This window comes from Pomacea canaliculata, linkage group LG13 (genome assembly GCF_003073045.1).
Source record: "Pomacea canaliculata isolate SZHN2017 linkage group LG13, ASM307304v1, whole genome shotgun sequence".
In the NCBI taxonomy this organism is placed as follows: domain Eukaryota; kingdom Metazoa; phylum Mollusca; class Gastropoda; order Architaenioglossa; family Ampullariidae; genus Pomacea; species Pomacea canaliculata.
The window spans coordinates 5,058,455-5,130,543 of record NC_037602.1 but is presented as its reverse complement, the minus strand read 5'-3'; the positions used below and the strand labels follow the sequence as shown (position 1 = coordinate 5,130,543).

Genomic DNA, 72,089 nt, shown 5'->3' with positions numbered 1-72,089 from the left:
CGACAGTATATATATATATGCACGTGACTTTATCTCCGGAGTGGGTATCCTAAACCTCAAAACTCTGTGTGACCCAAAAGGAGTCCTTTCCTCTCCATACACACACACGAACGCACGTAACATAACAAAGAATGCCATATGAGGTGAAAGATAGCGAGAAGTCGCTCCCACGTGCACAATTCATTAGAAAAACTGTTATTTACTTACGCTGCAAATGCTCCTTTCCCTTTATTAGTACCCTCGATTGATCAACTCTCGTCATGAAATGTTGACTTCAGACTAGAGGATTTCTTTCTATGCTCATTCAGGCTGGATCGTTCTGTAAACTTGTCTTTGAATGGAAACAATCGCTAATAAATTAGCATTTTCATGATTTCTATCAGCTTCATCGCCTCTCCGAGGGACATCAAAACACAACTCCCATAAAATCTGTAACTTGCTACAGTTACAGAAATATGTGTTTGTACAGTAGGCGTTGGGTTTCTTTCTGATTACTCTCATCATGAAAGCAAACAATATTTTCATATGCAGCGCGCCCTCCCACGAAGCTCCGTTACTTCAGACATGAAAGCAATATTTTGATTTTCATTTGCAGATTAAACCCAGGGAACAAACAAGAGCCTCAATTGCCTTTTCCGTCGAGATTATGCCGCGAGTGTGGACGATACGCAACCGATGACAATCGATTATTCATTATCTGGGTTCCGTCCCCTGCCGCGCGCGACATAAGCCTGGAAGATAAATATCGAAACGCCTTTCCCCTAGAGCCAGCGCGGACGCAGGTATCACCTCGCCCGTTCGCCTGACCTTAGTTCATCTGGAGCCTGAAGCCTTCCTCAGGTTGCTTCCCCTTTGATCCTCCGTCGCGACTCTCCAATCTGCACGTGGCCTGGCGCTCGTTCATAATTCACAAGTCCCAAAATCAAAAGGCGCCATGATGAATGCGCGGGCCCCCGCCTCGGCCCCTGGGTTCCTTGCAGTGAAGCGGCGTGAAAGAGGTCGGGTTCCTGCCGGCGGGTAATGACGCCCGACATAAATAAATACTCAGCGAGTTTTGTCCGCGTTTAATTACGACATTCCTGCCACCGGATCGCGAGGGGCTGTCGCCGGCTAATCTTAACGAATCGATGCTGTTGCTGTCGTTGTTGCTGCTGTCGTTGTCGTGTGACCGCCGCTGACGCCGAGAGGCCGAGGACGTCTTCGAGAACGAGAGCAGCGGCGAGGGCTGCTACACTGTCCCAGCCCATGCATAAGTGATGCTGGTCGTGGTAAGATCACGTTCAAAGCTTGCTCCCCTTGCCTGGGTTGTACGATTCAGAGGTAGCGGGCGTAGTTTTTTCAAGTAGTGCGGTGATTTCTGGAGGATAAAGAGGATGGATACAAGGAACGAGCGAGCGAAGAAACGGACCAACCAACCAATATTACGTTCAAGATAATGGTATGGCTACCACGTGTACTAAAGAAAGGAGTATGCAAAATGATTTGCTGATTTCTTTTTTCTGAAATGTTTTTCTAACAATACGTTGGGCTTGAGTGAAGCACTGTCGCAACACTGCGGTATCTTTGTAACACTGCTTTGTCACGAGGAACATAAGAAACATAAGATTAATGCTTTTTTTAAAATTTTGGATTGTTTCGAAACAGACAGGGTCGTCAGATTAGGAGAGGAATCTCAAAACTGCGAACAGAAGAAAGAAAAAGTAAACGATATTGGATATCCAGATATCCTCAATTTCTTAAGTTTCTCACATTATTAATAATTTTATGTGCTAAAATTCTTAACTTCAGAGGATTACATAGTCGTTTCCTAGTAAATCAACCATGCGCGGTCCAATTTCACAGACATCCATAAAGAAAGGAAAGAACAAAGATGCCAGCTGCATATTCCTGACTCTGTCATCGGATCTGCCATCAAGCACTACTCTTACATCTTCTACATTCGAAAGGGTCGCAAGAGCGCTGGAACTTTGCAAAAAAAAAGATGTCAGCACAAGCACACACACACTTCTTTCATTGCCACAATAATTCCATATCCGTAACTTTGACTAGGTTTTGCACTTAAGTGTGTTTTATGTGTGGGACACTTCAAAGAGAGGATCTGTTTTCATGGACTCGCAAGTCGAAAATTTATATTTGTGTTAGAGCAGCTAACTGCACACCTGCGAGGTATAGATATATATTTTTAGGTGGTGGAAAAGATTTTGAGAAAGCCACACCCTCTCTCCATAAAAAAAGATTTACTTTATTGGAAACGAAAGCTATCGAAGTCCTCGCACACGTCCAGACAGAGGCCTGCAAGGTCCACAACTCTGGACGCTCTGCCCAGGAGCACGAACACGAAAACATTATCGTAAATTAACGACAAGGGCGCGGTCTCGAGAGGACAGCAGTTTCTCGAGTTGCGCTTGATTCTCTCCCTGCACCAACAGTCTCGCATAAATCTCCATTCCGCGAGACCTCCCGAGAGTCGCGCCATCTTCTGGAAGGAGGGACCCTCCGCCGCTAAGCGGTGCTCACGATATATTTCATATCTAGGCCTGGCGTCGACTGGAGGCTTTCTCAGCGACCGCTCTTCGATTCGGTAATTCGATTTACGAGGCGAGGTTCGTGTGTCGGGGTGGGGATGCCGGGGCAGCCTTCTCGCTGCCTGCCGCTGCTGTCTGCCTCCCACAAGGCCTTTTGCATGTAAAGACCTTTTGTTTAGGCGTCATGACTCAGGCAGCGAAGGTGCGACCCCTATCGTCTAGAGACCAGGTTCACTTCCTGTGCCTTCAAGATTTATGTCTCTCTCTCTCTGTTTCTCTCTGGTTATGTGAGTGCGCGTGGTGTGTGTGTGAGGGATCGAGAGAGAGAGAGCACATGCGATTTCAAAGAGCACTTTCATGTACACCAGCATGTGCAATGAGTAAGGCGGTTAGCAGGTTTGTAAAGGTAAACGGAAACTTCCAGTGCTCGGAGACGACTACAAAGAACAGCTCTGTTGCCCACACCATAGGTGGCGTCACAGGCAACCGTCTGTGCTTTTATAACCTATACCATCCGTCCCTCTCTCCATCTCTCACACACACAAATATTATATACACATATTCATATAGTCTGCGCCATTGTCTTCTGTAGTTTTGCAAGGAAAGGTAGCTTCCAGTCTTCGAATATCACTTGATGCTGTTATCGGGGCGATTGTTTCGAGAAACACTAATCCAAAATGTCTCAGTCTGATTTGAAACATGTAGTACACGTCCTAATTTCTGAAGACCAAGACACATAGTGACAATAAATATTATTGTATCTACTCGGGACGAACTATGAAGCATCGTTGTTCTTTTCATCTCAACCAATCAACGGTTAGTTTTTCAACCCGCCTACGCTTTCGCCACCTAGGTCGTTCGTTATCTGACCTTGTCTTCACCGGAAGAGCATGTTTCCGTCTGTGGAATAATGTTCTTTTTGTTGCACTCACATACAAAAATTATATCAAAGTATTTGTCTTGAATGATGTCAATCAGAGTAATATCTATCTACCGACCTGCATGCTAAATGCTAGGTGACATTATTTATCGGTCTGAGTTCAACATGGACACACAATAGAATTAGTGTACGTGTGTGACCCTGTGACTTCCCATAATATAACGATTCAGACCCTGACACGACCTTTTAATGCGTGTCAGCGTCCTAGTTTAATATCACTTATACCTGTACAACTCTCGCCAAAGTGCTTTCAGACTATAGTTTCATCTGTCCCATGAAAAACAAATCGCTCCTTCTGTCTGCAGCAATAAGAAAGTCTGTGTATCGGGAGGATGTAGAGCTGTTGGGAAAGTTTTTCTCTTTCTCTCTCTCCTTCTGAGTGTCCTATGTTTCTTTATGCTTTTCTGTATTTCCGCTCACTCTATCGCTTCTCTCTCTCTCCCCACAACCCATCTCTGTTCTCTTTTGTACAGATCATTAAGGTAGCTTGAAATAATGCGCTCACAAAAACAAAACACAGAAAACGCTAAACAAAAATGTCTTTGAAAGTTTGCCTTCGACACCAGTGAAGGATTTACGGCCTCGACAAGGCATCAGCTCAAGGATTCTTCGTGGGGCGCTTGAAACCGGAGAATCCTTTAAATGCAAAGACAGGTAATAACTGACAGCGCAGGTGTGAACGTGGCACCGGTCTCGTCACAGGTGTTCCTGGGAGCGGAGGTCATCACCAGGGATTGCGAACCTCAAGGCGCAGTTAACGGTGCGCAGTCGAGACGGTGACCCGAACCCGATAGGCTTGGCTAGAGTGTCGAGGTGTCGAGAACCACACAACCTTGTCAAAGAGCAGAAAGAGGAAACGGACTTTTTTTTTTTAATGTGGTGCATAATAAATTTACAAAAATTATGTTCACAATCTGTCATGCTGTAACCAAGGGAGTGGAGTTCTTCCGTACAACAATTCTTAAAATGGAAGATCAACAACTCTTCGTTCTTTTTATTTTTATATTTGACATCTTAGAACCTCGATTTAAATTTCAATTTATCCTGCTTTGTTTGAACATTTATCTTCTCTCTCTCTCTCTTTTTTTTTTATCGTTGATGAATGCAAACCTGCGTCGATGAAATCTTTGTGTGCACTTACGCGCATGCGCGTACACAAATGACTGGCATGACGTCATCATTCACATGCAATGGATCGTGAAACATAAAAATGCAGAGAGAAAGGTAACCAAAGAAAAGATAAAAGAAAGGAATCGAACAAACTCTCTCCCTCATTTTACAGCTGCAAACTATGGCGATTCAGACCTGACATGACTTTTTAATGCGTGTTACTTGACTAGCTGATAAAGGACTACTTGTCTCTCTCGCTTTTGTTTCCATTTATTTCTCTTTTATCAAGAGGAAAGAATTAAAAGCTTACAGTTTATGCACTTCGTCGTTAGCAAGGTGCAAAGGCTATAAAAAATTAAATGTGAGGGAGGAGGGGGACGGCAATGTCATAGCAATGACGAGACAAGGAAACGCAATTTCAGGAGGATCAATAGCAGACGGCAGTAGAAAGAGATTTGGGACACATACGATGAGAATTCAATAGAAAATATCTAAAGTCTTATTAACATTCATTTTAAAGATTGAAAAATTTTATTAGACTTCGCAATTGTTGAAATCTCGCTTAAAGGGTAGGCATGTGTGTGTGGGAAACAAGAAAACGCTAACACCCACACTGTAGAGTCTCATATCCAATGCCAAAGCAGTTTCGAGAATAAAATAAAATCTCTCGCCGACACCTTCGTGTCACGACCGAATTAAGATTATCTTAGACGAAGAGGTTGCCGAGGTTGCTAGGTATTTACCCTAGCGCAATTTCAGTCGTGCTATTCACGCGAGTCACACTACAGTGGATCTCAAAAAGGCTTTTGTTGCCGGTATGGATAGGGTACGCCCTGCTAGCTTGACTTGTCATGCAACTTTGCAGCAGGGTCGCTTTCAGTGCCCTCCTCGAGTTTCAGAATCCAGGGTGGCTGTGCACCGCGACGGAAAATGGGGTGGAGGAACATTATAGGAACCAGCCACCCGAAACGACGACCTCACAAAGCCACCCGCATCGGCTTGTCTGGCCCGGCGGTGCCCGGTAGCACCGGTCAGATAGCTGCTGTCCTTCGAAGTTGCTCAATGCCTTGCCTGTTGATCAGCGAGCTAGTCACCGTGGATGATCAAATTTTGACATCATTTCCTGCGACTTAACCCCTCCGAACCAAGTCCCTCCTCCTCGAAGTTCTATAACACGTACCTTTAGTCGAGGTTCGTTTTGTCTGAAATATCACACCATAGCAAAAATCGTAAAATCACACGATCCGCTGCCTGCGACGAGAGTTAACTCTTTCGGCCCCTGCTTACTGTTCCGGTCACGGTATTGTGGCCACACCAGGGTGAGATGAAAAAACTCACCATAATATTTTTCGCTTTTCTACTTCCTTTGTGCAAAAATCCGCCGCTTGTCCCCATGTAGAATCACAGCGGGGAGTAAATGACTCACCTGAATTTTTTATGTTTGAATCTAACACCACCTTCGACAATAATTATGCAATATTAAGATTGGGTGTAATGACAACGACACATGAAGGAATAGCAGGTCAGATCGGACTCAATATGAAATGGATTTCGGCACTTCATCGAAAGCGGATGTTTTATAATTTCACAGCTTGAATTGGGAAAGAGAGTTCCGTGAAAATGACAAGAAAAATAATGCGAACCTCAAAACATACTTTTTAAAGAAAGGAGGGATAAATAAACAGAAAGATTTATTTTTGAATGAACAAGATTCTGATAAAAAAATAAACGTTTAAATTTTTCGCACTGTTTACGGTTGGCGTAAAGCAAGACAAAGATCAAGCCACAGCTCTGTAAATATAAACAAATATGATATATTGTTATTTGTACGGAAATTAAAGACAAAAGCTAAAGCAGGTGCTTGCGGTGTACCGATAAAGCAAAATCCTTTCCAACGATACATTAATACACTTCAATATGAAGAGCAGAATGATATGTGGTTCGCCATGAGAGTGAATTACAAGCAAGTATAAACTCGCACGCAATGAATTTGATATACGGTAGCTGCAGATGGGTTATAAGGGAAATGGTACTAACTATCTGGTCGTCGTGGGCAATATAAGGCTGCGCGATTCTCTTGTCTTTTTTTTTTTTTGCTTGTTTGCTTGTTTTTTTATATTTATTTTTGTTGTTGTTGTTATTTTGTTTTCTTTTAGGAGATCTTGAAATACTCGGCGTTACTTGGCAACACGCGATAAGACTCGACAAGACTCGGTAAATCTTGTCAAGACTCCGAAAGGCTCGGCAAGTCCCGTCAACCATCAACTAAGCTGCACAGCACTGGCTGTTTCCCAGAGTGGGGTAGAGAGCAGAAGAGGATTAAATGGTTCTGGACTTGGCGCCTCGGAAACCGCAAAAGACAGCATAAATGAGAGCAGACGACTTCTGCTGAGTGGGGAGGCACAATTTGTGGCTTGTTCGTGACAGGGACTACAGCCGTAAAACGCAGAGCAACCGCAAGAAAGACCACTCTATTGTCAAAGAGAGAGAAAGGATAAAAGCTGCGGCTGCTCTGCCATCAGATTTCCTGGAACCATCGTCGTAAATGTCAAGAGTCGTGTACTGCTTTATGCTAAGCCCCAGTATGAGCTGCTGGATTACCAAAGGGTTTTGCTATGGACTGAGAATGAATAGAAAGATCGGCATTAAAGACTGAGAAGAGAAAGACAGGGAGTGTGTGTGTGAGAGAGAGAACACAAAGACGAGAGAAGTACAAGTAGGAGGAAAACAGGGGTGTCTTAAAGTGTCAGTTCTTGAGATGACAGAAGTAAGGACAAAATGGAAGATTTTGAGAAACAATGAGAAACAAAAATAATGGAAGATAGAAAGAAAGACCGAATGAGAAAACGTGAATGCACAGTGATAATAGTATATAACGAACAATGAATTACTAAAAATAAAATTTGATAGGGTTAAAGATTCACAGTTAAACAGGGAAGTGCATAGTCACCTCCGCTACCTGCTGAAAGTAGATGCGCGAAAACTATGCGCAGAAAACTATAGTTTGGTACTTCCGGTTAAGACATTGATAGCATGGCTGAGACCCACACGTCCTTCACTTCCTCTGCGTCCAATCGAACTATGCAGCTTTTTCCGAATATTTCTTCGAGAGCCATTAAAGTGTTTAGTTCCAGGATGTTCAGAGTGGATATAGTTATTTCGCAGAGAAATACAGATTCAACGTGCGTTTTAATAAACAAACCGTGTATTTACGGTTAATGTGTAAATATAATCACAGCTTTGTCTTAATGTGCTCTTGACAGTATCTCATAAATATAATTTAAAAATAAATACATTATTCGTATATTAAAAATACACTGAGGTTATATTTGAGTGAGAAATAGCGGAAGTGAAATTTTAGCATTGTTTACATTTTGCTGTAAACTGGCAAGTATCAATGTTGTTTCAAATGCTTGAGGGGACTGACTAGTTCTTCGGATTTCTTTGGACTTTGTTATTTTTCTAATTTTCATAGGGGAAATCGTATCTAACGTGGAACTTGCACTTTGACCCCGTGTTTTCATCTGTGATGGATTCGTTCATAATGCAAGAAAAACATTTTATGGTGAACTTTTAGGAGACACCTCAAATATTAGCAGGAAGATGCTTTGCAAGAACTTAAAATTCACTTTAAACACAAGCATGTCAGACTAAAAATAAAAGGGTTTATAAAATATATGTGTAAGCAAACAGAAGTAGTGTCAAATAGTACAAAAGATTAAATTGTCCTTATTAGTAGATATTGATCAAGTCGTAAAGATATCATAGATTATTAATTTACATTTAGGGGTTGTCGAGGTCAAATTTGGTTTTGGTTTTGTTTATTAAGCTTTTGTCCGCGGTGTTTCTTGGTCCTTGCAGTTTTACGTACAGGTTCTTATGATGTAATTATGTCAGCTTAAATGTTTGGGATTTTTTTTCAAACTTCTCAGGCTTTGCAAATGTTAAACCTCGGCACTAATGAAGTGGAGCAATATGATTCAGAAAATTCCCTAGCTTTAACCTTACATTCTGAACACCCCCTTCCCAATATAGCAACTTCCATGGACAAGTTTTGATTGACTTTTACTCATCCCGTTAGGGTGCATATGTTCACAATGCCAACTGCCACCATATTAATTTTCATCAAGCATCTTCATAACAGTTCATGGTAACTGCCAAGCATCCTTACTGTGATGCAGAGACTGCGGTTCCGCTCCCCATTCGTCGTGTATAACTTTCTTTGACAGTACAGGGACCAGAGCTCGTGATTAGCACCTTCACAGGCACCGCGCCATTGTTGTGCAATTTGCATTCCCCTTCATTACAGTTATTTTGTTACAACCTTTGCATGTGCTTAGCTGCAGACGACAGCGGGCGGCCGGAAGTATCGCTTACACCGTTGACCGGGTCACATGCGCGTGCAACTGCTTGTCGCGGGTAGGCGCTGTGAGCAGTCCTCTTGATATGTATTGCCTCGCGATAAAGGCAAGAGCGATAACTCTACGTTTGCACAGTCAGTCGTCCCCCAATTATTACCCCACGGGTATTCCTACCTCCCTCGCCCGGGAAAAACTCATTTTAAAAACCACCACAAGAAGTTCCTCTATGTACTAAGGTGGGTGTGGATGATATTGTCATCTTCGATTCTGTACGTTATCTGCTCGTCATCTATCAACGACTGTCTCTGTCTAACCCCTCTACACACATTCACAGAGACAGACACACTAACACACACACATATAACACACTAGGATTCCAGGATGAACAGTTCGAGCAGGTGGCACTGTATACCAGTATTTACCCGCCATGTCCGTGGGTGACAGGGGACCTATTATGTCATTTAGAGTGCATCACTTCCTCCCCTCGGTCCATGCAACGCCCAGCAGGTGGCGCTCGGAACGAGAGGGCGTAGCCACGACAGCGCACGGCCGCGACCTTGCTGCCCATAATTTCCTCCTCTTTGACCCTTTCAGGCAGCTCATCCGGGACATTTTTTTTTTTCGAGGAGGAGGAGGATGGGGTAGAGATCCCCGGACGAGCCGTGGCTTCCGTAGGACACAGCACTTTTCTCCCCCTCCGATCACCCAGTGCAGCGCCAGCCAAAGGGGAGGCCGCCCACATGAAAGGTCAGTGGTTTTTATTTTTAGATTATCGGCCCTGGCGTGGCAGCTGCACGTGGCCCGAAAGGTCAAAGGGACAGCTGCATATTTCTGCATGCTTGTCGCGCCAGCGCAACGAAAACAAGAGAGCCTGCGCGTCCTGTGATTGATACGAGCCCGCGATGACATGATGACAGCTGACAGGAAATGTGTCTTTTGATGTGTCTTGCCGTCGCCCGCAGCTGACATCCCTGGTCCTGCTGACACCTGTTGCCGCAGCGCGCGGAACCTTGCTCATAGCTTATGACCTCGTGGATGCCGAGCATCCTTATTTATGACCTCATGACGTCATAGGGTCAGCGAGTGCAAAAGGGTTAAAAATGTATTGTTGCAATATTTCTGTACAATATCATAGCAATTGTTTTCTGAATTTCTTTTCCAGCATCAAATACAATTGTATAACCAAACTAATTTTTGTCTCTGAATTATTTCCTGATTTAATTGGGCAGAGAGCACACGTGGAGATAAGCTAGTAGAAGTATCGTCTGATCGGCTGAAAGAAGAGAAGTAGATGAAATATTTATTTACACACACACAGGAGGAGAGAATTAGAAACCAAACCACTCTTACACGAGCCATTTCATTCATCAGATGTGGTCTCCTCAATGATGAGAGCCAGGTATTTGCATAAAAGTCTTTGATCTCGCTGAATACGATCCCTCACCTCCCCTCCCCCACCTCTCATGGGCAACCTGCTCGGTAAGCTCCTCTCTTTCCATCTCTTTCACTTCCAGACATTTTAATCAAATCCTCTGCAAGGGGAGACGGAATTTCGCTCAGCTTGTGGACACAAGAGAAATATCTGCACGAGGGAAGCACGAGATGCCATGCAGCAGATTTGTCAAAACACCCTTATCTTACATACATGTATAAGACTAATTGAGTGACTGAGCGACTGTCCTGGTTAGATGTCACAATTACCGACATTTTCCAGCCATGGACTGCACTATAGTCTTTAATTAAACAAACGCACCCACACATACACAAACACGCACGCGGACGCAGTTACATTCACGCGCATGCGCAGGAACTTACATAAAAAAGGTGTGAACCGGGTGTTGCTGGAGACCATCCTTTTGTTATTGTTATAATTGTTGTATGAATAGAGGTCTCACACCCTTAGAGTATTACATTTTTAACAGAAATCTTAGAGACGCAGTTGAGCTTGAACACTCGATCGTATCCAGTCCATCCTCTAGCAACAGCACTTTTGCTTTCTTCTTCAACCAGGCAAAAGATAACTTTGCTGCTCACACCATCATTATCAATATTATTGTAGGCGCTGCTCCTCAAGATGATACGTCAGCTGTCTTTTAAAAAAATTCGTGTAATAAATATAAAACAGGCAAACAGGTCGGCCTTTGTGTGTCTTTAAATTGCAACGATGACAAGAAGGGTTTATTTTGCATCCAGGCACTTGTTGCGCCCCGCGCATTTCTCCCCCAGAAAAAAAATGACAACCAGTGATAACATTCAACAATAACTCTATTTGTTCACGACATCATAATTAATATTGAAATCTGATGATTAAGCTTCAACATCGGGCTTGATAATACTATACTATGTTCCCACATTCCCCAGTTTGCTCTCCCTAAGAGACTGACTAGTAGAACTAACCCAGATAAAGGACGTCCTAACCCGGGGTTAGCACCTTTCGAATGGTTGTTGCAGATGGCGAATGAAGATGAATTCATTTGACAACTTTAATGAAAACAAAGAAAAAATCGAAATAAAAAATAAAAGTATTAAAGAGAGAAAAGAAAGATAAAGTTACCGAGATTGTTGTGTAAACAATGAACACGTGGAAACAACAAGGATGTCCAAGACAAAACTGTACTTGATGTCAGCCTGACTAAAGTTGTTTGCTTGACATGTCTTTCTCGTCAGAGTCCGGAAAGTCTGACATTTATGTTGGGCGACTTGTAGCTCGCCTAATAACGCAAGTAGTTGGCCTTTCACGCTCCAGATGGCGCCACTCACGTCACGTGGCCGCGTCAAGCTGTCAGTGTCGTCTGCTCGCCATCACTCAAGTGTTGTGGAGCCAGGACAGATGCCCTTACCCCCCTGTTGTTGTTCGCGGGGAGGTGTGCACCAAACGCACACACAATCGCATGCACATTCTGACATTCTGAATATTTGTGTTTGTAATAGTCCCTAGCTTGTTGCAAGAAGCAACTTCACGCAAGTCCTCGTGTCACGTACTCTGACCCTCTTGGCAAGTCAGGTCAAGGTTGTTTTGTTGTTGCTGACAGTATTCCATTGCATATGATTAAAAAAAGAATGAATTATAACAGGGTTTACAAAAATAAAGTTCTTGTTTTACAAGTCAGCGTGCCGATGACAAATTAAAGAACAGATTGCGAACAATTGTTTCCCAGTCTGGTTGTCTGGAAGCGTCAACATGGCCACCGTGTCACCTGCATAAGTGGCCAGCCACATGTATTTACACGACATTCCCTGCGTGATATTCGGCCATCAGCTGTGCAAGTAGGTCAGGGTGGTTGCCAAAACGAATTTGAGCTTCTCTATGTGTCCAGCTGTCCGACGTTTGTGAAACGAGGGTTTCTGATTACAATGAGTACAAGGAGAGAGGGGGGAAGAATTACACCTGACAATCAACTACGTTTATGTCTCGAAAAAACAAGTGCTGTATGACAATAAAGAACAGCGTGCCATCAAGAGAAAGGACATCCAGTCCTCACTAAAGTACGAGGAAAAGGAGAAGAGGATGGAGAGTTAGGCTGCAATAGCGATGAGAGTTAAAAATGTTCATCTGGATGAGAAGACAAAAGCAGTTCAGCTTGAAGTGTTATTCCAAGAAAAAAAGACAATAAGGAAAAGAAACATTTGATTTCTGATTTTTTTTAAAGATACGCCTCTTCTTGTCGAATATCAAGAGATAAGCAGTCTTCGATGTTTCCGATGGTGTCGATGCACTTAAAACACAACGACATATGATCAAACAGAAGGACAATGTCGTGCCAAAGTAACCACATGAATAAACAATGCAGCACAACAATGTAGGCAGGGGAGGAACGCCCCAAGGAGAAACACGACAAATGTGAAATAAAAAGAGAAAGAAAAATTCAGGGAGCGTACATAATTCAAGAGTGAAAGGTACACCGTTATGGGATTACGCAAATCAATGTGTTGTGTGGCATGCTGCATCGATCATGCACATAGATAGCGAGAAAGAGCTCGCACACGCACGCGCGCACACATTCACTCCCTCACTCACTCATTCACTCACTCCCACCCTTACGTTGTACACTTCAAAGTCCATCTGACTTTTCATTTTCGTTTGCTTCGCTGGACAAAAAAGCGGACAACGACTGGTACGACAGTCACTCCGGTAGCCTCCCTTGTTACGGTTTAATTCCCCTGTCCTCGTGACGTCACAAAGCCACTAAATAGGCAGCATATTCGTCACGTGATTGTTCCTTTCTTTGAGAAATACAACTCAGCATCCCTTTTAACGGATTAAGGGAGGAACGTTAAATCTACTTTTTTTTCTTCCCGTTCTCCGAATAGAAGCTAGGCTAAGGCGATGAGAGTGATGCTGTTGTCGACCGAAAAAAGAGAAATCCTATATTTATGGTTATTACCACTTGGGATGTGGTGAGAAATCCCTACTCTCTCTTCTCTCACTCTCTGTGGTCTTTCTTTGCCGTAAACTGCGGTTTGGATGGGGAGGAGGAATAGAAACGGGGCGAGTCTCTATGAAGTGTGAGCCTGCTGACTGAATGATGGTGACGAGAGAAGACAGAGATCTGTGAATGTTGCTGGAGCTCTTTGTAAGAGGGAGGCGAGATTTAACACTTTGTGTCGAAGTCTTCCGTGTTCGAGAAGGAACAAAAAGTGTTGGTGTGGAAGAGGTGGGAATAAAAGAATAAGAAAAAGAAGAAGAGATGGTAAGTCTTGTGTCCGAGGAAAAACAGAAATTGTAGCGGTAGATGATGATGATGATGACGACGACGACGACGACGATGATGATGATTCCTTAACCCTCATTAAATTCAACCCTACTTTTTATACAAACTAAAACTGTAAAAGATTCATTGTACTCAATAAAATATACTTTTTTCTCTTTTGTGCTTTAATTTTTTCTTTACCTCTCTCTCTCTCACACACACACACATACACTCTCGCTTTCTCTGTTCCTCTATTCCGTCCGTGAATTTCTCTACAACGACAGAGACCAGACCATAGCTACTCCACACGCTTCATCATTAATCAATCAACAATTTCCGCGCGGAGAAAAAGCTGAAAAATATGAACAAATTTCATTGAGAACACGTGGAGAATTCAGTCCCTTCTCCTCCGCAGTGATGAGCAATTTCTGTGATTGGCATGCTGAAATTGCGTCTAATTCAATTAGTAATATTTTACCCTGTCAAGCCAGGCATGCCCCCAATGTGGGGAGGCGGAGGATGTGCAGTGTGGTCTATCCTTTGTGAAAACTGATACATCCAGAGAGTCGAGGGGTTATTCCCCTTGACATTACAGCCGGTCATTAGCTGTGACGTGTAAAAAAAAAGCTAGGGAAGAGAAATAAAATATAGAGAGAAAGAAAGAAAATGAAGGGAAGGGAGAATGTAAGCAAGCAAAGAAGAAAGAAAAAAAAATGAAGAAAAAAATTCTTTTCATAATTTAATAAATATCTCACGGACATTTTTGTTAGCTATGACATTCTAATAGAAACGTACATTTTTTAATGTGATTTTTTTTTACCTTTGTTTTCACTGTTTTGAAATTGTCTTTAGTTGTTCGACATGTCCGATATTTTTTTAATTTTAATTATTTCATAGTGTGTTTTGTTTTTTCTTCTTCTTTCAAAACCTGAGGTGTCATGTTATAGCATGTTTGTGTAAAGGAAGCAACTTCAAAGCACGAAAAAAGATGTTTGGATGACTACTCCTAAGAGATGCCACAACGATCAATGTTGCAAGCGATGCATTCCATTGGTCGGAAGCTACATCGAAAAGACTGTTGACCCACACTGGATATTAAGTCTATATTTCAAAACAAACCTTCTCAATTTGGCAATAGTCCTTAGTCTAGCAACACAAAGCAACTGTCTTCTAGGCGAGTTCTGCAAAAAGTAATATTACCATAAAAAAATTCACAAAACTGCGACACAAAGTTACCCCTAATTCAGATTCTACCCCTTTGCCCATCAAAAGTCCTACCCTATGACGTGCCCATCAGCGCCATCTTGGAGGCCTTCTGAGCGGATGTTGGAAGATAATGGAACCAGACTGACGAGGGGTGGGGGGCATTTCGCAGCTATGATGAGTAAGGGCAATAGATTTCATCACCCAGCAAACTTTGGGGTTAATTGTTCTGACCCCGAAGTTTCAAATGCAATCTCGCTGATTGTCATGTCGGTGGCAATTCAACATTTCTTCCAGCGGTTATGCAAAACAGGACAGCGTCAGACATAATTTTTATGGCCTGGAAGGGACAGTGGTAGCAAGATGGGATGTCTTTAAGTTTGATGTTTCCTTTTCTTTTTTCAACCCCAAAGAAAAAATTTAGATATTGAATCGACTTTGTAGTATTCTTTCGTGTGTATGTGTGTGAAAGATGACTATGAGCTACTGTTTTAGGAGGATGCTGAGTGGGCAATGAAAGCACAAGGATTTAACTTCTTGTCCTGTCGCACTTTCTCCAAAGTATGAAAAAGACGGAAATTTGACATCCGACTTTTTCGGAAGGAAAAAAGGTTTTGGACTTGGCAAAATGAAAGACGAAAATTTCTGAATTCCTGTTACAAAGAGGACAAAACACGACCCTCAAAAAGCTCGGAAGAAAAATACATGTTCTGAAATTAAAACAGCAGAATTTCAGATTACCGTGCTTTGCGGATAGGCAAAGACCAAAAGAGGAATCTTTCTTAGGCTGAAATTGTGCAGGTCTCATCCATCAAATCCTGCAAGGGTAAACTGTGTTTAGGGTACGGGAGGGGCGTTAACGAAGCGGAAGAGGAGGCTTGCCCGTGCTTGTGCACCCACTTCACCCCTTGATGTTGTCTATAAAACTCCACACGGCTCGTTACGTTCTATAGTCGTGTTAGCAGGCGACGTGTAGCGGGGAGGCAAGGATTGTAGAGACAGAAACCCCAACTAAAGGGCCAGTGGGTGGGATGAGGATGGGACCAAAAAAAGGGGTGGGGCTGGAAAAGGAGGCACAAAATGAGCTGTGGAAGGAGGATGTGGTAGGGTGGGGTGGGTTGTAATGTTGAGGTGACCGCTGGTGTCCGTCTCTAGTGACTCACACGCGACGACCGACCACAGCCGGCGTCACGCCCTCGCGTCGTGGGAAGCGAAGCCGAAAAGTTGATGTCATTTTTCTGATTCAGCCGAATTACCTCCCCCTTTCCCTTTTCCTAACTGCATCATTTGTCAGCAGTTGGCGACCGTTTGTCCTAAGTAACGGCACCCGTCAAAGTTCAGTGGCAGAAGGACAGAAATCCTTTTCGGTGCATCAGGATTTTTTTTAACCGCAGGTCTCGGTTAAATGGTGTAGGATGCTTGTAAAATTTAGTGGGAGAGACGGTCGGGTAGGGAAGAGAATGTGTGAAAATCGAACATCTGGTGATGGAGGCAACGTTCGACAGCTGTAGTGTGTGTGTAGGTCAACTGGTGCAACCTGTAATCAGCTGTTACGATCGCTCATTACCTGCTGGCGCCTGTCTTCTGCATCCTCTCCGAGGTTCACGGATGCCGTAAGACAGTGTTAGCTTTCTGCATTTTGAGCAAGTGTATCCAACTACTCTTTAGGTTGGAGTACTGTCTAGTCACTGAGAAAAGTAAGAATTTTAATGCAAGTTTTAAAATACACTTTCTTTGATATCAAAACAATAAAACTTTAACGTATGTCACAAAAATACTTTTAATGTCTTGTATAAGTAGATGGCGAGGTTACCGAACGATTAGGACAAACGAATATCCATTACATATTATATTCAAAGCCTTTGATCTTTGCAAAGAAAAGAACAGTAAGTATACAATAATGCACAATGGGACAAAGCACAAACGCTTTTACAAACAAATTATTTTAAAGGCAACGAGGTCGAGGACAGATAAGCGAAAGTTCAAGAATACAACGACGTCTTTGATTGGCCAGATTTTTCAGGCAGGAATAAAACTCTACGAATGATTAATTGCTCTTGCAAATCTTGCATTTTGCGTTCTCCTTTCCACCAAGTTACCTTCAGTTCGCGCAAGTTCACGCGAGAGACGGAGATTTAAAGCCCAGTTGTGCGCGATTTTACTTTCCTTGATAATTTCATTGCACACAACATCTAAGAATAATTTTGTATAGTAAAAGAGAGCTGGGTTTGCTCTGCTCCTCGCCTGGTAAACTGCAAAAACAGAGGGCGTTACACTGCAAACGAGGGTCTAAATTACACTTAAAAGGGAAAAATACTGACAGGCGGCATAAAAAGAGATTAAAAACAACTCTTATATGACTGCGTTCGAGGTTCGTCAAGAGTTTAATGTGTGTACAACAGGGTGTTAGAAGGTGGGGTGGTGGAGATGGATTAGGGTGAGTGTGTCGGTGGCGGGTGGGGGAGTGGGAAAATAACCGTTGGCAAGACGACAGGAAGAAGGGAGAATGAGGCTACGGAAGACGTACGGGCGACGCTGAACGTTGTGAGTGTTACGTGTTCACGTCGTGGCGAACTCACTGGGGGTTAGGGCAAGGATGGCGGTGGGAGTGCTGGCCTCTGTTTATAAATAATGAATGAGGAATCCTAGCTGCCGTGACGAGAGATGCGTGCTAGAAGCTCCAGACAGGGACGGCTCGCACGACGAGACTTTGGTTGTGGACCTGCAAGTCTTGATTATGGAAACAAAATAAGACAAGTATCACATTAGATGTTAAATGTGGTGACCAGGCATCGAAGCGTCCTCGCCACTAAAGCCTTCGAATTCCTCGAGCCACTGCATCACCATCTGCTGCTCAAGTGCCCGGCATACGTTCACGAGAAAGAACTTGTCAAGTCCAAAAGAATTACTGCAAACGATTTTCTTTTGTTTAAAGTGGACTTTTTAAAAATAATTAAGAAAATGATAGGTCATCTAAGTCCTGGAATTTTTTTTCCTCTCGTTAAACACTTAGTTGATAATGGACGTCAGACAAGGAAATGGAAAATGTAAAAGAAAATGTAAGATTATTCCACATTTACTTTTAATATTTTCTTAATCCCGTTTTGATGATTAATCGGCGCCTTGAACTGCTTCATGGGATCCACATGCTATACAAATCTTCTAGTATTAGTATTAACCAAATAGTTAGATACAGTTCGAATATTATATAATTTTATTTTCTTCCTTTTTTTATTTTTATTTCATCCCCATCCTCTCTCTCTCTCTGAGACACACACACTCCTCTTTTGTTTTCATAGTCATCAATCCAATTAAAAGCAATTTCTTTTTATAGCATCATTAATAAATATTATGTTCAAATTAATCGACAATATTCAAATGCTTCTAATATTTTCACTATCATGAATCGTCTGCCATGTTTGCTACTTTAAGTATTTTGCATTATGTCGAGTGCCAAACATTATTTTTGATAGCGCCCCCCTCCCCAAAGAAAAGGAAGTAAAAAATGTTCATTGAATAAGATTGTAATAGATAATCGTTCACTATGATTTACTCCAAGAGATCATCAATATGAATATTTTAAATTTGTTTGTTTAGATGTTTGTATTTTTTTCTTTTTGTAGTATTGTTTTATTCTTTGCTTATTTGTTTGCGGTTTTTTTAATTGCTTGATGTCTGCAGCCAATAAGCAGCTGAATGCTGAGAAAATTGTTGGTGTGAGTTGTTGACATACCAGTTTTTTTCATTTAAAAAATGTTCTCTTTTTTCATGTCTGGTTGTTTATTTATTTCATAAAAATATCTGTAGGAAATGTAAATTGAGGGCAAAATATATTAATTGTTGAAGGTTTTCGAATAAACAGATAAATCAAAAATACTGTGAACACATGTCACTTAAGTACTCATTGTAATAAATTTTAATTTGCACTAACCTTTCCGAATACATTCTTTTTACCAGTGTATTCCGTATCTCCTCCGCTCCTCCCATCCCCTCCCAAAAGACAAGTCTTTGCACACCCGAGCTTGTCGCAAGCATGCAGCTATTAATAAGACTCGTCACAAAGGTCAGCAGCGTACACACGTGTCAGTAGCTGGGAGGAGTTCATGTAAGGTCAGCGCGTAATGCGCTTGACTTGTCGTCTCGGGAATTGAACCCCGGCGCTGGGCCAATGACCACATGCACTTTGACTGCCGTCTTGGGTTCGGGGTCTAGGGTCGTGTTCATGGGACCAAAGATGAACAGGTTCACCAGTCCCCGAGGAATAAAAAAATTAATAATTACTTTCAGGGAGGCCTGTAAAGTGGTTGGGACTTGTGTAGGAAGGAGGGTGTGATTATATTTATTCTGCGTGTGTCGTTCTCGGCCAATAAACGTTGTGCACTAGGAATGCTGGGAAAATTGTCGGCACTCGGGATCGCACGCTGCTGCAGTGGTCAATGGTGATGTCATTTGGGTGACATTCGCTCACCCCGTGACAACAATTCCTCCCTACAACTCACCCCTTTTCGTTCCCGTGGAATTTGCTAGCTTTGTGGTTTGCCCACTAATACTCTGACCCAGTTCCAAAAAGCTGACATCCCCATCTTTGGACTGAGTGCGCCTGATGGCAAAGTGGGCAAGTCCGAGTTGCTATCTACTGCTAACTCTTCTGGCTATGGTGTTGTTACCAACTTTTTGATCCGTCGCTTTATTTCTGACCCACTAGGGGTGGAGATGTCCGTGGCTGTATTCTCGACAGAGTCGTTACGACTCAGTTACGACCGAGAGTACCGTTGGTAACCACCCTCGGCTTCGGCAGCCTGGAACCAGAAGCAAACTACATCGCTAAGTAGATGGATGGCTATCGCGTAAACGTGAAATAAAATGTTCTCATAAAGTGTGCAATATAGTTGACTACTAGCTATTAACCATGTACCTAACGGATAGGATCGCACTGAACATCTGACCTCCAAAAGAAGGTCAGTCCTGGATTTCTCCGGAGTAAACTTCCAGAAGTCTTCGCAACCGTTTGCGAGGCAAATGCACCGTCCTCGTCCGGGTTGACGATGGCAAGGGAGGCATCGTCGGTATTCCTGACTAACGTCTTGTCGTTGGCATGACGAGAGAATATCTACACTCGTAAGGTCAACCGCAGGGCTCTGGAACCACAAAGTGCACGAGCATGAACCTTCAGCTGACGTCACAGGATGCGTTGCGCGCGCTGCAAGGGTTGGAGCTGAGGCACTGTGCCGGTTACAATGGACAGGTTGCACTGTCAACGTTCCATTGTCACTGTCACTATTCCTTGACTATTACAGAAGATGACATGCACTGGCAGAGGACGAGATGGACAAAGTCCTGATCATGATGAAGCAAAGTATGTCATTGTTAGTTTGGGTCGAGTCCACCAATGGCGCCAGGATCTGCAAGTCGTTTCTTGTATTCCCTATTTGAAAATTTTACAATTATGCAAAAAGAATAAAAAGTTACAAAATTATTGCATGTTCGTGTGCATAATTATATACTCATGGCATGCATGTATGCGCAGGCATCCGCCAACAGACATGTTATACTATGACACAATAATATGATCAATAATAAAGTTATTGTTACGTGCACGCATTTGCACGAACATGTGCGTAACACCAGCAAGAAGCGTGACGTCAGCCCTAACTGCCATGTGCCTGTCACTCTCTCCTCCTTGTCCTGAACTCCTGTAATGGCAGCCAAACATTTTCGCTCACAGCTAAGGGGCCACGCAAGCAATCTACGAAGTGTCAATCAGAGACAGCAGATAAGAATAAGACAAATGGAAGAAAGGCAACGGGTCGGAAGGAAAGAGACGAAGATTGAGGGCGAGTAAGGTTTAGACCAAGAGGTGTCTGAGAGAGCTGGCGGGGAGGTGATGATGGTGGACGAGGGGCGTCGGTGGTGTGATGCTGGTGTGGGGAAGTGATGCGGTTGATGCGTGTGTGTGCGTGCGCGTGTATCTAAGGGTGGGCAGCAGAGAAAGAGAATCAGAAAAATGAAGGAGGATGGGTGATGGTGGTGGTGGTGGAGGTGGACTGGGACTAGAAGGTGCCCCCTGGGTGCTAAGCGGGAACCCGAAATGTTGTAGGGCCACGAAAAGGGGGCGTGGAGTCAGAGGCAGAGGAGCAGAGCTCGTGGCACGCATGCGCCAGGAGGCCAAAGGTCAGGGGAGGGGCTAAAGATGCATGGCACTTGGGCCGAAGGCGGTCCGGGGGTGTTCCTCCTCCGAGAGAAAATATAGTCCCTGGCTGCTGTGCCGACGGCCAATGCGTGTCTCAGTCCGCGCCTCGCTTGCGATGCTGTCGTCTGCGATGGTGAGATGCGGCTGCTGCCTGCCTCGCCAGCCCTCGGTCGCTATTCCACGTTCTTCATCATTCGCACGCGCACGAACGCACGCAAACACACCCACATAACGCGGGTAGGTTTTTCGAACGTTTGTTTTACTGAAACATTTATTATTTACAAGAAAGAAAATAAAGATATTTCTATAAAAAAAATCACACACGAATATTTCTACTGTGTATGATGACATGCATACCTAATTATTTATACAATAAGAATAAAGTGTACATAAATGCTCTGCAGTAGAGAGAAGTTTATTATGGTAATACTGACCATAACTATAAAGATATTTTTAAATATAGCTTCCCTTCTCTTTTTCTCCCTCTTTTTTTTTTTTTTTCAGAATCAACATCTCGTTCTTGTTGTTGATTTCCAATGTGTAATCGTCTTTTTTTCTAAAAAAATGAAAGCTTTTTAACAAATCAGTTTACCGTACCAGGGAGTAGCAGCAAATAAAGTTACAATTTCCATCCCCAACTAGTGAATGCTGCAGTAATGCAGTAATTCCAAAATCACTCAGGAATCTCTAGCAACGGAAACTCCTGCAAAGGTCGAGCACATTCTACAGCCATGATCACACAAGTCGGCCAGTCTTCAAATAATTATTCCATTATTTGTGATAATTATTGGCAATTACTCGGTACAGCTGGAATGATTAGCCAAGACATTATCATCATTATTTTCCCCTGAAATATATGCTTGGAAAAATGTTGGGTTGTGTTTAAGTCGGTCACTTCAATGCGTGTCAGCCTGACACCACAGCATCTACATCCTTACCCACGGTTGAAGTTTATTTGAGAGACCAAGCATACATTTACTATTTTATGGTACAATAATGTTCATGAGTAACCTTTTATGTCTGTAACTGTCATCGTTTACTTTATAGTCAAGTGTTTCATGGGATAGTCCTTTATTATTCGATGAAGAAATCTTCTTTAACAAGTTTGTCTATAAAGTGACTCTGACTAAACTGTTTTAAGTTTGCACACGGGTAGAGTGGAAGTGTGATAACTCTGCCTATTTTGGTGACAAAAGGCTAAAATTTTTAGAGACTGACAAGTAATGTCAAAACTTGTCAAACAGTAAATATTTAAAACCAAACAGCTGTAAAATTCTTATCAATATCAATTGAATTAATCTCAAACAACCATCAGTCTGACATTCCCACAACTGTAATGAAAAAAAAAAATGAACATAAGAAAAAACCAGAACATGGTTAGCCCTTGTTATACACAAATCAGCTGGTGTCACATTATAAACTGAACATGTGGCAAACTACCATCAATATAAACTAAAGAACTTTCAAGTCCTCTTTCTAATAACCTCAACAGTTTAGAGTTCATTGTTTGTAACATTATCATCGGCGCAAATCGAAGAGCTGTTAATATAAAAATAATAATACTATGAGACTTAAATAGCCTATAAAACAGTTTGAGTTTCTGTTAAGGGGAGCAGCTAACAAATAGCAAGACTTTCAAAGAGATAACTTTTGAACTGCTTCTTGAAATTATCGAATATGTTAAGGACAAGGGGAGACAATCCCAAGCACATGAACCAGCTAGAGTTCTGCGCGGGGGAAATGGAACCAAAATGCTGAATGAAGTCTAGATGATGAGGCAGAAAAAAATCAGGAGCGAAGTGTTTGAGACATTTGAAGCAAAGGCTTACATTTTGTAAGTAATACATGACAGTAAGTGATTGGGAGCAATGAAATGAAGAATCATGGCTGTTGTGTGATCTGACATTTTTTTCCCGGAGCACCAGGCTAGAGGCGGCATTCTGGACTTGTGGGAAAGTGGGGAAAACCGTTTTGACAAAAGATTCCATGTTGGGCTACAGAGTGGAGTCCAGTATGCACCCAGACTCTTGACTCTGGATGAGAGGTGAACCGTGGCATCTGACAGTTGGAGACTGATAGAGAAGACGGCAAAAAGTCGCAATATAATGCCGATGAGTAGGCCATCTGTCTGGTCAAGGTTTAACTTTGTTTTCTGTCATCCAGCTCTGAATGCCGGACTAACAGGTGTTGATAAAGGACAGAAGGTCGACAGTTTCAGTCAGTAGATAACAATTGTATAACTGCGTGTCGTCTGCGATGGGGAGATAATTGAGGTCATGGGGCTCGATAACTAGTGACAGGGGCTACGTGTTGAGGGCGTAGAGGATGGACATCAGAGAACTCCATAGAGGACTAGAAAAGGCTGGGAGGATTGGAAAGCGATGACGATGATCTCAAACTGTTCAGGGAGATAACTATGGACGATAAAAGGTCTGTGTTTTAGATGCGAAGGTGTGGCGGAGTTGGCTAACAATATGTCATGGTCGACCCTATCAAACGCGAGGGACAGATCAAGAATAACAGGCGCCAACGCATGACCGTTGTCAGTGGCGTTGAGGTCAGAGGTCAGATGAAGGAGCGCTGTCTCTTTACCGTGATAGAGACGGTAGGTAAGTTGACATACAGACAGAACACAGTGGCGTGTAAGGTGGTCACTGAGCTGGTCAAGACTTACTGTCTTTGTCAGCTTAGACAAGAAGAAACGTTCGAGAACGGGACAGTTGAATCGTTGAAATCAAGGTTAGAATTCATCAGTGGCGGTAGTTATGAAGCGAGAACAAGTCTTTGGCCCTCGGCAACATAGAGAACTCACTAACAAGCGTCTTGTTTCCAAAATTTTAAAGTGGTGGATGTTGTTTTGGAACTATAGTTATCAAGGTGTAACAAAGGTGTCCTGGGGTAAAGTAACACGAAGTGGTGCCCTCAGGGTCTGGACATTGCTTTATATCTTTGGAAACAAGACGCTTTTCCTTGCGTTCCCCATTTTGCCATTCTTACTCTCGCTTCGTAGCTACGATCCCGGGAAGAGGGTGAGGGTAGGGCCCACAATGTCGATCTTGAAGACCAATAGATGTTAATGATGTCAGTGATGAAACAGTATATACAACTTATAGCGATAACATACATTTTATGTCTTAATTTTGACAGATGTTTTTATATGCATAAATACACCATCAAATATATATATATAAACTATATCTAATCTACTTATGGGCACCTCAAACTTCTCCCTAAAGGAGGTATTTTGAAATCTCCTACAAATCTTGGTGAAGAAATGTTCAACGGCGAACCATGTGAAGTGAAGTCTGTGTGTCTCAGAAGTTGTTTCATCGGCAATGATCTCCTTCTTGTCGTCTTTGCCTTTAATACTGGTAGGATGCACTTTTCCAAATTTGCTTCATCTGGGTAAATAGGGAATGTAGTCTTCGAAAAGCAGTCATAGAGCTTTCTGCTGAACATGTCTTGTTCAATGCGTAGCAGGCATATTTAACTATACAAACACGAAAAAAAACCAACCCATGAAACACTCAAAGACAATGTGCACCTACTCGCCCTCCTTTTGTTTTGTTTCAGGCGTTTTTGATGTCTTCATTTCTTCTCTCTGGTGGTCGAAGCGGTAGCATACCCACCATCGAAGGGGAGGCCATCATTCTTTCTATTGCACCCGTTTGTTTGCCCTCTGACACATCACTCCTGATGACGATGCCGATCAACCTCATTAAAAAAGAGGTTAACGCGTTTAGGTCTCTTGCGGAGGGTTCCGGTTCTTCATCTTTGAGGCTTACTCTTGAGGCTCTGAAAAGACAGCAAGAAAGATACACAATTTGAGAATACCTTGCTTTGCCACATACAGTTAATAACATAATATTCCCGTATACTTCTCCAGGTCGCCCTATATTACTTAAATCGTTATCTTTCTTAAGCGAAATTTTATATTGTCTTTGCTGCTGGAATTAATACAAACATTTGTTGTATTTGTTATTGTTAGCGCTAAGATGAATTTCAGTTTCCTGGCTTTGTTTATAACGAGACAAATATCTAGAATATATTTAATTTTGCTGTTTTTGTATTTTGCTGCTTCTGCTCACTGTCCTTGTGTAAAACTGTCATGACTAGCTCACCTGATGCTCTTGATCATTGTTGCAACTTCGTTTCTGTTGAGGTCCGACACTTGTCGCTCTCCTGTCAGCTTGCCGACCTCTTCGCGTTCGGATCTCGCCAGAACTTTCTCGGCATCTTTAAAAAGCTGTGGATTATATAAAATTCTGTTCTTTATAATAATGCACGGTAATATGACCACTCAAAGACATATAAATGTCAAGAAAAAATGAAGGTCTGTGTGTGCAACAATAGTATAAGAAGTCTCAATAACAAGAAAAAGGTTAATTATGAGAAGGTTTATATTGTTAGGGGATTTGCGATAAACTTTAACTGACAACCCTCTGTAATAAACAAGACCTTTATGTCAGAGTGAATTTGTTAGCAACTTCCCTATTTGGTGCAGAATCTGGACTTTTGATTACATTCTAAAAGACTATCATAAAAGTATCATATGGGCTGTGGTATGCTAGAAGCTAAACAGTTTTCACTTCACTGTCTTATGCTGTTCTTTTTTGATTTTTAATTTTCTAGTTGATTCTTGTGTTCCTTTCGACATAGAGTCAAGAAAACTGAAAAGGTACCCTTTCCCGACAAACCTATAAAGCCCACATAATAACATGTACATATGATTTCAGTAATGTCTTTATACTGTAAGCGTGGTTTCAGAAAAATATGCTGGCAATGAATTTGTTTGCTTTGAGTAATGTTTATTAAATTGTGACATTTTAAAATTAAAGTTAACAATAGGTTTTCGTTATTTGTATACATACAGCGGAACTATAGAATCGAGAAGCACCGTGTCTGGCCATCTTGTCCACCAGATCCAAAAGACCTTTAGCACAGCCTCCCTTGTCGATGTTGTCGAACACCACATAGCGCTGACAAGCATCCTGAAGCAGTGTCTTGAGGTCAGCTGGGGCCTTCTCTATGTAAGCGTCTGATACAATAAGTAAAATATTTACTACTTTGTTCCTGTGTTTACTTATCTCAGTTAATGAGTAAGACATTTGCACTACAGTGTCATGATGTAAAGAAGACCAGGTTATCGTTAGTTTATTGGCCTGGATTTTAAAATGCGATGACTACTGTGAACAGCGCTTAATGGTATTGTCTGTGTCCAGAAACAAACCGACTCAGTCATTCAGAGAAGAAGGGAGAGAAGAAGACCAACCTATCGTCACTTTCTTGGCCTTAAGCTCGTCGCCTCGAGTGAAGACGATGATGGTGTGCTTGAGGTAAAGATCACCGAAGACGTCCTTTAGATGCTTGAGGACGGCCTTCTCCTCGTCGGTCATCCGGTGGCCGATCTGCAAAGTCAGCAGGAAGGCGTGAGGCCCGGGGGACAGTACCAGGGCCACTTTGGCTAGCCTTTCCATCACCTCTTTATTTGTCATTGTGGGCCGGGAGTCGAAGGGGCCTGGGGTGTCCACCACCTGCTCATAGAAACAATGTTTTTGTTTTTCACACATAACCTGCAACCACGACCAATGACTGAAAGGAGATGTCCTCATAAACTGAATACTTTCTTGGATTTATGTGCTCATGAAGGAATGAACGGGTGCATGGTTGAATGTGTTCACTGTTCTGTGATTGTGTGTGTGTGATAGACAGGTATGCATAGAAAAGATAAAGTAAACCTCGAGGGGAAAAAATCTTAATCTTTTCTTACTCGCAAAAATTTTCCATAGCGTTGTATTGGGTATAGTGTGACTTCACTCGTTGTTGACTCTGCAAACATGCTTACTTCACACTTGTCAACACCTAGCAAAGTGTTCACTACCGAGCTTTTACCACTTCCGGTACGTCCAACGACAACCAGACGGCATTCTGCGTCTTGAAAGTTTTCGAATTTTCCTGCAAAACGATATGTCATATAAAGTAAGAGGGTAAACAATTCTGAAACGTTTTTATCCACTGTGGGAGTGTCTGAAGTGTCTGAAAAAATGTGCTACGAAAGTGGGGTTATCTAATCTTAGTGTGTGCACTCTTTTGAGGACATGCTGTAGAAGTGATTGGGACCGGGAAGAAAATCCTCACCTGTCTGTGCTTATGCCTGAGTTATTTTTCTCATCTTAGTGAAAAGTTCTACGTTTACTTTTAAACCTTTTATCTTACCTCTTAGCGATAATAAATTAAGACTACTCTGTTTGACCAGGATGGGATTTTGGTTTTGTTCCTGAAATTTTGTTTTGTTTTGCTTTGCTCTGATCTGGTCTATTTTCTTTTGCTTTGCTTTGTTTTTTTCTTTGAAGCTACGAAAGATTTTTTAACAAAAAGAGACGTGAAGCTTTCACTGAAATACAAACAAAAAATGCTTGCTTTTACTCAAGTCTACAGGAAATAGCGCGTTTTTACTGAAAGGCAATAAAAATGTTTGCATTTAACGAAAGTATACATGATAACAGAGAAAAAATATAATTACCTGCCATGGAAACAGTCTGATGAAGGGAGTATGACACTACTCGATGTCCCCTGTCCTGACAACTCTTTGTATCTGATCTCTGATGCCACCCGCCCTGGGATATGAAAGCTTATGCCGGATCCAGAATTGCTCAAATACAACATGAGAAGCGTTTACTTTTAGATAACAAAGCCAGGTACCTGGGTGCTTACATCAAGTCTGTACTTGTTCCTTCACATCGACTTCCTGGATTCGCAAAAAAACCAGTGCCGAGCAATGACATCATTGAAAACAGACTAGACAGGTGCTTTGTGTAAACAGTCTGCTGAACCATAAACTTGCTTTCCGTGTCCAGTTTCTAGATACAAACAATGAGACGAAGTTGGGATAAGTTTTTTTATGAGGAGCTCAAGTGAAACGACCGTAAAGGTCCATTAAGTGTGAGTAGATCAAAGCCCGATAGGTTCAGACCTGCTCAACCGTTGATTGCATTTTACTTCTGTCTCTCTCTCTCTGTGTGAGAAGTTTGTCTCTGCAGGAGACACTGTCAACTATACTGTTATCTGCCAAGGAATTTTAAGGAGCCTTGGGATTTATAAGCTTTATGTTTTTAGGTCAGGCATTCTCTGTTGATCGACGTTTTCATGTGTATTTTGATATCTCTCTAGGTGTGTATAAATGTAGATGTGTGGTTCTTTGTGTATTCATGTACAGGGTTAGGGTTAGGGTCAGGGTTATATGTATACATTTACATGAACCTGTGTGTGCACGTGTTTAAGTGGTAGTTTGACAGTTGTTCAGTATGCAAGTGAAAACATTCTCAGACTATGCTGGCAGTTTGCCAGTTAAACTAAAATAACTTAAAAATATTTATTGGTTTCCTTTCGCATCATAGACTTGAGAAAGGCAGGTCTCCGCATTTTATGGATTTCTGTTTGATTTGTTTGTTATTTTGGTGACCGTTACACGGGTAAGTGCTTTTTATTTCCGTTGTCATTTTGCGGAACTGAGACTTTTTATTTTCATCCCCCTCTTTTTATCGTCTTCCGGTCTCTTCTGTCTGTCGCCATGATGGTTTACAGTCGTCACTACTATTGACCTTCCATCGGTGTCTAACGATCTTGTTTTAATGCAGTTCTTTGTCTTGTGACTACACAGCTGTCTCTTGATTATTTTATCTACACCTGAAATATTGAATTTTCAACCTTTAGCTCTGAACTGTAACGGATCACAGCCTCTACAGATGTTCTCCACCAGAGTAACGATGACCTCCAACCTACGACTTTTCAACTTTCTCGTCGTCATTTTTACCTGACATCGCAACGACTTCTCTAGTCATCACTACTGTGGAATACTGATTGATACTACCTGCATTCGCCATGGAAGGAACAACACCTTCACGACATGTAAGTTTTAGGTCTAGTAGGTCAACATCTTGGTCTATAAAGAAGATTTCATCCAGCGGACCAAAGATAAAATCTTCTGTTAATTGTAATCAGAAAACCGCAGGATTTTCTTTTTTGTTTCTCAGTCTCTCTCACTCATTCAGCCACCGAAAAAAGAACAGCAAGCTTATTATTACAAAGAAACATTTTTATTTTTCAGTTTCCAAGTTGCAAGCCGGCTTGTCCAAATAATTCTCTCACTGTGGACCACTGCTCCAAAGAAAAGCATTTATGCACCGGAAAAAATACTGAAGGTACAACAAGCCAGCGAAACACTGACATACATCGTCATACACAGAAAAGTTCAGACCCTGGAAAAGTTCAAATGTTGTTCAGAGGTTGTTCAATAATTGCCTTGCGAATAAAAACCTTAGTCACTCTCTCAACCTTTCCTGCTGGAACTAAAATTGTTCGTAAAATGGCTCGGACTCTCGTTAGTATGAGTAAATCGACACTGCTGATATTAAAAAAAGCTAATGTTTGTAAAACTTCATAGCCTTTCATCATATCACTCAGCTTTTTTGATAAACCATTTGCTGTGGTCTTCAGTACTTGCTAGCAATAGATGTTTTTGGCCGCTATCACAGTGTTTGCACAAAACAAAAAGAAGAAAATCCAGTGCAGTACAATAGAATGAATCATACAAATATATTAAACACAACATATAAAAGAAAACGTTGTGCATGAATTATTAATCGTTGAAAGGAAAGTTTCCACAACACATCTCACATTAATGGTCATATTGAAAAACAAAGATGAATGATACATTTCGTTTCGATTAACTAAATAATTAGTTTCGCGTTAATTAATAAATTTTGTGTTTTCAAGTACATCCCTGTGATGTACGTTAATGCCCTATTGCAAACTACAATTACAATTGAGAACAAGAACGAGACATGGGCAACGTTTGAGGGACAAAAGAACAAACAAACAACACATTCACTACGGAAGGATAAACAACAATACCGATGATGAATAAAGACAAATACAGTAAACACAAAGAGAAACCAAGTAACAAGGACTGAGAGTATCGCGGTTATTCAAAAGGAAGTAGGGAAGTAGCAATAAACGGAAGAGTGGGGAAGGATGTGACAAAGGACTAACTGGTGTTAAGAGAACTGTTTAAAGAAAAGGTGGGTTTTCAGTAGAGAATTCAATAGTGGGTAGGTGGCGGATATGGAAAGAGAGAGAGTTTCATTGTTTCCCTGCACAGTAACTATAAATCCTGTGACCATATGTTGTTGTTTTAGTGAAAGGAATAGTTAGGAGACGATCATCAGACGAAGAGTGTAGTTGTCTGGCTGGGATGTAAGGCAAGAGAAGTTCAAAGAAATAGAGCACAACAAAGAAATTAAAAACATGAAATGGACGATTCATTTTAAGAGAGAAATACACACAAAGTAATGTATGAAGAACCCATTAAACAAAAATATAAAATTCATGTTTTGCCGAAAATAATACGAGATAAATAAAGTGGTAATTGGCCAATTAGCTTTTTACAGTGGTGTTGTGATTTGTCCGAATCGTCCACAAAAATAAGCCATAGGTGAAGAATCGGTATTCATTCTAGAAGAGGCAATAGGGTCACCATAGAGGACGAGACCATCATGCTTTGAATTGCTGACTGCCTTTTACCCTCGTTAACCTCTCGTCTGGACAAAGTGCGGATCATTCGAACCAATACGCTGACCAGTTCTCTGTCGTCCTTCTTCTTTCCTGCCTCCTTCACTTCGTGGTCTATCTCTTTTGATAAGCTTGCAGCTGATGCTGATCTAGAGAGACAACAGACAGGGAGTTCACACAAATATTACAAATACATATTGCAAATTTTCATGTGCATTTTCAGAAACATACCTCAGAATGATGTTATCCCTTTTAAGAATTAAAAAATTAAACTCAGATCCGCAGTGCGTTTGCTAACATCCAATAACGCAAATTATAAATATAAAAACATTAATTCATAGACCCTTAACAAATACTTGTAAAGGTAGCCAGAGTTGTGACTTGGTAGCCAGGTGTAGTTATAAAAGTTTTCATCGCTGTCTATTCAAAGCAAGAATACCTTTTAATGTTGTTGATGACCTGTACGAGCTCACTTCCGGTCATTGCTTCACGGGCTTTTTCTCTGAGTGTTTCAGGACGGTAGTTATGTTCTACTTCTTCGTCTACTTGTGAGATCACAGTCTCCGCATCAGAGAAGAACTGAAACATGAAAGGAATGAAATTGCATGTTACATTTGTTTTCTTGACCCTGCATATGCCAAGCACACGAGGAAACAAAACCATTAGTCTCCCAAGACCTAGGGGAACAATCTTAAACCTGAAGAACGATTTACAAAATAGTTTTGTTAACAAAATTTCAAACAGCATAATTTTTTATTGCATGTGGACACGCAATAATTTTTTTGTTAGATGAACGTTCATTATTAATGTATGTGTGTTTTTATTTATTTATTTATTATTATTTTAAAAGTACTTGGAGCCTGCCTTTGATGTTGGTGTAAAGTGCTACGTAAATGTAATTAATTAATAATAATAATTCATGGACAGCAGCTAATATAATTGCCAATAAGAATAAAATGCTTTTATTTACTTGATTTATATAATACATGGCCTGGTCTCTTCGAACCATACCCTCGACCATGTCGAAGAGAGTTTTCGCACTGTTTCCTTTTTTGGTGTTGTCAAAGACCACATATCGATGAAAGACCTGACTGAGCAGATTCGCGAGCTCAGTTGGTGCATGCTTCACAAAATCTTCTGTAAGCCAGGAATCAAAGATATTTATAAACTAACAAATTTTAATTAACCTTAACCAGAACGAGTGTTTGTTAAATTTTGATAGGTCTGTAGTGTTTTAAAAACTGGACGTCCTCTCTAATCGACACAAATACTTATCACATGAAATCAGGTCTGACTTTTTCGCAAGAAAATAGCTTTCCGTACTAAGTGCGGAAGGAAAGCAGTCTCTCTAATTAACTGACCATCTGAAAAGTGAAAATACCAACAACAACAACAACAACAACAACAACAACAGCAACAGCAACAACAACAACAAAACCAAACACAAAGAGAAACGATATACAAAACAGGCATTAAAATGATGTGTAGACAAACCTATATTAGTTTTAGTTTTTCTCAGCTCGTCGCCGTGGGTGAAGACGACGATGGTGTAGTTGAGGAAATCGTTGCCGAAGATGTCAACCAAATGACTGAAGACAGCTTTCTCCTCCTCGGTCAGTCGCTGGCCGAGCTGAATGGTCAACAGGAAGGCGTGAGGTCCAGGGGCCAGCAGCAGGCCGGTAGTCGCCAGCATCATCTTCACTTTTTCGTTGGTCATGTTGGGGCGTGAATCAAACAGTCCTGGTGTGTCCACCACCTTGTAGTAAAAAATTAGTATACTAAAAATTAACTTTAATTGATGTCCATAAACTACAATAACCTTTTCTTTACTAGGTTATACAATCTTTAATATCTTTATTTCCATAAAGTGTTTTTGTGTACCATTTTTATATGGCTTCTGCTTTAGTTCTTTGCAATCATCAAACAATATTTTTGGAGAAGTGAAATTATTAACAAACAGAATATTTATAAACAGTCCAGCTGCAGAAATCATCAAGGAAGTTTTTAATTCAAGGCCACTAGTTTTTTTTTCTTCCTTGAGAAGGTCGACAAAAGCATCAGATAAAGGTGTACATGGAGATGGAAGATGCAAACAATGTTCAGAGCAGAAAACAAGGCAGAGGCAGCTATAAAGAGAAATTCTTACTCGGATTTCCTTTTGAAAGCGTCTGCGACTGTAAAGCTTTACATCAGTGGTCACGGATTCAAAAGACATTTCAGTTCGTGACAAATTTTCGTCTAACAGGATGTTGACGACAGAGCTTTTGCCACTTCCGGTTCGTCCAACTACAACCAGGCGACATTCAGGCTCTTGAAAATTTTCGAATCTCCCTTTTGGACATAGATGATCAGATTCAATAATTTAAAAAGTAAGTAAGTATATCATCAGCATACCAACTTCCCGGGGATTTTTTGAAAGAGTATAACAATGGCTTCGTATAGGTTGGTGGAAAGAGATAAGATATTATCGGTATAAAATGGGAGCTCATGAAACCTAGACACATACAGTTTGGGTCGAAGGTACCTTCCAGAAGGCAAAGCCTTTGAGTCTGTCTGAGCTATGAAGGCTTATGAGATATGTTTGCTAACTAGGAGGTTCTGACAAGACGTTTAGCAGCCGTGGAACGGAAATCAAAGTGTACTGAACTGCCTCTAATTTTTTTTTCTTGCTCTATCTAGAGGGGGAGAGAGATGAGATATAAAAAAAACAAAGAAAGAGACCAATAATTTATTGATTTCATTTTCTTATGCCAATCTCTAGATAATGAATGTGTTTGATCACAGCGTTCAACAACTATCAAAGAGGTGGAAAGAGAAAAGAGTAAGGACAAAAACTGGAGGTGAGTAGTAAGGAAGAGAGACGGTAGAAGTAGATAAGAACCCACAAACATTTTAGGAGTGAGACTGACAATATGAAGATCATAGTCCATTGCCCATTAATTTCTTTCCGAATAACAATGAATAATATCCAAATATCGATATCAATCACCATTTAGGACTACCTTCAAATGTAAATTTTCTTGCTTCAATCTTACCTCGTGTAGGCGACGCCATCATGGAGTGTTAGATATTCTCGTGGGAGTGAAACACAAACAACTGTATAGTTGAGAGGCAATGATAACTCAAAAGCTAGAGAAAGACTTGACCTGCTGGGTAAACAAAGTGTGACAACGAGTATCAGATAATTCCCAGGCGAGGTTGGAGGTGCGTCTTGTAAAGAGCTTCCTGCTTGAAGCAAGCCTTGTTTTTCAAAACGAAAACAGTGTGCGAGTACCTCAGACTGTCAGCGAACCTGTTTGGGTTTTTATCTTTTTTTTTTTTTTTTGTAACATAACCCGGAAGTGATACGAACGTTCAGTACAATCACTCGGAGCAGGTCAAAGGAAGGAGGGAGACGAGAGACGCCGTTGGCCGTTAGTCGTGAAGCCACCACAACCTAACCCGAATTTCTCGACAAATCTTTGTCATTTTATTTAAAGCTTTTACCCTTGCAGTTTCTTCTTCCACCTCAGGATTTAAACTTGCAGCCAAGGATGAACGATGAACGAAGAGGCAGTTCACTAAAATATCTCAAACACACGGATTTTGTGCAATAATTTTTTAATTACTAGGTAACAAAGAGGATAAACGTGTGACGTCAGTTTAGTCCACATAATCCCCTAATTAACATAAAGTACCAGCTCTCCTCCTAGCTATTGCCTTGACAATATTATTGAATCCACGTACAACCCTGACCTCTGTGCTGTTAACTTCTTCGCATGAAGGAGCTTTACCCTGTCATCAGAAAGAATGTTCCTCACTAGACCTTTAAAAACTGCCTCACATTTAAAAATCAAAAAAGGTTCAGTACATGTTAAAACTCTGTAATTAATATTTGTGCTAAATTTTTGAAGCTAAAAACAAAGAAGAATAAAACTAACATTTTTAAAGTAAAGGAATAAAACCTTCTGGCAGAGTTGATTTTCTTGCAGATTAAGTTGATACAAGTTGTGGCTCACCAGGCTGATGGATTCATTGTTATAAGATACCATCTGTTTAAGCTGATGACATTTTGAGGTCTGAGCTGACATTTTAGTTAAGCTGTCAATATGCTAATGTTTGGGTTCAAGCTTTTTTAACATTTAAATGGGAAGGGAACAACAAACAGGAAAAGATGAGCAGGTAGTAAGTGTTTTGCGTGGGAGTATGTGAGTGAGAGAGAGGGAGAGACTGTGGGAGTGGTTATGATAAGAATGATGATGAATAAAGAATTTGTAAGACACATTTGACACCTACTGATCAGTGTGTGATCGCCATGACCGTGCCTTTATAAGTACGAGGTGCTCTATAAATAATGATTAGTAATAGTAGTATGTCTCGATGAGGGAAAGGGGATCAACTTTCTGATATTGTATATTATTATAAGTTGTATCACATTGTTCAAAGTTAATGCATCTGGCTAGGCCTTTAAGAGAATTGTCTGAAGTATAAGAAATTTATAAAAAAAAAATGTAATTATTCTTTGCGGCACATCATGAGCTATATACATGATAATGTATACTGCATTGGAAATGTATTTTTGTGAATTAATCTTGAGCGATAAGACAAGAATGGCATGTCGGTCCTGGCACAATGTCAAGTATAGACATTAATAGACATACCAGGGGTCCACACAAACTTTCTGCCAAAATCTGCGGGAGTTCCCCTCGTCTTCATATCCAATTACGGGCTCATTAGCATTTAAAATAGGAAAATTATAATTGTGTGTGTGTGTGTATTTCGTTTGTTCCGTTTTTACTGCATGAATGTGATGACACCATCTTTGGACCAAAGAAGCTGATAGCATCAGTGTTGTCGTGGCAGTGGAGATGAGATGCTTACTTTCAAGCCGAAGGTAAGTCGAGAACTGGAGACTGAAGTGACTTGTAGTGGGAATCACACTGGGAAGTGAATATCAGACAGCTTCCGAGAAAGTAGGAGATTCGTCTGGCAAAAAATTCTTCCTGGTTGAAGATCAGCCTCGTTTGTTTAACATGGCTTGCCAACAATTTACGAGTGTCAAAGACTTGACACAGTCCCCACCCTCTCCTTCCCGTCAGAACAAGGGGGGTGTAGTACCGAACCCCAAGATTGGGGCTGTTTATAACCTCGTAGTTTACAGTCATTGTCGTTCAAGGACAGCTGACTGAAGCACTTCTATCGTCCTCCCTAGCTACACAGTTCCCCTGGTCTCCCGACTATCTCAGTAGATTAAGGACTTCTGTCACAAACTACGCTGGTAGGCAGAAACGATCTCAGATTGCTTGGACTAGTTAGCTTATTCTATTTGCAGTTCCTCTCTGTCAGTGTGTGAGAGAAAAGAGATATGAGGGTGGAAGAGAAAGGAGGATAACGAGGAGATAGAACACGAGCGTTAGAAACCAGGGGCACCACGGTTCGATACCCGTGAGGCGCAACACCACTTTTCCCCAGTTGAATAGGTATCTGAGGCCATAGAGGGTTGGGAAAGGTTAGGCAGTGAGAGAGAGGAGAAGGAAAACATTGTCACCAAAAGCTGACCCAGAGTCACTCCCTAACAAATTTAAAAGGTTTCATTTACCTTACCTTTACGTGCGAGAGTGACAGATGGAGAGAGAATAGTGAGAAATCCTTACAGACAGACAGGATGCGCTTTACCTAAGTAACTTTTAACCATCTTCACACACTATAAAAACATTTTTATGTACTTAGGATAATCTTTGTAAAATGATTTTTACAACCAGCAGCTATAATCAAGAACTTTTATTTACTGAACAATCTCGATTTCTACTGAAACAGTACTTCAACGGTTAACCACCGAAAGTCAATAGTCTTTCGAGCTTCTATTCTTAGAAACATCAGCAATAATTTAAAAATGCGTTTTAGTATCATCTTCATACGGATGATCAAATCACAGTTCAGTTCAGTATGACAATCGATGAGTGAACACTCTCCATCACTGTCACCAGAACAACCAGTGTATGGTCATCTAATCAGAAGCTTAGTTGCTGTGAGGCAAACCAGTGGAACTTTCTTCCCTTCCATATCCGCCATCTGCCCACCATCGAATCCTTTAAAGGTGCACTAAACCACATCTGTTCCGTGAGCATTACTCCTTACACCAATCAACATAGTTGTTAATAGTTCTGATTATAGTCCATGGACTAGTCCGCCTGCTCGTCGTCCTCTGTTGATTTATGACATGCTTCGTCCTTATTGTGTGTTCTCTAAAGTTCAAATCTGTAGGGTTGTATTCCAAATTTAGCCGTCTCATTTTCTGGACTAAAAAAATCGACAGCCTGAGCCTATGTCTGTCTCTCATAGAGTGAAGGACGTCCCCCCTCCTGCGCATTTATTTTTCTAAATGTCCTTGTCATTTTACAGGACCAGAAATGTGAATATTTTAGAGCCCAATGGGTGTCAAAAGTTGGAGAAAGACCTGATTTGTGGGGCTAACCAAGTCTGGTGACAAACATCCCATAACAACCCCCATGTAACTCCCAGAATAAATCTTCCTCGTTAAACATATGACAACAACATGTGAACAATATGTCCCGCAGAAACTTGGCACCAACCTTTATTTTTGTGTCTGTCGACATTAATATAAGGCGGATGTGATAATGTCGTGGAGAGTTAAACGACAGGGTCGCATGTACCCTGGAGGTTGTATTAGGTCAAGGGCGGCTAAATGAGGGTTAACAGTTTCTACATTTCCCTTCCTCCCCAGCTCTGTGATGTTAAGGGTTGGACTAGTCACAGTCAGGACACAGTTCACATGTTATTTTTGGGTCACCGAAAGTATCATTGAGCTATTTCGATCCGGAAGAGAGAACGCACACAAAGTAATATATGAAGAACACATTAAAGAAAAATATAAAATTCATGTTTTGCCGAAAATAATACGAAGTAAATAAAGTGGTACTTTGCCAAACAGATTTTTACAGTGGTGTTGTGATTTGTCCGAATCGTCCACAAAAATAAGCAATAGGTGATGAATCAGTATTCATTCTAGAAGAGGCACTAGGGTCACCATATAGGACGAGACCATCATGCTTTGAATTGCTGACTGCCTTTTACCATCGTTCACCTCTCGTCTGGACAAAGCGCGGATCATTCGAAACAATAGGCTGACCAGTTCTCTGTCGTCCTTCTTCTTTCCTGCTTCCTTCACTTCGTGATTTATCTCTTCTGATAAGCTTTCAGCTGATACTGATCTAGAGAGACAACAGACAGGGTTTACTGTTTAGTAATGTATGACAAAGAAAGAGGTTGGCATTTCTAAGAACTCAGATCCGCAGTGCTTTTGCTAACATTTAATAATGCAAATCATAAATATAAAAACATTAATTCATAGACCCTTAACAAAGACTTGTAAAGGTAGCCAAAGTTGTGACTTGGTAGCCAGGTGTGGTTATAAAAGTTTTCATCGCTGTCTATTGAAAGCAAGAATACCTTTTAATGTTGTTGATGACGTGTACGAGCTCACTTCCGGTCATTGCTTCACGGGCTTTTTCTCTGAGTGTTTCAGGACGGTAGTTATGTTCTACTTCCTCGTCTGCCTCTGAGATCACAGTCTCCGCATCAAAGAAGAACTGAAACATGAAAGAAATGAAATTGCATGTTAAATTTGTTTTCTTGACCCTGCATATGCCACGCACACGAGGAAACAAAACCATTAGTCTCCCAAGACCTAATGGAACAATCTTAAACCTGAAGAACGATTTACAAAATAGTTTTGTTAAAGATATTTCAAACAGCATATTTGTTTATTGCCTGTGGACACGCAATAATCTTTTCTTTAGATCAACGTTCATTATTACTGTCTGTGTCTTTTTCTTTCTTTATTATTATTTTAAAAGGTTGCATTTGATGGTGGTGTAAAGTACTCTGTAAATTAACCTTAATAATAATAATTCATGGACAGAAGCTAGACATAATTGCCAATAAGAAGAAAATGCATTTTACTTACTTGATTTATATAATACAAGGCCTGGTCTCTCCGAACCATACCCTCAACCATGTCGAAGAGAATTTTCGCACTGTTTCCTTTCTTGGTGTTGTCAAAGACCACATATCGATGAGAGACCTTGGTAAGCAGATTCGGGAGCTCAGTTGGTGCATGCTTCACAAAATCTTCTGTAAGCCAGGAATCAAAAAAATTTATAAACTACCAAAACTTTATTAACCTTTACCAGAAAGAGAGCTCTTTAAAATTTTGATAGGTCTGTGGTGCTTTAAAAACTTGACGTCCTCTCTAATCGACACAAATACTTATCACATGAAATCAGGTCTGGCTTTTTCGCAAGAAAATAGCTTTCCGTACAAAGTGCAGAAGGAAAGCAGTCTCTCTAAGTAACTGACCATCTGACAAGTGAAAATACTGAATTTGCAAACAACAACAACAACAAACCACACAAAGAAAAAAGATATACAAAGCTAATTAAAAAGATGTGTAGACAAACCTATATTAATTTTTCTTTTTCTCAGCTCGTCGCCGTGGGTGAAGACGACGATGGTGTAGTTGAGGTAATCGTTGCCGAAGATGTCTACCAAATGACTGAAGACAGCTTTCTCATCCTCGGTCAGTCGCTGGTCGAGCCTAATGGTCAGCAGGAAGGCGTGAGGTCCAGGGGCCAGCAGCAGGCCGGTAGTCGCCAGCATCATCTTCACTTTTTCGTTGGTCATGTTGGGGCGTGAATCAAACAGTCCTGGAGTGTCCACCACCTTGTAAAAAGAAATTAGTCTACCGAAAACTAGCTTAAATGGATATCAGTCAACTACAATGACATTTTCTTTACTAGGTGATACAATCTTCAATATCTTTATTTCCAAGAAGTGTTGTTTTTGTGTACCAATTTTTGATATGCTTCTGTTTTAAATCTTTCCAATCATCAAACTATTTTTTGGAAAAGTGAAATTATTAACAAACAGAATATTTATAAGCAGTCCAGCTGCAGGAATCATCAAGGAATTTTTTTAATTCAAGGCCACAAGTTTTTTTTCCCTTCCTTGAGAAGGTCGACAAAAGCATCAGATAAAGGTGTACATGGAGATGGAAGATGCAAACAATGTTCAGAGCAGAAAACAAGGCAGAGGCAGATATAAAGAGAGATTCTTACTCGGATTTCCTTTTGAAAGCGCCTGCGACTGTAAAGCTTTACTTTCGTGGTCACGGATTCAAAAGACATTTTAGTTGGTGACAATTTTTCGTCTAACAGGATGTTGACGACAGAGCTTTTGCCACTTCCGGTTCGTCCAACTACGACCAGGCGACATTCAGGCTCTTGAAAATTTTCGAATCTCCCTTTTGGACATAGATGATCAGATTCAACAATTTTGAAATAAGTATAACATCAGCATACCAACTTCTCGGGGATTTTATGAAAGAGTATAAGAGTATACAATGGCTATGTGTTCAAGACGGTGGATAGAGATAAGATATTATCGGTATAAAATGGCAGCGCTTGAAACCTAGACTTACATGCCGTTTGGGTTGAAGGTACCTTCCAGAAGGCAAAGCCTTTGAATCTGTCTGAGCTATGAAGGCTTATGAGATATGTTTGCTAACTAGGAGGTTCTGACAAGACATTTAGCAGCTGTGGAACGGAAATCAAAGTGTACTGAACTGCCTCTAATTTTTTTCTTTCTCAGTCTACAGGGAGAGAGGGAGATGAAATATTAAAAACACAGAAAGAGACCAATAATTTATTGATTTCATTTTCTTAGGCCAATCTCTACATAATGAATGTGTTTGATCACAACTTTCAACAACTATCAAAGAGTGGAAAGAGAAAAGAGTAAGGACAAAAACTGGAGGTGAGTGGTAGGGAAGAGAGACGGTAGAAGTAGATAAGAACCCACAAACATTTTAGGAGTGAGACTGACAATATGAAGATCATAGTCCATTACCCATTAATTTCTTTCCGAATAACAATGAATACTATCCAAATATCGATATGAATCACCATTTAGGACTACCTTCAAATGTAAATTTTCTTGCTTCAATCTTACCTCCTGTAGGCGACGCCATCATGGAGTGTTAGATATTCTCGTGGGAGTGAAACACAAGCAACTGTATAGTTGAGAGGCAATGGTGACTCAAAAGCAAGAGAAAGACTTGACCTGCTGGGTAAACAAAGTGTGACAACGAGTATCAGATAATTCCCAGGCGAGGTTGGAGGTGCGTCTTGTAAAGAGCTTCCTGCTTGAAGTAAGCCTTGTTTTTCAAAACGAAAACAATGTGCGAGTACCTCAGACTGTCAGCGAAGCTGTTTGGGTTTTTATCTTTGTTTCTTTTTGGCAACATAACCCGGAAGTGATACCAACGTTCAGTGCAATCGTTTGTTTAACATGGCTTGCCAACAATTTACGAGTGTCAAAGACTTGACACAGTCCCCACTCTCTCCCTCCCGTCAGAACAAGGGGGGTGTAATACCGAACCCAATGATTGAGGCTGTTTATAACCTCGTAGTTTACAGTCATTGTCGCTCAAGGACAGCTGACTGAAGCACTTCTATCGTCCTCCCTAGCTACACAGTTCCCCTGGTCTCCGGACTATCTAGGTAGACTTAAGGACTTCTTTCACAAACTACGCTGGTAGGCAGAAACGATCTCAGATTGCTTGGACCAGTTAGCTTATTCTATTTGCAGTTCCTATCTGTCTGTGTGAGAGAAAAGAGATATAAGGGTGGAAGAGAAAGGAGGATAACGAGGGGATAGAACACGGGCGTTAGAAACCAGGGGCACCACGGTTCGATACCCGTAAGGCGCAGCACCACTTTTCCCCCGTTGAATAGGTATCTGAGGCCATAGAGGGTTGGGAAAGGTTAGGCAGTGAGAGAGAGGAGAAGGAAAACATTGTCACCAAAAGCTGACCCGGAGTTACTCTCTAACAAATTTAAAAGGTTAGAAGATGCCATTTACCTTACCTTTACCTGCGAGAGTGACAGATGGAGAGAGAATAGTGAGAAATCCTTACAGACAGACAGAATGCGCTTTACCTAAGTGTTTAAAAATAACATTCAGTCCTTTTAACCATCTTCACACACTATAAAAACATTTTTATGTACTTAGGGATAATCTTTGTAAAATGATTTTTACCACCAGCAGCTATAATCAAGAACTTTTATTTACTGAACAATCTCGATTTCTGCTGAAACAGTCTACTTCAACTGTTAACCACCGAAAGTCAATGGTCTTTCGAGCTTCTATTCTTAGAAACATCTGCAATAATTTAAAAATGCGTTTTAGGATTATCTGTATACCGATGATAAAATCACAGTTCAGTTCAGTATGACAATCGATGAGTGAACTCTCTCCATCACTGACACCACAACAACCAATGTATGGTCATCTCATCAGAAGCTTAGTTGCTGTGCTGCAGAACAGTGAAACTTTCTTCCCTTCCATATCCGCCATCTGCCCACCATCGAATCCTTTAAAGGTGCACTAAACCACATCTGTTCTTTGAGCATTACTCTTTACACCAATCAACATAGTTGTTAATAGTTCTGATTATAGTCCATGGACTAGTCCGCCTGCTCGTCGTCCTCTGCTGATTTATGACATGCTTCGTCTTTATTGTTTGTTCTCTAAAGTTCAAATCTTTAGGGCTGTATTCTAATTTTAGCCGTCTCATTTTCTGGACTAAAAAAAATGTTTGTTGAAGACGACAGCCTGAGCCTGTCTGTCTCTCATAGAGTGAAGGAAGGACGTCCCCCCTCCTGCGCATTTATTTTTCTAAATGTCCTTGTCATTTTACAGGACCAAAAAGGTGAATATTTTAGAGCCCAATGGGTGTCAAAAGTTGGAGAAAGACCTGATTTGTGGGGCCAACCAAGTCTGGTGACAAACATCACATGACAATCCCCATGTAACTCCCAGAATAAATCTTCCATGTGACAACAACATATGTTAACAATATGTCCAGCAAAAACTTGGCACCAACCTTTATTTTTGTGTCTGTCGACATTAATATAAGGCGGATGTGATAATGTCGTGGAGAGTTAAGCGACAGGGTCGCATGTACCCTGGAGGTTGTATTAGGTCAAGGGCGGCTAAATGAGGGTTAACAGTTTCTACATTTCCCTTCCTCCCCAGCTCTGTGATGTTCAGGGTTAGACTAGTCACAGTCAGGACTCAGTTCACGTGTTATTTTTGGGTCACCGAAAGTATCATTGAGCTATTTTGTTTACGAAGTGATATTCAGTGTCATTTTGCCCGAGTTTTCAACCATGTGCACTCAACCTTTCAATGTTGTCCCCGCTTGCACCAACTTTCTCTTTCTCTCTCTCTCTTATCTACATTTATAGAATGTTGTCGCGCTGTCCTTGATCAGAATTGTGTAAATACACATTTACTCAAGTGCGATAAGCTGGTAAACACAGGTCAGTACTGTGTCTTCTGGCGAAAATCTGTGGGAATTACTCTTGTGCACCTATTCAAGTGCACCAGGGACATTTAAACCTAAAATGTTATCACTTGCTTAGAGAAAAACATGAATAGCAAGGAGCAGATCATTCCTGAAGCCAATCCCTCCTGCCCTCTCACCCCTTCTGTCTAATAGTCTAACAGTCTCTCTCTCTCACACACACGCACGTATGTATGGTGCATGGCGATGTTTGCAAGTGTGCATCTCTACTCAATAACACAAAGAGAGCACTCACCCAGGTTTGAAAAAAAAAATAGTTGCACTGAGCTTTACCGAGTGATTAGAAAAAAATTTGCAGCACACTCAACATTTAAAACCTATTGGATGTGTGTATGTGTGCGTGCATGTGGGCGTGCATGTGTGTGTGTGCGTTTGTGCGTGCGCACTCGTGCGTCACAATCATATCATTACTACAGTTCCGCAATAGTCCACGCGCATGCGCAAAGCGCCAGAACGGGACTCCGCTGGGACCGTGCGGAGGAAAACGCACATAACCACAAAAACCGAGCCTGTCCAAACGCATCGAAGAACAATTCAGGGGCTGAGCCCCATCTGTGGCTTTCAGCGGGTGATTTAAGATTCATCGCGACCTCTCTAAGTTGTGTACTGCAGCTGCACCGCCATTGTGCTGATGTCCCGTCGGCATGAAACTTTCATCAACACTCATTAACTCGCCACGTGGCCAGGCCTTCAGCTACAGAGCTGCACGAGTTCTCCATCCTTTGGAGTGTTTACCTGCGGAACGCTGAACAAACAGCGAAGAAAAGAAACGAAAAGAAAAGGGTGAGGTGGTGAAGAGGAGAGAGAGAAAAAAAAAGATTTTTATATATCTGACGAGGAAATTTTATTTGAGTAATTTATTTATTAAAAGTAGTTGTCCATTGCTTTCAGAGGTCTATTAATCCCATTAAATTTGGAATAAATCCATTTGAGTAATTTTAATGATAAATTTCCGGACAACCTTGTTTTGAAACATTAAAAGTTCTGTCATTCTCTGCTGACTAACTTTAAATACACAACAGATTTAAACAGCTTTAAGAACTATTTAGATAATAGACACAATTTGTCAAACTATTTTACAATTTTGATGGTTAACAAAATATATTGTGATTTGCATAAAACTCAGACCCAGAACGACATTCAAGTGATTTTAAGAGGGGATGAATAGACTATCATCAGCCAGTCCCTAATATTACTGCTACACACCATCGCTCAGTGAGTTCGCTCTCTCGTTCACTCACTCATCACAGTGTTCATACTTTCTTAACCCAACTCTTTTTTTTTCTTATTTTTGTTTCTATTATGAATGTTGCTTTTTCCCCGTCCCTCTTTCTCTCTCTAACACACACACCACACTCTCTCTCTCCCTCCCCCATCCTCCATCTATCTTAATTCCTCCCTTGCCCCTAACCACTAACACGTTTCCCCGAAATACTTCCGTCAGTGTTTCAAAGTCAGATGGCCATCTTGCCTGCACCCAAGCTTGTAAAGCATTCATGGTCCCACCTCCGTCTTGGAAATGAAAAATGGCGGCGTCATTGTGAAAATTATTTTAATACTCTCAAGATTTCTTGTCAAGGAGTCACAGTTGCACATAAAACTTCGAGTTGGTTGACTCTCTCCTTTACTATCAAACTCAGTGTAATTCAAAACACACTCAGAGGTTTAGGGCCTGTCATAAAGTTATCAAAAGTGTCAGGTCCAAATGATGCAACGAAAGGCAATTTACTGCGCATGCGTGCAATATGCCTCGGTCATAAAGACGGAGGACCAGAAAGTTCTCCAAAGTACAGCCGCTTTCAATTGAACCCTCGAGTTGGTCGATGCCCTGAGTGTAAAGTTATAATTGTTGAGCTGGTTGCAGGTAGGTAGATACGATGTAGGCAAACTAGTGAGTGCGGAAACAGGAAGGAGGGGGCTGGAGTTATATTATTTGTCCTTTTGCTTAACTTGCACTGTGCGTAGTTCATTTTTTTACCTCTTAAATTACAAGAGCTTTGGCTTAAAAATCGTGTTGCTCGGGGTTCCTTCCCATGTTTATAGGATGCCGTGGTTTATAAGGGTCTTATTGCTTGTTTATTCATTGGTTTGATTTTTAGTTTTCGTCGTGATAATGTCTCCGTTGCTGACACCTCGTTAATAATAATAAACGCAAGATTTTTATAGTGCAAACTCACACCAGTAAAGAGCATTCTCTTAGCATGGACAACATACGAGAGACAGAAAAACAAACAAATAACATATGAACGACGGAAGGATAAGCGGAAGTACTGATGACAAAAGACAAATACAGAAAATGTAAACAGGAAACAAATAACAAGGACTGACAGTATCATGAAAGGAAGAAGAGTAGAGAAGAAACAATAAGAAGAGCAGAGCTGGTGTAACTTCTCCCCTTGACCACCAACACCACCAAGCGGAAGTGTTCATGCATATACTTCCTACTCCTCCAATATCTTCCACTTCCTACCATCCTCCCCCTGAAGGTTCTGATTTTCATCAAACACCTTTCTAAACACGGTCTCTTCTCTATTCTCACCCTTCCCCCCTTCCAATCCCTCCCAGTTCACTACAGCCACTCCTTTTTTTCCCCCCAACACCCGAAAACCTCTCAGGACTTTCCGTTTTACGCACCATCTGTTCTGCGTCGCATAATTCATCTGACGCAATGCAGTCAACACTACTGCGCTGTCGCCAGCTCCGGTGTCTGCAGACAGAAGGTAGCAAAAAACCCGTGTTTTAAAAGCAGCCATTTAAAAACGCTCGCCCCTATTATGGCATTGGTTATCACCTCATTTGCATTCTCTCCTAATTTCGGGTTTTCGGCAGATTAAACATACTTGAATGCCGCCCATTAACGAAAATGGTTTCAAATTTATGAACCGCTCATATTTTTACGATTTGAAAATAAAAGCTTTAATGAAAGGAAAGTTTGGGGTGGTAGTGGTGGTGATGTGGTGGGAGGTAGGTTGGGTGAGGTCTTCCAAACCGTGTTATCCTTCGATAGACTGTGGAATCAAGAATGCTCATAAGAGAAAAACCAGTGGTTTGGGGGTGAGAGGGAAAAATTGTCTTTGTTGAAGAGATTCTCCCTGGTCCATGAAACAACCGTAATCACATTTCTTTGCGTCAAGTGTCCAGCTAACAGCCAGCACCAACGGTGCAGGTCTTTCATGACAAAATGGTTTTCCCATTACGTCAACACAACGAGAGGCGGCACTTGCACTACCATTACTACCATCGGCATTACCAGAGCCTTCATGGGAGAAAAATAGGGGCCAAGAGTCAAGAAAACTCTTTCCCTTTTTTTTTTCAGACAAGACCGTCCAGGGATGGTGAAATCCCTGTTGTTAACACTCATCGCATTGGTCGGCAACTAAGTCCGCTTCAGCCTCACCGAGACATCCAAAGGTCTCCCAAGCAGCCAGTCGTACCAGGTTCTGACATAGACCAAAGGTTAATCACTCTCTGGCCAGACAGAGACCACGTCCGGACGCGAAAATTGGTACGTAATGATTCCATGGTGGACAGGGCGGCCAGGGGGCGCTACAGCGCCGTGCTGCTCTCCTCCGTGTGTTCTGGTGAGCCATTCTTCATCCTCTCAGGTGCCGTATAGTATTTGCTGTGCATCTGACGTCTCTTCATAGCCAGACATTTTCTCCTCCTCTTCAAGCAGAAGAGTCCTCTTTTTTAAGGAATCTCTCCCACCCAACGTTCACCCCCCAACCCACGAAATTCCCTGCCACGGAAGGCTACAGGGCTAATTGTCATCTTGAATGTCGCTGATGACTTCGGTCATGTGGACCGCAACATCGTCATCCTCGCCTTAAGACCCCCTCATTAGCGGACGGTGTTGGCGAGAGAGTTTCAGTGGTAACAAAAGATAAGAACCGCTTACGAACGCGAGCACGCGCCACCGGGAGGGCTGAAGGGTTGGAAGGGGGATTGTAAAGGGTAAAGTTAAAAGAAAAAAAAAAGGAAGAAGAAGACGCTGCAGAAGATCCTGGAACTACGGAGACAACAGCAGTCGTTTGTTTGTCTTGCGATGATGTGACAAAAGATGGCCCTGCCCAATAGCTTCTGGCGCTTCTAAGGAGGATGCAATGCACGGCCTGGGCAATGTCCTCTCTCTCTCCTAGCTGCATCAGTATCCTCTCTCATCTCCTCCCACTCCGTGCCATCTCCTTCTTCGCCATCGGACCGCGGTCTTTGCCCCGACCTCTTCTCCCACCCACCCAGCCACCCCTTGTCGCTCCCTCCCGCGCAATTAGACAAACCACAGAGCCGCAGGCATCAGCCATCTCTTTGTTAGATCGGCTCAGGAGGAAGAGAGGAGAGAGAGAGTAGGGGAAAGAGAGAGAGAAAAAAAAAAGCGTTAAGCACGGGCGTAAATCATTTTCAACAACACGCTTCTGTTTGTTTGAGGAATCGTTCAATATCATTCTCTGCCGGAGTCCCCCGCTTTTTAGCAAAATGAGCGGCTCAAGTCGCTAGGGTGGTAATCAGGCAAATTGCGCATGGCCGACACTAATCTGCCCAACTCATCAGACGCCAACACACACACAGCCCGCAAACGGCCGAAAGCGGTCCGTAAGCGTCTTCTTTTCTCCTCCTTCCTGCCTCTCCCCACCTCTCATCCACCCCCCGCCAACATCTTCCCTATTCCACCGCATCGCGATCCTTTGCGAAGAACTGTCGAGAGCTTGGACAAGAGAGTCTGACCGCTAAGAATGAATAGGGGGAAGAATTAGAAATCAGAACTACAGTTTCCTTCCACAACTAGCTGACTTTTTTTTTTTTACCTTCTCGTCGACCTTTCTGGAAGATGGTAAGAGGTCTGAAGTCTAGTTAGGGGAAGGGAAAGAGGCCACAAAATGATGTTGGCTGTTGACACACCAGGGCCATCTGCTGATGACTGCGGCCAGTGATGTGACATCAAACTGTGAAGACGAGGAAAAATGCTGGAAGTCTGGGAAGAAAAAAAGAGATTGGCTTGATAAAGATGGTGGAGGGTGGTATAGGCTGGAGTGGGTCGTGTTGATCCAAGGGACCAGACTGGATGCAGGCGGCTTAGCGGGACTATACGAGGAGACTGATAAGTACTGGTGTGTGAGTCATCTGAGATGTCTGGGGAGCGGCGACGACAGTCCGCTACGTGTTTAATTGACTCTTTGCTTCTGCGCACTGCAAAGAAATGCCTGTGTTGCTTTTGTAGGAAATAGTCTTTTGATGACATGTAAACTCTATCTATTTAGCAAGCTAACCAACTAATCCTTTTATTGAACAAATTCACAATCAGTGGATATTGAACCGGAAGTAGTTTATTTTCTCTGCATAATGGTACACTGGAAGAAGAATCTAGCAAATAGTAACTTAAGAGACCATAAAACTCTCATTACTGTTACCACTGGACAAGTGATTTATCCATCAAAAATTAGCAGTAGTTCGTATAAAAGGTTTACGAGAAATCAAAATTACCGCATCACCTAAGCTTTCGGACTTTTCCCCTCGGGAAATTTTATTGTATCTGCGGTTTTAATGGTCATCTCCAGGGAATTAATATTTACTTACTTGTGGGTTTGTTTAAATGGAAACTTTGTGTAATTTTCTCATGCATGAATGTTAGTTCCAGGGTCAAATCGTAAACTGTTAGCATTTTGAGAAGGATAGAGGATAAATATAAAACACTCACTGCCTTTTGAGTCCTTTTGGTCACAGTGCTCAAAGATCCAGTCAAAGGAGCAAAGGGTTTTTCGTCACTTAATTATCTTTACAAAATTACTTTTATTTTATATTTTACCACATTGAAAGTTAAAATGTTATGTTAATCATGAATAAATTGTTAGGATTGTGGGCACTCGAAGTAGTAGTAATGGTATTCACATGCCTGACGTAGGTAATGTCAGTACAATCTCCGACAGCCCCCTTCTACTTACCTCCTCCCGCCATCCCACCACACTTCTGATCTGATGTCATTTTCAGATAGTCCTTTGATGTATTTGTTAGTATACAATTTTCAAACATGTATCATTTGTATTGTCAAGATATTTATTTCACGATGTTTATTTATTGGGAGCGCGAACACTTCTGTTTCCACTATTTTGCGCACTAGCTTCTTTCAAAGCAGCAAAGTTATTCGACAGGTCCACACTTAGAAAGATAAAGTTCACTTAGAATATGGAGCTGATTTGTTCCCAAGTACCCGACATTCCTGACAGCTTTGAGTTCCAGCAGCACACCCTGGCTGAGCGTATACCAGGCTGTAGTCTTCTCCACCAGCGATTCATCGCAATCCCAGTCATTCGGTGGACGATGAAGAAGATAATGGTAAGACAGACACAAAGTCCAAACTATTTTCAACCAAGCTGCATTTCGTTAGGGTCTGCGTGTCTTGTGAGACAAACAAAAGAAAAAAGTGCGACTGCAGACATCTAAAGGGGACACATACCCGACTGTCATAGTAAGCTTATGTACATGAAACTCACCTCACGCCCACCTCCGAATACAAAATAAAATCGCTTGTACGCATCACTGCACTAAGGCAAGACAAGGATTAAAAAAAATGGAAAAATCGAAGATTTATATATCTCTGCTGATGTGATGTTATTTATTTTGCCCTTAATTAAAAGTTTAAAAAATGTTTAACACTTTGTACTTCAATCGGTTCCCACGGAAACGATCCAAGAGGGCACCCAAGCAAACAAAACCTTATGACTATTTCTGTTGTCAGTAAACTTAATATTTTTTTGGAAATTGTTAACTGGTATAGTTACATTTTGATGTCTAAGGTAAGAAGAAAAAAAACTTAACATTTTTCATTTTGTTTGTAAAACGGTATGTTTACATTTTTAAAATAATTAGTTTTTAAAATAAAAATTAAGCCCAGCATTAAAATGTTCACATACCTATAAAGAAAGACTCAAGCAAAATTTTAGGGTTATGTCACACCTCAATATCAAGTTATGAGGGAAGTTGAAGGGAAAAATCTTTAACAAAGACAAGAAATTGAGAAAACGAGAAAAGAAATATTGAAAGTTTAGTGATTATGTTTCATCTCAGAGTACCTCTAACATAACTAATAATATTATTTTCTTTGGTTAACATTTGGAAAAGTAAACCTGGATGCTGCTGTGTGTCCAAATGTTGACGAGGCTGCAATGAAATACAGTCATTAAAAATGTAATAGGTTCAGTTATTTATTTTGTTTCCGGCTTGAAAATAAACACATCAATGAGGCAATAAACATTTAAATAAATCCTGTAAATATTTTTCAAATACCTAGCTGATCTATAATAAAATAAATTGTTTACTTTACGGAGTCATTTTCAAAGCAAATGAAAGTTAAGCTTAACAAATATTCTGACAATTTTCGCGGAGTTCGCAAGCGTTTCAATTTAATATAGAAAGTTAGAAAAAGAGTTTCCAGTAAAACGAAATCAACTGGTCGACGGGGTTCGCCGACCTTCAACACATACGGGCTAAGTGGACCTTCAATCTTTTCTCGCCCGCCACCTCGATGACATCGTCAGATCAGTTTGCATGCCCGGCGTGCTCGCTTCAATCCTCTTTCTCGAAGCACACGGACCCCAAACATGGAAGCACCGCCCCCTGTACTTGGGAGGACTTTTTGAGTTCGTGTCCTGAAGATCCCCCTTCGTGAGCTGCGGATGATCCCAGCCTGCATGTGGACATGTCAGGACTGACTTTTCCTCACCAAAAAGGCTTTGGGGGAACTTTTCTTCAAAGCCAGCTTCCGTGCTGCTGCAGGTTTCGGCCCCGGTTCGAGTTTCCTTGCACGTTTATCAAACGTGTTTCGCTTTTCAAGTCGTCCTTGTTTAACATATTTTTCTCTGGACAGCTTTCGCCAACGTCGTCCTCGCAAAATTTCTCTCCCATAAATTTCCGTTTTCTTTATTTCAGTTTTTCAATTAAGGACAAGTCTGATGGTGGATACTGTTTTTGAGCTTCCTGTTGAATCTTTCCAGCTTGTGTCTTTCTTTTTTGTTTCTTTCCCATTTCTGTCACTCTTGGTATTTCTCTCCCCCCACTCCGTTTCTCCTCTTGCTCGGCTCATGTTCCACCACCCTCCCTCTCTATTTTCGCTCATTTTTGGTTCAGATTTTAATTATGCACTGCGAATGATGTCACACTTTGCCCTCGCAATATTCTTGCTCCTCCTCCAAATTCTCTTTGCCTCCCACGCTTAGATTAACATTTCTTATGTTCCCATTCATGTCCTTTTTCCTCCCTATCCGAGTTACATTCTTGTCATCTTCTATGTCATCTTTCTAGACGTTGACTTCCGCTGTCAGACGTTCATTGAGAATTTTGAATATTGAATAGACAGGAGTTGGATCACAGCTGTTTTCTCCATGATGAGAAATCTTAAGTCACTGCTTCTCTTTAACTGCACAGGTGAGAATGTATTCGCCGACTTTCTCACCTTGTTTTTTTTTCTCTCTCTCTCTCTCTGAGAGAAAAAGTTTTTTTTTTTTAATTCGAAATAACGAGATCAGAACGACTTCCTCTGCTGTGCAAATGCTCATCTTTCCTTCGTGTCATTTACATGTGTGCACACTGTTTGCCTACAAACATAATTTACTCAGATCGTTATGGAATTCAGTGATGCAAATTATTCCTGCTTTTAAAAAATGAAGGAAAACATCCAGGTCGATATTTTTCTATTCGAAGTATAGAGAACTTTCTTTCACCTTATGCAAAATCAGGTTTTTCTCTTTTCTTTTTTTTTTTTTTTGAAGAGAAATGGAGTAGTTTGATAAGGTTACGATTTGTAGCCCAGTTCAAAACTTGTAGCAAAATACACAATGACCTGTTGTCGAGTGTGTCTCCAAAGTTGTTTTTCTAAGTGTGTCTAGACCACACCGCCTAAAGTCATCAAAGGAGAAGGAATACCAGGCCGCCGATTTTATTGTACAATAATCATCAGCCGGCCATGATGGCATCTCTTCAGTCTTTACATTCATCATACTGAGATACGTGGTCGCATGAAGTATCTGCTACAACAACATAAACCCCTCGAAACGATCTTCAAAACAGGGAGGAGGGTGGGATTGAGGAGGGGGGAGGTTAAACCGCTTCTTAGGACGCTTAACCCCCTAAAGGCACATCTCGTACGTTGGTGGTTTCTATCCAATTCATTCCGCAGACTCATAAAGTGTTTTGAGGCAATAAAACCATTCTAGAAGACACATCTGCTAGCCCGATAACCCATCTGGAAGACGGGACAGCAAAGCACGAGAGACCACTGTGGCTGAGCAGCGCTCACCGTCCGCAGCAAATTGTCCTCGCAGCGCTTGGCGGACATGCTTGACTCTTCTTCTCTCCTCTCGCAAAGATCGATGCTTTCTTGCACGACAGGCGACGGGCTCTGCCTGGTACAACAGTGACGTAGGGGTGCAGAGGGCCGGGTGGGCAGCCAGTGACCGCGGAGCATTTGCACGGCCTGACTGCGTCTCTCTCAGAGCGCTGCGAGAAGGAAAAGGAGGTTTAAGAGAGTTTTTTTTTTCTTTTTTGCACGCGCGCGCGCGCACGCGCTTCAAGCAACCGCAAAGAGCTGATTATACCGCTCCAACAAACAGCCACCCTGCGACATAAACCCGCATCGCTGCCTGCAAGGAACCAAATCGATTTTGCGGTCCCTCCGCACTGTGAGACTCCGGCAAAATGGTTGGCAGCTCCGGGATTTGTGGCTCTCCACAACGCCTGCTCCGCTGCCCTTTCAGCCATACCCACATCTTGCCTCGCCTTGCCGCGCCTTGCCCACGCCTTGCCCGCGCCTTGCCTCGCCTCGCCTCGCCTCGCCTTACTCTCCTTGGCCTTGCTTTCTCCCTCGTTTATTTTATCATTAAGCCCTAAGAGTCTTTTTATTTATTTGCGATGGTGTGCTTGCATGCATTGATTGCCCTTAATTCTTTGAACTACTGAGTTATTTTTAGCGTATTATTTCATTCTAGTCTCTCTGTCTCTTACTTCTCTCTTTGGGCAATTATATCTTACATCGTATTCTTCTTGTAGAAAATATTGAGTAATTATATCTTACATCGTATTCTTTCTGTAGAAAATATTGAGTAATTATATCTTACATCGTATTCTTTCTGTAGAAAATATTGAGTAATTATATCTTACATCGTATTCTTTCTGTAGAAAATATTGAGTAATTATATCTTACATCGTATTCTTTCTGTAGAAAATATTGAGTAATTATATCTTATATCGTATTCTTCTTAAAGAAAATAATTCTACCTTTACATAAACACTGACGAATTATTTCCCCTTTTGTCTATTTTTGTCCACTTGTTTTTCTCTATTTTAACCTTTCCTTTTTAGCGCGTGATACATGTTATTATTATTTTCTTCTTTAATAATTAAGGCTAAAATGATGATAAGCACATTATTTGCTGATGCTATCGCCCTTGTTAATAAAAAAAAATTGTCATGTCAGTGTCAATGATATTCTCTCCTTCCATCTTTTATTTACTGAATATTTGTATTTATCTTTTTATGTCTTATTATTATTTCCTAGCATTCTCTACCTTCTCTATAGTTTAAAGGATATTACCACAGCGTTAACCATTGCCTCCAGACCTCCATCCCCATCCACCCATACACCCTAACACCCACCCACCAGTGGAAGCTCTAAGGACCATAACCGATGCGGCTTCTCGGCGTCATATTCTCGTCTTTTTGTGACTTTTGGAGGCGATCTTCATTTGTGGCGGAGATGTTTTGCCTGTGAACTGGAATGGAGTGGCTACAAATTAAAGCACCAGGCGTGCACGCTACAAAAGGTTTTTGACTTTGCTGCTGGCACCAACACACGACTCACGCATCACGCTGCATCTGGCCGCAGGCTGTCTCCAGCAGAACACTATCCCTGTTTCTCTTCCCCCGTTTTTGGGGTGGGAGGCTTCTTCATCACACTCTCCTTTCCTCCTTTTTCTTTTGTTCCTTTTTTTTTGTTCCCTCGGATTCTCTGAGAGACGTGGCTATGGGCATTCTGGAAATAAATAAGTTCAGAGATCTTGAGACCCAAGGACTTCCCTGGCAACAGAACACAAATTTCATCGGTATCTTCACCTTGTAGGACCGGTCTTAAATACAGATTTTTCTTTGCTTTCAATGGGTGCTTTTTTTTAAAGAGAGATGCTTTGGGGTTTTCTTTCTAAATGTACGGCATGACCAGGCAAAACCTCAGCCGTTATTAACTAAGGAACATAATTCAAGTGGCTTTGTGACTGGCTCATTACACATGCTGAACAGTAATTTACATTTTAAACTTAAAGAAAATTAAAATATTTTCCAACAAACTTGATTTATATTCACGTATATTGTCGACAATCTGTGTCCTTCCATATGATTTTTTAAAGTTAACACCATTCATACGATGATCGGACATTGTGTTTTAATGGGCTGCCATTGCCTAAGTTAGCATACTGGATGATATCTTCATGTTTCAAATTAAACTTGATAACCGTTAGTGGACGTAGAAAGCAACTTTGTTGTTGTACACCATTACCGTTTGTTGATTTCGTCGTGGGCGAAGATAAAAGATAAAAAAAACTTCAACTGCTAACGGAGTCACTGAAGGAAGAGACAATTAGGGACTTTTGGTATCGAGGGTTGATTGTCAAGAGGCAAGAGATGACAGAGAGAAGACAGGGGAAGGAGGAGTTGTGCCAATTAATCACGGTGATGTCCCCTGATATAATGGTCGGAATGTTTTTCCGCTTGGCCACGACCACACGTGACTCATTTCCAGCCCTCGTGCTTGCCCGCAAAGAATAACAGAGAAAGGTGATGGGTCAGCAGAAGGCACAGAAAGAAATTCTCTCTGGTCCTGCTCTTCACACAGGCCAGAGCGTAAGTCGCCGCTTCAAGCGGGTGTCGAGTGGAAGAAAGGAGATAGAGAGAGGGGGGAGGGGAAGGAGGAAGGAAAGAAAAAAATGGGGGCAATGAGTTAGAGACACTGGTCGAACTCTGACCCGTGGCCAAATGCTCTGGAACCTCATCTGCATCCCAAAACATCTTCTGCGCTGCCCGTGGAAAAAAGGGTCACTTCCTGCCCTCTCCTCCTTCTTCCAGCCCCTCTTTCCTCATACAGAACAGCCCCACCCCCGCCCACCCCGCCAGCTAATTAGTCCAGAGTTAATTGCTAATTTTCCCCCTGCTGTTGACAGACTATCTTCTAGATGTATTCTGCAAAAATAATTCCAAAATTATAGATGGGTCTCCCGTTTTTTGCGCTACATTGAGGTTGCCACAGCGAATGGCAGGGCCAAATATTGGTCTACGTGATGATGTGGTGATGGACTAGCTTTTTATGGTAGCGGCAGCCACGCTGCAGAATTGGGGTGGCTGACCCGTACCCTGTCATGACCACAACAACTGCCACGCAGAAACCCGACGTCCTGGAGCGTAACGCCTCCAAAATCCAAGACATGGACGCGTGCACGACCCGCTCCCTGCACGTGTAAGTGCGTGGTGGGGCCACAGGACAATGCCAGAGGCCACAGGGGGACATTTTTCGTCATCCTGATTGTATCTTTTTCGAAAAACAATAACAAGTTTAGAAACTTATTCCTCCGCGAAATAAAACCCTGAGACCTAACTTTGAGAACATCGTATACTAGCATGAGTAATTGTTTCCAGAAATTCCACAAGATGTCTTTAAAATAAACAACAACAAAAACCACAAATGGCATTGTGCAAACAACGTGCCATGTATCACCTTGACTTGCATGGCATGACTGACTCTTTACTTTTTTTTATAAATCATGTTCCTGGATCGTCCAAATTTATGAAAGGTCAGTCATATTACAGCCGCTAAGTAATTTATATTTTAAATTTACCAAAACTTCTGATTGTTCAAAATCTTTAATATTAGCGTACTATATTTATATATTATTGATAATTAATACATCCAAAATCAATACACGATAAATGTTTCAAAACTTTTCAAACATATTTCATCCGAGTAGTACTGGATGTAATTGTTATTAGTTTATGTCATTTGAGTTGACATTTCATACACGCAAAAATCTTCAGTTTAATTTTATATTTGTTTATATTTATCAAACAAATTTTTGTTCTCTTGTTGTCATTATTCATTATTTTCTTTTACTTGGGTCAGAAAGCCCCGTTTTCCCACATCCTGGGCCACTCAGCCCCCCAGCTTGATAATTATTCCACTTCTGAGCATATCCACCTGCTGTTCATACCTAGTGATCCAGAGTATATAATGAACAACAAACTGGTCTTGTTTTTTCAACCGTATCCAAATTCTTTTCAACTATTTGTTTTCTTTTCAAATTTTTTTCTTAAATCTGTAAGGACATCAGGTGGAGAACCAGAATTGTTGCAATAAATTTTCTTGCGAGAATTCGATCCTTGACGAGTATGCACAGCATCATCAGAGGAGCGTCTGCTGCATGCTGAATTCGCATTGAATCCTGCCTGATGGAAGATTTCTTCAGAAGTCAGAATTCAAAAGCGGTCTGGAAGGCGACACGACCTGAGGAGGTTGGAGATAAAAAGTGAGCAGTATTCACAGGTCAATGATCATCTGACACTCGCTTTGCATGCTATCTGCCACGTAGAAATTACAAGCCCTTCACTTCTGGTGCTTTTCCAGCCTGTCTCCCCACCTCACCCCTTTCCGCTCCATCCTTCTTTTCAGTCTCTCTTCCTCTCTCTATCTCATCTTCTATTGATCTATCTCTTCCTTGTCTTTAAATAGATAAATACACACACGTATGTGAGTCTGTGTACGAAGGTGCATTTGTGTGTTTGCTTTTTCTTTCTTTATTTTTCCTATTTTGTTCTGTCTTCTTGTTCTCTTTTAGCCCTCCACTTCACAATGCGTCACAAATGTTTTGGGTCTGCATTCATTTTTCTTGCCATCTGCTCCACTTGCCTTGGTCACTAGAATGCCTTAATTTTGGTTTAGCTTCAAAGCACTAGAAGCGAAGAGAATATTGTGTGAAAATGCACTTTGAAATCATAATTATGGCCAGCGCCTGTGTGCTCAAGCGAAACATCAAAACTCTTTATAATATCAGTCCTTGAAATGAGACTTCTGTCCGCTCTTGAAAGGAGATTCTCGAACAACGCTTACTGACAACCTCAAAGACTAATTTCTTGCTCAGAGGCTGGGTCGTGCTTCCTAAAGAATTTCTACACCAGAGGATCAAAAGAATCAAACTCGATACATTACCAGAATGCCCTAACACCAAACATGATCTAAGAAACACTTAAAGAAAATGTTATTTAACATAAGTTTTGATCCTTAACTTGATAAATATTCTATAAGTACGCTTGACTTTTGCAACACGCATGCATATTCAAAACAAAATGTTTTGCTTTTCTTTTTGTTTTTGTTAGAGTTATTGTTTTCTTACTGAAAGCAAAATAATATTTTTTGAAAAACCATTAACAGAAATAATGCTCATACAATGTAGTATAGTTTATTATATATATATAAGTTTCCCACTGCAATATCTACATTAACATACTTATTATACAAATTTCGAGTAGATATGATCATGTGTGTAGGCTGAACACATTAAAAATAAAATTCAAGGTTGTGAACAATATCAGTGAGTAGCACGCCTGTGTTCTAAACTTAAAAATATTTCAAATTTTGGATGACCTGAAAACTGATAACATCTTACATCAATATATCCTCAGAAAAAAAGATGAAAGAATAAGAAAAAATTTGAGAAAAAGTGAGATAGAGTACAATAGCCTTGTGCCCAGTATTTGAATTCAGTTTCAGAAAAATTACCACCTCCTAAGGATCGTCTCCACTTCTACATCGTAGGAGGAGGATATAATCGTTACTATCTTTTTAGAGCTTGCTTCCAAATAAAAAGAATCGAAGAGAAAAGAAATGTCTGTGAAGAAATAAACCACTCGTTTTGGCACAGAAAACGTAAAAATAAAAAAAAGAAGACAAGCGAAAGTATCGTCCATGTCACCTTTAGTATTGTAATCAGTCTCTTTACACGGGTTTCCTTTCAACATTTCCAGATAATGTTAAAACTTAGCGCGTCTCCCATCTCGTAAAACATCATTAGTGGATACGATCCGAAAACCGAATCCGTGGTCTAATCCACATTTCCATACTTGCCTGGTCTTGCAAGAGGCGCAAGACTCCAGCGAGCTGCTCAGTCAAAATAAAAACAAAGTTGATGCTCTCTGTCGAAAATGAGGAGGGATTTGTTCAGTTCGAATTAATTCTGGAAAAGCTGAATATGGACATAATTTTGTTAGTGTCTCGGCAATGAGACTTGATGGTGGCCTGACGGAGCATAATGCACAGTGTGTTGACCGCTTTCAAAAAAGGAAGGAATGGGGAAAAAACGGATTTGTGGCCCTCGCTTTCAAGGCATTCCCAGTTTTGCCATTATTTCCGACAGGGATCAATTTTTCCTGATCTGCCATCTACTAGTACTCTCTCTTCATTACGCGAGGAAGCCATCATGAGTTGGTGCACATTTCGTGTTCGTACCAGCCCACGGTTTCTAGAGGCTTCTAGAAGCTTTTAAAATAAAGTTATTTATTCCTTCCATCGTGCAAAGATCAGGTGCATGTTAGCGATCTGAGACAAAATCAGAAAAATTACATTCATTAATTGATATTGCCATTGATTGTGATACTGAGTTAATGGTAACTTCACGGGTGTGGTCCTGCACATTACAACCCGACGGTATCCATGAATGACGATGATGATGATGACGATGACGATGATGATGATGATGATGGAGAGGAGGAAGGAAGTATACTTTGTATTCTTTATCGCTGGACAAAATTTTTTTCATCATCGTAATAGTAGTCATCATCGTTTGCGTTGTCATGATTGATGATGATGAGGATGAGGATGATGAATACGAAAAAGTAGTCTTTGTATTGTGCATTTGAGCGGACTGAAAAACTGAAAAGTTCTTAACACAAACTATGTCATTACTGACATGGACGAAGTACTAATTCCATAGAACAGGAATGTTAACAAAGTTGAGAACCTAACAAAATCTGTCCGGAAGTCGGACCCATCCACCATTTCATTGGAGGAACAATATGGAACACATGAGACAGCACGATTGTAACATCACACAACATTGAAGTAGTAACCACGAGTACCCCAGTTCTCTGCCCGTGATTCACCCGGCCCTTGTTCATGTTACGCACCACCCGCACCACTGGGTGCTAAGGTCACGGTTCATGATGCCGCTTGTTTGTGATGTCAACAAATGTCAGGACGCCATCGCCGCCCCTCTGTCCGGGGTCCCTGAGATCAAAATGCAGAAGCACAGTGTGTGCACGCGCGTGTTTTCGTATTCTCGTTCACGCACGTACAGGTCCGAAAGTGCATACAATTTGTACATATTCATATGTGTGTTCTCGCGTTCGCGCGCGCGTGTGGATGTGCATGAATAGATAATTTCGTGTGTGCGCGTGCGAGTGTTTCTGTGTGTGTGTGTGTGCGAGCTCTCGTGCGTGCGCTGGATGATGAGGAGACGGGATGTCTGGAGGGACAGGGTTGGGAGCAATGTATGATACTGGTGCGGCAATTGCAGTACATTCCACAGGACTCCATCATCGGGTAATCGGCGCCGCACATTGTGTTTTCGAGGATTGTGGAGGAGCTAACAACAACAAAAGAGACCAATTGGGAAATAATGATCAGTTACCTCGCTTTTTCGGATGCTGTATTACATACTTGGAATTACCCAGAGACCATGCAGTCTGCGCATGCGCCCCCCCCCCACCACCACCAGTTGGGAGGAACCGCTGAATGTCCTTGCCCATACGCAAAGTTAAAAAGACAGTGCAAGAAAATTTAATAAAAAAAATTGATTTAAAATTATTTTTCTTATTGGGGGACACTGACAACAAACTTAACAATATTTCTCTACATCAGATTGTTGTTTTATTAAAAGTTCATTTCTTTAAAATGTAATCTTTTTCGTTTACCTTCACTCAGAAGCTGACTCTGAAGCTCTTAGTACCTATAACTACCTTTATAACTACTGTTTATGACCCTGTTTTGTCTTTTTTCCTATACAAGTCGATGTTCATCTTTTTTTTTTCATCTTACACTTGTACTAATAGTTTGCGCTTTGATTTCCACTGACCAGCTGTCTGTTCATAGGTAAGTATCCTTTATGCTCTTTCAGTTTTATGACTCAACATCGCCACTGAGTGAGAACTGTTCATTTTGCTTTGCCTCGACCGGAAGTGGGGATAACTTAATTATGCCTTGGTGTTCCCGATATTTTGCAAACAAGAAACATCTTATTCCTTGTATTTTGTAGACATAGACCTGTTGCTTCTTCTATCACTGTTTATTCTCTTGACTGTTTCCTTATAAAGCTTTATAAAAATTATTTCTAGTAGCTACATATGTTCCAAAGGTAAGAAAAATGGAAATAGTATTTTATTGGAAAATAATATTAACATGATTTAATAATGTCTTAATTTACTAAGAAGCTCGCTCTCCTTGATATCTGATGTTGTTTTGCCATGTCTTTTATTAAACTGACATCAAGTTTCTGGAACACTCTGCAGTTTATAATAATTTTTTATTTAGGTCTGCATTCTTGTCTAATTCCTTTTGCAATTCAAGTTTAAATTTCAAAACCATCTTATTGGTCACTCAAAGAAAAAAGAAAGAAAAAAAAAAAGGCAAGCCAAACATCGTAGACTCCACAATGACTTCATCCCTTCTAAAATTACAAAAGAGAAAATCTCTCCTTGCTGTGGTGTCTGTATAAGATTTTTGCTCTGTTCAGACTGTTTGTCTTATGTAATACGAAGAAATGTACAAAAAGTAAGATACAAAGTCCACACATTTTAGACACTTGACTTCAGTGCCTGTTTCTGGTCTGAACATATCATACGACTGTCATCCCTTGTTTGCTGCATTTTGAGTATGTGTATGTACAGTACACATCATGCTTATTTACAATCATAATTATCGTACTCTATAGTTGCATATTCATCTTAGTCACCTGGGGCACGCAGCTCTGTGCAAATGAGCCTCGTAGGTGCAAAAAAACCTGCTGAGAACACTCCCAAAACAGAACTAACCTACAGAACACATGCTTGGGTAGGGATACAGTTAACCTAGTGGTAATTGTGTTGGACAGTCATCCTGTAGAATGACAATTACTCAGAATACACGCTAGTCCGGTGGTTATCTCCCTTTGAGCTACGCATTAACCCTTCCGCGACTGAGAATAACCCAATGACTGGTTGATATTTCAGAGGAGGAGTACATACTAAACCTAGTGGTAATTTTCCCCCAATAAACTGGCCCGGCGATGAATTTGCTACCATTTAATCGCCGCCATTTAGTCCGTCTTAGCATATCTGATGCTGACGATGCCATTCACACCAGTCATCAAGCATCAAATTTAAATTTGCATCTTTTTCTTTGTGTGTTTGTTGAGTTTATTTGGATGCTTGGGTTATCTGACTGTCAATGGCGTTAGCTATTGCATCAATTATGCGCCAAGCGCTCTACGTTGTCATCGTGAAATCATCAGTGATAATCTTCGCAGAAACTGTGCGAAATGAAGAGTTCCCTGTGGACGCCTGCTGTGTCAGAATTGGGAGGAGTGAAGGGAACATCAACAACAACTTACTGCTCCCTCCAGACCGCACGCATTTTGATCCAACGAGCCACACACCGGTCGCAAGGGACACGACTCTGCGCTTCGGTTACCTCCTCTTGCTCTGCCCTCGGCCCAGAACGCCCTAGTCCCTTGATTTCTCTTCTAAACAAACAGTTAATGGCAAAGGGGTTTCTGTGAACGAATGAATGCCAAACGCATCTGGGAGAGGTAGGTCGAAAACAGCGATGGCGGGAGTAATTATCTTCGGTCATTACCTCCCCTGGCTGCACAAGAAGCTGGACTGAGAGCGGGTCTGATGCGGCGAGGACGCAGTGGGAGAAGAGGTGGATGTCCAGATTAGCTGCTGAGGCGCCTGTGTCCAGCCGACCGTTCTCCACTATTTTCCCAGCCGACAATGGAGAGCCTCATGCGCCGCACCCATCCCGTACCCGTACAAATTAGGTCGTAAACAAGCTATTCAGGGTACTTGGGCTACACTTGCTTATATGACCTTCTTTGCGAAACTTTGACTTTTTACTGCTACTGAGCGATCCAGTGGAATGTTATTCTTCCCTGAAGCAAAGACTAATGTATGTAATTGGTTCTGGCACCCACCAAAAGCTAGCTGGTTTCATAATTTTTAATTTGGTCAGGAAGGGGGTTATAAATTAGTTGATAAGCGATGGTGTGCTGTAGTTCAATGCCTTGTCGAGCAAAAGCATCACGAGTAATGTCGTACAACAACAAGAAACAGGTCGACCAGCTACTGGAAGTAGTTCCTTTGATGCGTGACTATGGGTAGTCGTTCATTCATAGAAGCTAACAATCATGATGAATTTGCGTACTTGTGTGTGTGTGAGTACATTCTAGTTCAAACGTTTCCATTATAAGATTTATTACTAGTGTTGATAATGATTATATTTTTAATAGTAACAGCAGTTATAGTACTGCATGCGACATTGTTTTCCCTATCGGTGATAATCTTTCTTGTGCTGTATACACGATTTTTAAAAAATTTACACAGATTTTAAGTCGATTATATGGTATGTGATGCTGGGATTTTTATTTACTTTCTTTGTCCAGTCTCACGGCTGCTCTGTCCTGTCTTATCACGATTCCCACCTGCAAGCTCACTCTGTCTTTCGACTGTCATTCTCGGCATCATCAACCTGTCAGTCATTCAAGACCCTCGTCTAGACTGTGTGTGTCGAACCCCGTTCTGCTCTCATTGGGAGGGAGAGCCATCAAACCCAGGGGGCTATCAATGGTGAACCAGGGGCCAACCCCGCCCGTAAGTTTCCGCTGATCCATGGGACGTAACGCATAGTAATTCCTTCTTTCTCTCCCTTTGAAAGTGAGCGCGCGACATTTGTGGCAATTTAGTATACAATATTTCAGCTGCACGTTGGCTCTGATTAAAGATTGAAGCCTCTCCAAGGAGGATTTCCTGCCCTTTTATGTGCCAGTGAAAGGAGTGATGAGATGAAACACGGAGAATATGTTAAACTCCCTCCTTCTCTGTGTGTGTGTGTGCGCGTGCGCAATTGAGGCGTGAAAACAGAAAGTCAGGCACCGGCTAGCAACACCAAGCAATAGATCGAGAATTAGTAAAACTAATAATAGTAACTGCAGTTTAGTTATATAGTAGTAGATTGATAGTGGTTTACTATTTTGTTTCGCTGTCATCTTTGATACTGTCTGTTTTTCTTTTTTAGTACGAGCAATAGTTATTGTTGCTTTTTTTTCTAGTTCTTTCTTTTTTTTTTTTTGTTGATGTCACCTTATCCTGTTTCGTTTACATTTCCGCCCTCAAAAGTAGTTGCTTCTTACTTTTACTAATAATTTTTCCTGATCAGTAATGATGTGCCACGTCCAGATCTTCAACTTCAGCACGAACTCTTCCAAGAAAGGATCTTCATCCACAACATCCTTAGCTGTCTTTTCCTCTTTGTACTTTCTACTGTAAGACAACGAAAAAGGAGATTTAGACGCTGGACAATTCCACTGAAGAGGTCCATGATCGGAAAGCGAGTTCCTTGCTCCCAGTCGACAATGAACCGGCCACAAAAGAAAGCGGCGCCTTGACGAGGTTGTAAAAACGCACTGGTCCCTGGTTGGCTGGATTAAGACGTTTGATGGCACGTGACACAGGCACCCTTAACCCAGCTTTGGGAAACAGCTCCCAAACGTGACGAAGGCGTTTGCGGTTGACGTTGCGGTGGTGTGAGCGCAGCACGGCGAGGATCAAATGGCCGTCACAAACACGGCGCCTCCTGCACGGGCAGCTCGCTGCCACAACTTCTTTATCCCTCCCTCACTCTTCCCGCTTTTTTTCCCGCTGGTAATAGGAGAGAGAGGGGATTGGAAGCAAATCATCCTTTCTGTTGGTGGAGTTAGGAAACGATGTTATGCGTAATTTAATGGGAGACCCAACTAACGACCAAACGTTTACGGTCTGTGAACACGGTGTATGTCTATACACAGATTTTGCGGGTCCTACAGCAAAGATCGTATGTTCAAGCGGGCTGGACATGTAACTCGGGATCATCAAACCGTTGGATCGGTCATGTCTTGGCACGTGAATATAAAATGTCGCCGCTTGATGTGAGAAGTCGTACAGTGTGCGACGGACGTAAGATCTTGCTTTGTAGCGCGCGCAACGAGATAACTGGAGAGAGTCAGTGAGCATGTCTGAGCTATCAGAGACTAGATGCACGAAGGTGCAATAACTCATGAGAAACAGGTAGCTAAAATGTTCCTAAAATAAAGGCAGATAAGTTTTCTTGACTAGTCCCTCCATGCGCGGTTGGCTGTCTCCTGGAAAACTAAACGCGTGAATGGATTGGAGGACCATGAATCAAGATGTCGCCTTACTGAAGAGTTCTGGAAACTCCGAGTATCTTACAGCATCTTTCGTTTCTGAAAAAAAGAAATCCTAGAAATAATACAGACATTTTCGATTTTTTTAATTACAGGCACAAACAGACCAACAAACACACGGAGGGATATCACTGCAACGCAATAAACTAATAGGTTTAAAAAATTGATACAAAAAAACCTGTAAAAACTACAGCACCATAAACAATGCAAGATCAGGCGTCAGCCTTTTTTGCTCCTTTCTCATCGTCATTTTTGTCACTGGATCCAAGACAGCAGCTTGGTAACCACCTCTCATTACCAGGATGACTCGTCAGATCTCGGTGCACTCATTTTCAACAACCGACACTTAAGCAGCGATGAAACCTTAAAGCTCAGCTAATGTGACGAGTGAGGCGCTGTTGAGGCAATTAGCCACCTTGCAATTAACTTTTTTTTCTCCGCATCTTCTTTAGTAGAAAGAGTTATGTGCCCCTTTCTCTTCTTCCTTACTACCATCTTTGCATACGCATTTTTATTACAAAATTATAAAAGTTGTATTTTCTCCAAACTTCCTAATAGCTTTGAGATTAATTTCATGTTTCAATTTCAAAACAAAATTTAAAGAAAAAGAAATATACGAATACTGTTTGTTTCGAGCCCTAACAGGCTGACGAAAGGCGGAATTAAAGCAATATTTTCGAGACAAGATAAGGGAGGGAGGGGATTGCAGATGCGAGGACAGAACAGCGCGCAAGACAAAACAGAGCACCTGGTAGGGTTAGTCTCAACATTTTCCAGGAAGACCAAAAATGTGCAGCAGGATGCTCACCAGATGCTGGCCGCCGGCTGCTGGTGCTGATGATGCTGCTGCTGGATGAGCAGAGTAATGCACGTGCAGCCAAAAATCCATCTACTGCAAGCTCGCAAAACAGTGCGTGCATGCTTGTGTGCGTGTGTCGGTGTGCACGTGCTTTTCTGTCTATTTTTTTGTGTTAAAATGATGTGCGTTTGCTTTTAAGTGAGTGTGTGAGAGAGAGAGAGAATAGAGAAATAAAAGCAAAGGAAGCGAAAGAAAAAAAAAAACAAGAAAGAGCTTGCAGACCTGTTATTGAACACTGCTCCCTAAGAAGCTGAAGACCACAACCTAATGCCTGCTAATGAGCGGGCGTAATGCGAGGTAGCTACATCATCAATACTAGCACCATCTTATAGGTTACGAAGGAGGAAAATAGGGTTGCCTCCTCTTATTCTGTTTCCAAGACTTAGTGGCCCAGATACCTTAGAAGAAAATCTGTTTTAAGTAAATAACTGAAAGATCAACAGAAAGGTCATGAACAAGAGCAACAGGAGCACCCTCCACCCTCTCATCCCACCCATAAAATTTTCGTCTCAGCAGCAGTACAACAATCTTACAGAAGGAAGAAGAATTTGGCTAATCATATTTTTTTAAAGTTACAAATTAAAGCTCGCAACAAAGGAAGGGAAAGCTGCTCGAAGCAAATGAAGGGGCAGCTAACCAGGCCTTCATCAGCGCAGCGATGAGGTTTGGTCTTTGCGCTTTTCACGTCGCGGCGATGAAAAGACCCGATAGACGGCTGAATCATCTTTTCTGTCCACCAGCACTTGACAAATTGACGCAGATCCCCGGCCTGATACCCGGCTTTAATGTGCGACTGGCAAGGGGGGCAGACGGTCGCCTATCATGGCGGTCTGATCGTGGTTACGGGTGTCCCGTCAGAGTTGTGGTTCCTGCAACCCTCTTTTTAGGGCGTGGGTGGAGATTAAAAAACAACTCTTTTTTTTTAATTTTACTTCTCTTAATCACCTTCCCCGTCCATATATTTGTGGAAATGTTCTGAAATGTTTGCAGACGACACCAAATACACACACATCATAAACAGACTGAGCCACTTGCGATTTTCCTATTGAGAAGGCAAATGAGCTCCAACCCTAAACTGCTTCACATGGAATTCTCTGAAAACGGAAGTCATGTGACTAATAAGGTAGAAGAGAAAAAAAAAACCTAGCCATCTCATTTCAAAATATTCATATCTGTACTCAGCCTGTAAATACAAATGTTTAAGAATCACTATTAACATTTTGTAATGGGCCCCAATGCAGCTCGATCACACACACACACACAAATATTTCAAGGAATGATTACCAGATGTCAAGAGTCAAACACTCTTGGAAACTCTTCTAAGACTTCACAGCCTATCGTCAGTCAAATAAACATCCACCCTCTGGGGCTTTGTTAGCGGATCTTGTAGAGATCTCTTCAAATGTTCAAAGATGAACTATTAAAGCAGTACTACTAAAACTGATTTCAGCTTTTTAGACAAAATGGTTAAAAGTCAACAAAAGCATCTTTGCTTGTAAAATACTAACAGGTAAACTGCTCCTTAAAAACTTTCTTCGCTGTTTTATAAACAAATGGCAGAACGTCGTTCAGGTTTAGTTCACCTATATTTGTAGCCTTCACCTGCACAACTCAAGCATGAAATTCTCAGGAAGAGTCATGTGGAATAGTCTTAATCCTTCTTTCCAGAAAAATAGACTTTCTAAACTGTTTCAGTCAAGAATTACTGAAAGATGTGTCCAAAACTAACAACCCTTTTCAGAGAAAAATAAAAATAAAATAAAAAAAATAAGTAACTTTTGAGTACAAAGCTCAGAAGCACTGGTTTAACGGTCGAAGTAAGCGGTTGCCTCGGACAGCAATTTTGAAGTCCCTAACTTACATTTCCAGCTCCCGTAACTCAATATTTCAGAAAATTGAAGGCATAAAAACTTGTCTTAAACTCAAAACTATGTAAGTAACACAACATACTAATCCCCGCCACCAACCGTGAGAAGTTTGTAGGTAACATTTACATTTTAGACTTTGAGTGCCGTCTGCTGCTGCTTTCCGCCACACGATCCACACGAGCGCGCGCTTACACACCCACCCACACACCAAACAACAACTCCTCCCACTTTATTTTTGCTCGATCGACTAAAGAAACCTTTTGCAAGGCTTCCTACAACAACACCCGTACCCCAGGGTTGATGCTGTTTGACCCGGTTAGCTTACTGATCGAGCAAGACTGACAGTGATGGACTAGCAGTTCCACTGACCGGCCAGTCGGCAACTATCTCCTCTACAGTTCTGCAACACTGATGTATGGACACACTGACCGGTGCTGAGTGCAATGTCGATGCTTCACAGACAAGCGCCCTCGTGCGAAAACAGCAACTGATGTCCTCCTGCAACGAGCGTTGGTACCGTTTGCCTCTGAGAAGACACTGTCGAGTGATGAGATGTCTTCACTTCTGACAAACTGACTTTAAATAGACCCTGTATAAGGCTCGGCTATCAGTCAAGACCAAGATTAAGCGTAGACTACGCTTGATAAAGCTTTCGCGTGTGTGAAAGTTGTTCGTTGTTGGAGTTCGGACATTTGACAGCCGAGGAGATCTTTAAATTTAAGGCAGTAATCACGTGGAGAAGAGCTATGGATTTTGAATGATTATTGTTGGTATTGCAAAGAAATAGCCTGCACACACTCTCTCTTTCACGCTGTCTCTCTCTCTCTTCTCACACACCCAACAGTCTTGATTCTTCCGTCTTTGTATGTCTGCCTGTCAGGATGCGAGTTCATGCTGCTATAATATTTTGCATCGACAGGTTCTCCTCCTTCCCCTAAGTTCTGCACGCACGTGCGCAAACCTAAACAAAATCTTTGAGTTTGTTCCGCAAGCCGTACACTAACCTGCAGAAGACCTGTCCTTCCACAGGAAGCGGATGTATTTTAAAACGAAAACACAGCTAACTTATGAGATACTCCAGCAAGCCCGAAACCAGAAGAAGTGTACTGCTGTTGTGTCAAACAGTGAAGAAAGAAAGAAAGTCAACAGACGAACGAAAAAAAACAACTAAAGAAAGTAAAATCATCCAGAGACAGAAAGCAGCGAATGAAAGAAATGAAGAAAGAAAAAAAAAAAAAAAGACAAAGAAAACGAAAGTTTGCTTAATACTTTGGTGCTCGCAAGGATGTGATTCCGAATGACGCGGATAATCCTCCATAGCAGCTCAGTGCCAGAGTCAGGGCGTCACTAGGTGGCGCCATGTTTCAGCAGCAGGACCCACGTCCTTTTTTGTCGTTGAAGCACGTAGATGATGAACATCAGGTATTGGTTACGGCGCCATGAAATGGCTTCCTTCCTCAGACATGACTGCCGCCGTGAGGTGCATCACGCATACGCCGATGAGAAGAGCAATTTGATCGACTTCGCCTCAAGCCAAGCAGAAGCTATATTGTTTCAAGGTCATCAGTCAAGACGGGTCAGTGTTCTACGAAACACGAAAACGACAATTTCATCGTTTGATTGTCGTTGTCTTTTTTAAGACACCGCGAAGAATGAAGAATGACAGGGGAGTTAAGTTTGAAGGGAATTAATTACACTTGACACAAGTTCACACATGAACATGACTTCGAAGACTGGAAATAAAAATAATAGAATTTTTAAGCAAGCTTTTGTTGTAATACATTTTACAGCGTTTCACTCATATTTCATTACTAGAAGCTGCATGACGTTTGCGCATGCGCGCGCATGCAGAGCCATCCCCATCCTCTACAATCAAAGACATGCTATGCGTTGAAAAGCAACCAAAAAAAAAAATAAGAAAAAAGAAAAGAAAGATTTTATTACTTTTCTTGGACACAAGGAATGGAAAGACAAAGAAACCTCGCGCTATAATTTTTTACTTTAGCAAAGGGACGTAAAAAGAGTTGCATTTCACTAGATATATAAAAGATTGTTCTTCCGGCAGTTTGCATTCACCAGATGGAGTCCAGATCCCGCAATTTTTTTGTCTGTAAGCAAAACTGACAAATCCGTGTACTTTGACCTAAAGTTTATTGGACATTTTTAAAATCATGATCATCATCACTGTCAAATTGTGAAAAACGATGGCAATATTTTATGTCAGATTGTTAACAGTCTCCAGAGTCTTCCAAACGCTGAAGGGAGCAGTTTAATTTAAAGGAAAAAAAAAGAAAAAAAACTTAGTCATGCGTAATTCCGAAATCGTTTAAATCAAATAAAACTGAGTAAAATGTGCCTTCGTCACAACTGACAACATTGTGGGGATATAAACATTTGAGATATATAAAACAAATTTCCAATTCAACGAACTCGATGTATCTACTGAATAGTTATCGGTAAACTGGATGAACACACACACTCACCATTGTTAATGTAATTTTCGGAATGTGGAAGACTTTGATAGACTGAAAGCTTAATAAGAACAGATTTGATTGCAGTATTTTATTTACAGAATTTTAAAGTATTTTATTTCAGTACAAATAAGAAAGACATCATTCTAGGGGAGGCAACTTTCTAGAGATGACCAACAGTCTAATATGGCTCCAGTTTTGTCCCTTTCTAAGAAAACGCATGACTTTCATTGGTTGTTAGCTTAAAAAAAAAAAAATCCAAGCCGCTGTGGATGTTATGATCAAAAGCAGGTGAATTATTTTTAGTGTTTCATACTTCTTTTCTAATCAGAACCACTCTTCTATTTCTGTTTGCATTCATTTTCACTATGATCTGTAATATTATATTAACTAAGGTGTTTTCAACATGGAGATAATGTATTTTCTTCAGCAACTTACCTATGTGTGATAGTCTGTAAATTTTATAAGAATTAGAACAAACATTCTGAAATCGTTACATTTGAAGGCATCACTAATTATATCAAAATATCTCTATTAAAATATATTTTAATACATGTACATCAAAAAATAAAATCAACATTGTTGGCACTTGTAATTTCTTTTCCTTGCATGAAGCCTAAGATTATCCACCTGTTATTCCTACAGTAAATAAATAAGTAAATGAAAATCTCACGAGTGAAATCCCAGTATTACTGGGATTTCACTCGTGAGATTTTCATTTACTTATTTGCTTACGTGCTGCCTTGTTTTTTCTTTCTGATTCCATATGTTGTGGAATAAGTTGCAGAAAAATTGACTTATTATAATGCAAAAACATGCGACACATTCAACTTTTCACTTTCGCCAAAATGTGAAGATTAGTATTTTAGGAAATACATTTTTTTGTAAACCTGATGGTCTTCTTGACAGCCTGCAATGGAAAGGAAGGCTACTCTAATGGGAATGCCAAATAATATTTTAGGTATTCTCCCCTTATATTACTTAGATGATGACAAATCTATAGGATTATTAGAATAGCATATTTTAGACCTTATAAGCTTTTGTGTATGATAATGTGAAACTTGTACATAAGTATCTTTGAGGTATGGCTTTACTTATATAAAATAGATTACCGAGACAGAACAGCTTAATTAAAGGACACAATTAAAGAACACCACTTACATCGCACTGACACATCGGCAACTTATATAGCAGATTCTGTTGTCAGTAGCAAGTCTCTTTTTTTTGTTTTGTTTGGTTGCAATAAATCAAGAATTTAAAATGCATTAACAATTAATTTCACTTGCTCTCAAAAACAACACAAAATTCATGACATGTAATTCTTTAATTGTCTGATGTCTAAAGAATTTTTAATAGCAGCTCAGTAATTTAAACATCATAAGTAATCACTCTGGAACAATGGCAGTTTGTGATCCTTCACTCGATGCAAGGAACCATATATCTGGAGAAAGACTGTATGCCTAAAATGTCATTTCATTATCTGCTCTCAGTTGTCATCAAGGACCTCAAAATACATGCCTCCATGTTCAAGAAATTAAGTTCACAAAAATGACAGCCTCTGTAAGCATGTGCAAGTGATGATCGAGGTGGGATAGTTGGTCTTTCATCAGACATGAATCAGAAGTAAAGGTATATTACAACAAAGCAGCTGGCCCTGTAAACAAGCGCTACAATCACAGGAAGAGCAATGTGCTCGAGACAAGATCTGAACCCAGGACCACCAATCCTCACTGTATTGGTAACAGTGATTGAAAGTCAACAGATAAACATTACCATGACTGTGATCTATTTCAAACAGTCTGTGTTGTCACTACTAAGTTTGGAAGTACAAATAAAACAAGAAGAGTTTCCTCTCGTTGACAGTGATAGTTGGGTTTGCACTCTTCTACAGAATGAAACCAAGTTAAAGTGACCATTAATAAGGAATCTCTTTCATGCTCCTAATGTGGCCTAAGTGATAAGCTTTGTCAGCTGCTACATCGAACATGGAAACCCTTATAATACCAGTTTACCAGCTCAACTGGTGGTCAACTGGTATCAGTCATGGAATGATTATATGAATGATGCCTTGTTTTGCACTTTATTATCACTTTGCACATAAAAAAAAGGAGAAACTATTTTTCCTGTTAAGTTTTCATTCACCTTGTACATAACAGAACTACAATAATGAATATTTCAAAATGAAATGTTTTCTATTTGCTCACGAGATTTTCTCCCAACATTTTACCAATTCCTTGAGAGTAAATAAGCCACAAGTCAAATGATAGCAATATACCAACACAAAAATAAAAACAAAGTATCTAGGTTACTTTCTGATATTCTTATAAATTTTTTAGCAGCCAAGCAAAACTAACAGAAA

At 41.2% G+C, this 72,089-nt stretch overlaps 3 protein-coding genes across 8 annotated transcripts in view; all 3 read right to left on the bottom strand.

Annotated features, from left to right (window-relative positions):
- Positions 1-21,260: 21,260 nt before the first annotated feature.
- Positions 21,261-40,803, bottom strand: LOC112554369. Its single transcript, XM_025222125.1, has 15 exons — positions 40,599-40,803; positions 39,707-39,891; positions 39,050-39,311; positions 38,557-38,723; positions 38,040-38,179; positions 37,594-37,801; positions 32,085-32,346; positions 31,561-31,727; positions 31,030-31,169; positions 30,603-30,739; positions 26,791-26,975; positions 26,293-26,554; positions 25,892-26,058; positions 25,142-25,266; positions 21,261-24,815 (listed from the first exon to the last, which is right to left on the bottom strand). The coding sequence occupies exons 1-15, from the start codon at positions 40,618-40,620 to the stop codon at positions 24,590-24,592; spliced, it is 2,655 nt and encodes an 884-aa protein (XP_025077910.1). The 5' UTR covers positions 40,621-40,803; the 3' UTR covers positions 21,261-24,589.
- LOC112554237 (GTPase IMAP family member 4-like) lies at positions 30,293-33,879 on the bottom strand. Its single transcript, XM_025221927.1, has 6 exons — positions 33,626-33,879; positions 32,737-32,921; positions 32,085-32,346; positions 31,561-31,727; positions 31,030-31,169; positions 30,293-30,739 (listed from the first exon to the last, which is right to left on the bottom strand). The coding sequence occupies exons 1-6, from the start codon at positions 33,645-33,647 to the stop codon at positions 30,529-30,531; spliced, it is 987 nt and encodes a 328-aa protein (XP_025077712.1). The 5' UTR covers positions 33,648-33,879; the 3' UTR covers positions 30,293-30,528.
- A 30,232-nt stretch (positions 40,804-71,035) lies between the features above and the next one.
- The window catches only part of LOC112554207 (kxDL motif-containing protein 1-like), a 4,634-nt gene continuing 3,580 nt past the window's right edge, over positions 71,036-72,089 (bottom strand). For all 6 annotated transcript variants that reach the window (XM_025221867.1, XM_025221868.1, XM_025221865.1 and 3 more), the window contains one exon: positions 71,036-72,089. This exon is cut by the window's right edge and continues 1,651 nt beyond it. The gene's annotated coding sequence lies outside the window, so the exon portion shown is untranslated.

Excerpts from the sequence above, each read along its gene's own strand:
- LOC112554369 (XM_025222125.1), bottom strand. The coding sequence starts at position 40,620 with ATGATGGCGTCGCCTACAGGAG. Across the intron at positions 38,724-39,049 it reads AAAAAGAAAAATTAATATAG|AAGATTTTGTGAAGCATGCA; the intron begins GTTTGTCTACAC and ends CCTGGCTTACAG. Across the intron at positions 31,170-31,560 it reads CCATGTATTATATAAATCAA|TTCTTCTCTGATGCGGAGAC; the intron begins GTAAATAAAAGC and ends TTCATGTTTCAG.
- LOC112554237 (XM_025221927.1), bottom strand. The coding sequence starts at position 33,647 with ATGATGGCGTCGCCTACACGAG. Across the intron at positions 31,170-31,560 it reads CCATGTATTATATAAATCAA|TTCTTCTCTGATGCGGAGAC; the intron begins GTAAATAAAAGC and ends TTCATGTTTCAG. Across the intron at positions 30,740-31,029 it reads GTCATCAACAACATTAAAAG|ATCAGCATCAGCTGCAAGCT; the intron begins GTATTCTTGCTT and ends TTGTCTCTCTAG.